Raw genomic sequence first — 55951 nt, forward strand, 5'->3', positions numbered from 1 at the left:
TATAGAGTTTCAACTCCTTGTTAAGGAGGGCAGAGGTAGAGTGTGAAAAGAGTACATTATGCTCCAGCAATTTGAACTATCTTAAGTCCCAGAGCACACCATGCTGTCCAGGTCTTTGCAAATGCTGTTCCCTCTGCATAGCCCTCCATCCCCAGTCCCAGCCTCCATCAAGATGAGGTCAGGTGCCATCCCATTCTCTGGTCTGGGTTTGATGCCCCTCCTCAGTACCCCCATGGTCTCCTCTGCACATCTACATTATATTGCTGGCCAAACGCATTGCAATTGTTCATTCTCGCCTCCTACCAGACTACGTACTGTGCATCCTTCATATCCCAGCACTTCACAAGCACATGGAACACAGTAGGAGCTCAATAAATGCTATATGGGTGTGTGGCTAGATGGTTGAATAAACAGAATCCTGAAGAAAAATTCCTTGGCACTGTGATAGGTAACGGGCTCCCGCAAAAACGTCCATATATTACTCCCTGGAACTAGATCATATTAAATGTAAAAAGGGAATTAAGGTTGCTGACCAGCTGATCTTAAGACAGGGAGATGACCCTGGATTATCCAGATGGCCGCAATGTACTCACAGTAATTCATAAAAGACGGAAAAGGGAGGCCAAACAGTCAGTGTCAGAATGATGACATGTAAGAAAGATTTGACAAGCCACTGCTGACTTTCAAGATGGAAGAAGGCCGCAAGCACAGGAAGGCAGGCAGCCTGTATAGGCGGGAAAAGGCAAGAACAAACAAAATGAAACAATGCAAATTCTCTCCTAGGCCTTCCAGAAAGGTGTCAGCCCTGCATGCCAAGAAGTTTCAAAAGAGAAAACCACTAGTCATTCGTCCACATTAATTGGACATCTATGTGCAGAGAGCTGTGCTAGGGCCTGGAGGGATACAGAGCTGTATTAGAACAAATCCTGACCTTGAGGTCTATCCTTCCAGGAAATCTGGGGTCTGGAGGGGTGCAGCAGGTAATGACCTGAAACTAAAAGATATTAGAAAGCACTGAAAGAGGGAGGGAGGGAAATGTAGGAAAGAGCTGTAACTTGAACATGTGGCTGAGCAGGTGTGTCTCTTGACAAACACAAGCACAGGGAAATGCTGAAGTAGGCCACTTGCCACGTGACAGCAACAGGGGCCTCTGAAGGCAACTGTCCTGTGTGGGCTCCAGATCAGGCTGTCCCAGGAAACCAGAACTCACTACGTATGGAAAAGAGCTTCCCAGTGACAAATCTACAGAAGACAAGGGAATGAGACTTAGAGCATGCTAAATCCAGAAGTCACTCTTGTCATTACACAGATGAAAGAATCAACACACGGAGAGAGGAAACTACCTTTGTTTTGAAGCCATAGTCTTCACACAACCGCAAATCCTCAGCCTCTGATGCAATCTCTATGGTAGTAGTCATTACAGGTGTCATAGCTAGTGTGTGTGGCCGTCTAATTCCCATTGTACTGTCTATTTCTTGAGGCAGGGGATAATCTCACCTATTTTTTAAAATTCTCCTGAACAATGATTAATACATGGTAATTAAAAAATAAATATTTGTTGAATAAATCAATGTAAGATCCAGGGATGGAAAATCAAATAACAAGAGAATTTTCAAATCATGGTACCAGGTGAGGCCGGAGAATAGGGAATTAGGGTAACCAAGAGTTAAAAGCATAAGAAAAAGAACAGCAGGTGCAGCCAGTTCTAAGCAAGATTAGGCAACACACAGGCCACATCCTCACTCCTGTGATATCAAGGCAGATGTCTCCATTTCAGCCTCTGATTGGTCGGGGGCCAATCCTTCATAGGGTGTAACCGATTTGGAAGCCTCTAAAGGGCACCTGGGGTGTTACCCAAATCCTTTAGCTTAATAAAAACCCTAAACAACATTGTAATCAGCGCTCTTGAGCCACTTTCTTGAGCCTGCTCCCACTCTGTGGAGTGTACTTTCACTTCAATAAATCTGTGCTTTTGTTGCTTCTTTCATTGCTTTGTTCTTTTGATGCTTTGTTCGTGCATTTTATTCAATTCTTTGCTCAATGTACCAAGAACCTAGAAAACTCACAATCAAGACTTTCCATCCAGTAACATAGGAAAAAGGGATTAGTAGTGATTTTTCTTGAATAAATAGTACTTTATCATCTAAGATAAAGTTATGGTTTTTTTTTTTTTATGTTTTTAAAGACAGGGTCTTGTCATGTTGCCCAGGCTGGTCTTGAACTGCTGGGCTCAAGCAATCCACTGGCTTCAGCCTCCCAAAGTGCTGGGATTACAGGTGTAAGCCACCATGCCCAGCGAAGAAAGGTATGTTTTAATGAAAGTGATTGAAAGGCATGTTTTTCTGTTTCTTTCAAAGCACATGTTTTTCTATTCTGCAACACTCCTGGAAAACCCACATTGTAGTCCTCATTTAGGTGCTTACCAGTTGTGTGACCTTGGACTGGTAAATTAATCACTGAGAGCCTTAGTTTCCTCATCAGGTAAGTGCAAACAATGAGGCTTATTTTGTTAGATTGTCTGAGGGATGAAAAATAGCATTTGCATAGCCCCCCAATGCCCAGCAGATAGTAGATGTTCAATAAATGATAACTCTTATGAGCCTCCCCCTAGGCCAGGATACTTCCCTTTGTACTCAGCTGGGAAACTTTGATTCCATAATAACAGAGCAGCTCCAGCCTTCCAGGTTCCCTCCCGTTCTACCCTACATGAGCAGAACTCTTTTCTTCTAATATGCTTCCATCTACCTTCTTTCTTATCAGATCAGCTGATCCTCTGCCATGCTAAGAAGCTGAGGGCAAGCTCTGCTCCACACAGAACCCGGCCTAAAAGATATTCACCCAAACCATTGCTCTGCAGAGTTATCCTCTAAATTCTGTACTAGAAACTTTTATCTTTCAGCAGGTGACTTGTCTATATCCATAAATACGGACTAGTGAATAATGTCGGATTTCTAAAAAAAATACTAAATTGAAAAATCAGACTGGGCATGAGTCATGCCTATAATCCCAGCACTTTGGAAGGCCAGTGTGGGAAAATTGCTTGAGGCCGGAAGTTTGAGATCAGCCTGGGCAACACAGCAAGACCCTGCCTCAACGAAAATTAAAAAAAATTTAAAAATTAGCTGAATGTGGTGGCACATGTCTGTAGTCCCAGCTACTCAGGAGGCTGAGGCAGGAGTTTGAGGTTACAGTGAGCCAGTGAGCTATGATTGTGTCACTGCACTCCACGCTGGGTGGCAGACTGAGACCCTGTCTCTAAGAAAAAAAAAAAAAAAAATCCGCCAAGGCAGGCGGATCACGAGGTCAGGGGATTGAGACCATCCTAGCTAACACGGTGAAACCCCGTCTCTACCAAAAACAATACAAAAAATTAACCAGGCATAGTGGCAGGCACCTGTGGTCCCAGCTATTCGGGAGGCTGAGGCAGGAGAAATGGCGTGAACCAGGGAGGCGGAGCTTGCAGTGAGCTGAGATGACACCACTGCACTCCAGCCTGGGCCACAGAGCGAGACTCCGTCTCAAAAAAAAAAATTAGCTATAACTGCATATATAAAGGATGGTCCTAATTTCATGAAATATGTAAATATGTTCAGACACACAGGTTCAAATAAAAAATATGAAAGTGAACAGAATTTAGTATTATTACGTCCAAGCAGTAAGATTATGCATGGTTTTACTTATTTATTTTGTGTTTATGTGTTTTGGAAATTTCTACAATACGATATGGGGTTACTTTTACAGTGAGAAATAAAACAAGTATTATTCATTCATTTGTTTCTCTACGCACTCCTTAGGGAGAAGGCAGAATGCAAAACACTTCCGCTGGCTGCTGTGTTTACCCATATGCCCCACAGGGTCTCTGCCCCAGGATTCACCCTCTGTCTTCTTTGCTCTTTCATTCCATCCAGGCAAATTCATTTTGGGCTCCCTATGCTCCCAGTTTGACATCTCTATTTGCTCATAGCCACATCCCTGGAACAGCTCAGACCTCTCGAACAGGCAGTGTCCACTTTTCACTCACCTCCTTAAACCCCCTCAATGGGAGCCTTCTCCACACCTCCTGCCACCTCTTCCAGCCCCATCCTTGATTCCCAGGGGTCCTGCTTTCTTTTATGTATCATTCAACTTGATTCTGCCAAGTGTGAGATGAGAAAGAATGAAAATTAGGACTGTAGGTGGGAAGAAGGGAAAAAAAGAAAGAAACCCATAAAATTCAAAGGAAGCACGACTAAATTGGCGGAACTTCGGTATATTTAGGCCAGGCATCCAGCAGCTATAAAGTCTCGAAAGACAACAGAAAGGCGTTCACAGCGTCTTTTTTTTTTTTTCTCTTTTCTTTGACCCTAGAAGTAGGAGGCAGGTGACTGTGTGTCTGAAAGAGAGTAAACAGGATGCTCCTTGTGTGAGGACACCTACTTTCCAAGGACAAACATCATCACAAAGTCCCCTCCAGACAGGAGGGAGGAGACCTAGCCTCCAGGCAAGCAAAAACGCCTCTTTCCTGTCTCCAAAGCCACACCTGCGGAGAGCGTATTTACCTTGGTCTTTCATATTATCTGACTCATGGGTTTAATTAAACTTTCTATCTGGCTATGTGTCTTTTACTACACTTGAAAAAATAAAAATCCCAGCTGTGGCTTTAAAACTGACTTGCACACCCAGTCTAGAGGCTCATTTATAATCACAAATATCATGGGTCTGATGACAGAGTTAAAGGTATTGTTGATTAGAATAATGTTATAAGAGAATCTCTGTTTCTCTATAAAGTTTTCTTTTTTTAAACGTGGGATGTTTGTCTCTCTTCTTGTTGCTATTTCAGGGAAAAGAACTGCCAAATGGAGTTTTTCCATCTTTGACTTAAAAAGGGGTGTGGGGGGGTAGAAGCTCGTCCTTGTTATAACACGAGTGCCAACAGTTGGCCTGGAATCAGTGTTCACAGCCAGATTTTCAAATTCCAGTAACCAGGAGTCCGTAATGAAAAGACACCCACAAATTCTCTCTGAGGCCTCTGGCCAGGAGGCGTGGGGACCTTTGATCTCGTCTGGAGCCAAGAGACCCTAAGGATGGAGTGGAGACAGGCAGAATGCTGCCAAGAACTCGGCTGGGTGTGCTTTCCCAAAGCGCGTCTGAGGTAAAGTCTGTCTGTCCCTGGATTTGCCAGACCACTCCACACCAGGGCCAAAGGCGAGCTGGACTGCAGAACAGGGACCTGCTTGTTGTACCACATTGCTTTCAGGGAGCAACTGGCCAGCAGGTCTATTTGTCCAACCTCAGCCACCCTGCCACAGGCATCTTGGCTGCTCTCTGAAGAACCTCCCTTCCTTGCCTTTTGGGTGGAAGTGGCCCTGAATTGCTGTTACTTTTCCAAACTCCTCTGTGCATAAACAAGATGTTTGGAAAAGCTCAGATGGCCACAGATCTGCTGTGTTGGCCACCGACTGTCACTTGCAGGGCAGCATTGGACAGCATCAGCGGATGTGCTTCTGCCTGGCTCTAGACCTTGCCTCAATCACCAAATCCCACCCCTACCTCCACCCCACCACCTCTCCCTCTCTTCTTAAGAGAACTTGGCTACAGGGACTTCAGACTGGTAGGGTTGAGGTAGATGAGATGCCTTCAGTAATTTTAAGGGTGTTTCTTATCAGAGTTGTAAGGAATCCTCCCTGTTCCCAAAGGGTTCAAGGAAGAAAGGGGGAATCCCATAGGTGGGAATCTGACTCTCCTGACAGAGCTTTTCTCAAGATCCTAAGAGCTGGGGTAGGGCTCCAGAGAAGAACCCTATGTGGACAATTGTCTGTCCATGATTAAAGGTCCCCTGGGCAAAGTATTTCTGAGTAAAGACCCCCTGTTGCTTCCCTCTGGCTGAACAGAAAGATGCACACAAGCAGATTAGCCCACAGATCAGTGGGCAGCCAGGGCCGGCTCCGCAGGAGCTAGGTGCATCCTGCACACAAAAGCCCTCCCATCTGAGGGTGAGCAGAGGCGAGGAGAGCCTCCAGAACCCTGCTGCAGGGAGGAGAATGAGAGTAGCAGCAGCCACAGGCTCTTTTCCTGCCTCACTCTGCCACCGCTGCCCTGCCAATCCCCAAGTTTAGCTACAGACATGTTTACACTGATCCACTGCCTGCCATCGCCAGAGGTTCCCACGGCTGTCCAGGGCTCCTGAGCCCACTGCAGCAGCTACTGGAGGCAAGTGTGGCTCCTGCCTGCACTATCCCTTTCCTCACTCGTAAGCCCTGCTGTCCACTGACCCTGTGGCAGCTGCACTCCAGCCACATCCATCCCATAGTGTCCTTCATCCCCCGAACTGTCTTTGCAGTTGCCCCCGCTGTGGCCCCAAGCCAGTGCTTTCCTGCCCCCTCAGTCCACCTCCACTGTTCCCTATGCCATGCTGGGGAACTCATGAGTGAGCATTCTAGGCCAGGAAGGCAAACAAGGCCAGGTAGGTAGCCAGTCCCCAGGACAGCAGCCTGCCCAGGACCAGAGTTCCAGCCCTCTCTTTTGTGTGTGACCTGGTGTCTGGCTCCAGCTGGACAAGAGCAGCCCATACGAAACTGACAGAGCCCCAGGTTTTAAAAGCAGAGCACAACAGAGCATTTGTGCCTACAGCATCTGCACCACAGGATCCATGGCACCTATCCCGTATCTGGGACCAAACTCTAGGGAAAGAGTTCCAGTAGACAGGGAAGGGACCCCATGTAAAGGTTGGGGTTGGGGGCTCCAGGAAGAAAGGGGTTCCACAGGTTATGATGCTAGAGTTGGAGCTACTCTTGGATTCCTTTTGTTGTCATTGTTACTGCAATCTGCCTTCTTAGATTTTCCCCTTTCCCCAGGGATCAGAGGAAGCTGGGAGGTACATGTTGCTCAACTCCATCTTTAACAGAACTCTCCTGCCCTGGGGAGAAGCTCTTGAAGATTATAAACTCACTGGACTAATTGTTGGAGATTGTCACTGTGGTGACTCTGACCCAGTGAGGGCCCACTAGACACTGCGCCTGGGCTGCTGTCTACCCAGCCCTGCCTCTCACAGCCAAGCACCGCATATACACACACAGGCATGAAAAGGTCACAAAGGCTGTGGGGAAACTAATTGTTTCAAAAGCATTTTGAAACACTTGGTTTATTAAGAAATGTTTTCCATTTTTTATTAAAATACCTAAAAGCACCACATACCACATTTTTATTAAAAAATACCTGAAAGATTCATGTTTGATTGTTTAATGGTGAACCCAGAGCAGTAAATTGAAGGAGACCACCTGGTAGGTTTAAGCAATGTTAGGGTAGGATTTTCAACAATTCCCAACAGATATTATCTTTGGGGCTCAGGAGTAAAAAAATCAAAACTCTCAGGAATTCTCCAAATCACAAGTTACTCTTTCAGTATTTCTAAAATTAATTATACTCTTTACTCATTGTTTTGGATATCTAAAAGTTATTTCATAAATAAGAAATATTAAGTTCAATAACATTTATAAAAACTATGGTCTGTAGCAATTATTCAAACTCTGGGACATTCCAGCAAACATTATTCTGTATATTCAGATAATGTAACATTCAGGTACCCTAGTAAGGCTAGCAGCACTAGATAGAATCACAGGTTGAAACTGCCAGTTTAAGAACATATTTTGCTTCCAAAACCTGATATTTATTACAGTATCCTTCGTAAGATTTGTATGAATATTTGCATAAAATATACCATGCATAAAAAATAATAATATGTATTTTATTTGCAACAATTACTCAACATTACAAGCAGACAAATCACAAACACACATTTATAACATGGCTATTGCTACATATAAGGATGCTAAACTGATTAGATCATGACTGCTTTTTTGTTTTCTTTGCACTCCTGTCCTGGTTTTCGAAAATATCAACCTTAATCTTGGACTGTGTCTGTGTTTTCTGCTCTTGCATTCCATTGGACATCAATGGTTTCATCAAACCAGTAACAGCTCTATGTCACTTGCAAAACTTTAATTCTCACAGGAGAATTATAAAGCTCTTTTCTGTTTTCCCCATTTTTCAACTGATTTTTGTTTGAATTTGGGATTTGGAAAAACCAGAATTTCCTGAGCAATGCTAGGAAGGGATTCCCATATGGAAAACCTGGTCAAGATCCACTGCAGACCCATCAGGAAGGCCCACAAGCAGGCTTTCTGGAAAGGAGAGTAGAGAGCTTGATGAGGGGGGAATAGCTGGGACTCAGGGGCTCCAAGACAAAGTCCTTGTGACAGCAGTAAAGCACAAGCCCATTTTCATCAATTTAGTCTCAGCTAGAAAATGCCCTGGAAGCAGAACCACCAGCCTCACTCAGCAGTTAATGAAGAACCTTCAAAGAGTGAAAGAAGATTGACAACTTACTTTGAAAGGACAAGTCCTGACTTAGCCTTTGTGACTTGTAAGACAGAGAAGGAAAATACTAATATTAGGGAATGTTGACATATCTGGTTTTATTAGTTAAAGTTAAAACTATACCTACTTCTTATTTTGTTACATAAAGTTGAGTTTCTTCCTAGTTTTTTTTTTTTTTTTTTTTTTTTGCTACAGAAGCCAAAGAACTTTCTGGTGATATTGACAGATTTGGTTTTTATAGTTCCAAGGAGATGGTAGATTTGGAATCTTGAGACATAAAATGTTTGAGGGAAAAAATTGTGTTTGTTAAAATTATAACTTAAAGTCATGAGCAGTTGATTTTACCCTTTAATCCTAGTGATAATTAACTCAACCTGACATTACAGACCTCACTCCATTTAATCTTTATAAAACGACTTCACAAATTTCTTTAAATTTAGAAAATTAGCTAAAAGGACATTTCCTATTGTTAAAATGTATTACATGTAAAATGAGGGAACTCTGTAAGAGATTAAAATTCTAGAATGTCAATGCATTATGGCATGGCTCACAGCTCTGTACCCTTTAGGTCTTACACAGATGAGGAAGTTGCTCCCTCTGAAGAGAGAATCGGGATGCTCAAGCCTCGTGTAGGTGACGCTTAGGGCCTGGAGAAGAGAAACAACTAGGCACATGATGGCAGTGATCCCTGAGTCTCCAGGCCCTGCTCCCTTTGGAAAAGTGCCAGAATCCTAGGGAAGTAGAGGCTGCAATAAAGAGGACAGATCCAAGCTGCATCCCTGGGATTTCTGTTTGAAGTTTGGCATTGTAGGGAGAAAAGCAGAGCTGCCTTGTAATTTTAGTTCTGGATAGGTGGAATGACAAAAGGAACAAGCCTGTTACTTTGGGGCCAACAAGAGAGGAGCATTTTGTAACAGTCAACTGTGGTTCTTTAAGGCTGGCATAGCATGGCTTATTCCCATAAGGGGATAAATTGGGTACGGCCATCTGGAAATTGAGAGGTAATGTGGGATGGGGAGAAAATGGCCATTTGCAAGATGCCCCAGGGATTTTCACTTTCTGAGCCAAAGAAAGGGAATGAATGACGGGTCCACAGTTCCCGATATCCAACTCCTGGAATCAAACACAGACTTCTCTGTTGGAGTTTTGGTGACCTTTCATACTCCAGGGTCATTGACTAGTTTACTTGTCATATTTACTGTTGTTTACAAGGTAATACTGACTTACAGTAGAGCTCCAATGTTCCCAAAAATCAGAGAGAGAGGGGTCAATAAATAATTAACTTGGTTGCCAAGGGAACAGTTTCCTGAGTGGACTGAAGACAGTCATTGAGACAACCTTCACATGTCCTGGCCAATGAAGGTTAGAAGTAGACAGTGACCAGCTAAGCATAATTCCATGTAGATCTTGGGACAAGGAATGAATAGGTGGTTTTAGAGCCAAGGAAGCAAATCAATACCTTCTTTGTCATAACTAACAGGCTACCCTCGAGAACAGAGCTGCTGGCGGAAGCTCAGGACCTCTGGGAAGCTGGGGAGCCTAAGCAGCTTTCTGTATCTTCACTGTAAGTGTGAGAGAATCACAGATTTCCCTCAAAGAATAAAGCACACCAAACTTGAATTAAGCTGCTATTGCTTATCATTGCAGTTAAAAGGGAAGAGATTTGTAGTGTCTATCTAGACAGGCGTTGAGTTTAATTTTTTTTTTATTTTTAAACAATTCCAGATGTACAGAAAAGTTGCAAACATAGTACAAAGAATTCTTGTAAACAAACCCTTTACCATTCATCCAGATTCAATTTTCCACATTTGCTTGATCATTCCCAGTTCCATCTGTCTATCTATCTATCTATCTATCTATCTGCATCCATCCACTCCTCCATCGAATCTGTCTACTGCTCTATCCATCCATCCATCCATCCATCCATCCATCCATCCATCATCTATCTATATAAAATCTCAGAGATAATGTCCCTTCCCCTCAACTCCATCCAGTGACTATTTTGTAAAATAAAGAGCATTCTCTTATATAGCCAGAGTACAATGATCAAAATCAGGATACAATACTATTATCTAATCAACAAACCTTTTTCAACTTTCACCTGTTGTCTACTGCTGTCCTTTGCAATCAAAGGGGGAAAAAGCCCTCAGGTCCAGGATCTAATCCAGGATCACACATGACATTTAGTTATCTCGTTAGTCTCCTTGAATCTGGAATACTTCCTCAGCCTTTGTCTTCCCTGAGTTGATGTTTTTGAAGCGTACAGACCATTTCTTTTGAAGAACGTCCCTCAGTTTGGGTTTGATTGATGTTTCCTCAAGACTATAGGTTCAGGTTCTGTATTTTGGCAGGAAAACCATACAAGTGATATTGTGCTCTTCTTGCATTATATCAGAAGGCCCACGATATCCGTTTGTCCGACAACTGATGATGTTAACGCCACTCAGTTAAAATTACCGTTATTTATTTTAATACTCAAATTGTCCCAGATTTGGCCAGTGGAAGCCGCTTCTACCTGACCATTGTGGTTTGTGACAGGTCCCTATAATTTTCTGAGCAGTTTATAACTTTCTAAAATAGAAAGATATCCCAGCCCCAGCCCTAAAATGAGCTGTTTCCCCAAAGGCTTGTAATTCCTTTCACTGGAAAATATTTAGAAACAAGATCTGCATGCTGCATGCTGCGTGTGATCAATGTGTGTGTGCATGAGTGAGTGTGTATGTGTTCATCTACAATATGGAAATATAGTTAGGTTCACTTATTTTTGTTTATACTCCATTTTGGGTTTCTATCTTTATCGATTTTATATATTTATATTTTAAGCATTTGAAACATAACACAGTTCTAGAAGTCAAAACTATAGAAAATATATAGTTAGAGAAATGTCACTCTCCCCACATCCCTTCTATCCCGTTCCTATTCCCAATTTTTTCTGCCCTATTTCCAACCACCACCACCCATTGTAGCCAATCTCATTATTTTCTTATTTATTCTTCTTATGTTTTACTTTGCAGAAATGAACAGATACAGGTGTATTTTTCCCTTATTTCTTACCTAAAAGGTACATAGTATGGATACTTTTTTTCTTTTTCCACTTAACAAAAGATACTGGAAATCACCCCATATCAGTTCAGAGAAAGAGTCTTTGTCCTTTATCATAGCTGCACAGTACTCCATTATATGGAGGTATTCAACTATTCTCTGATGTTCAGCCACATCGTTTTTTTTTTTTTCAACATTTCTCAGTTACAATGAATACTGCAAAGAGTCACTTTGTAAGTATTTTCTTATTTTTAAGGTAAATCTCTAGAGGTGGAATTACTGGCACGGATAGAAAATGTATATACAGTTTCTTTAGATATTGCTAAATATCCCCAGTTTGCCTTATGTATAAGATTGCCTGTTTCCCACAGCCCTTCCAAAAGAATGTGCTGTCCTACTTTTTAATTTTTACCAATTTAAGTGAAAAGTATCTCAATACAGTTTTAATTTGCATTTCTCTAACTATGAATGAGGTGAAACATCTTTTCATATGTTTAAGGGTATTGTGTCTTTTATCCAACTTTCTATTGGGTACATGCTTTTTCAAAACTTTGCTGTGAACTGCATTTTCCCTTCAATTTGCCAGGCAGAAGCTGGAAGTTATACATTTGCTTAACATTCATCTTGTCCCTTGATTTTTTCATAATAAAATCGTATCTGCAGTAGTTTTAGTTCTTGATATGGCAGTGTTCATAGTGAAATTTTAATCAAGCTATTTATAACCTGTACACTTTTAAAAGTTCATTTTTATAAGTTTTAATTGATTAAACTCTGTACCAAATTATCACTGTCCTGCTTGCCTAATGCCTAAAGAAAACCTAATGATTCCCCAAATCATTTCCAGGCAGCCCTGACATGGGACTAAGAGAGAAAAGTGGCCCTCTAAAGAAGGGGTTCTGGGAGCACATGCTTGGAGGGTAATCCCACAACACACCACACACACAGGACCATCCTACCTCCTCTCCCACCATGGTGCCCGGTCCCACCAGCCTCCAAGACCTTGCCAAAAATTGGCAGGCTGAGATATATCTTCCCAACGCACCAACTAGCAGAAAATAGTTATCCAGTGGGCAGCCATAGAATCCCTAGTTTTAAGATTTTGCCGCAATCTCTTCTTTGCCCCCAACAAGCGATGCCCCTCTGATTCAAGCCTCATCTTCTCCATAATTTGCAAGACTAGGGGGAGGGAATAGGTAATTAAGTCATTAAATGTTATGACCTACTAAGAGAAAGGCTCCGATGGCCCTGGGTTTTCTTACCCTTCTCAACACACGGTCCCCTGGACAGCTGTGATGAGTCGAGGTGCCTTCTCTCCTCCCCTCAGCCTCCAGAATCTCTTTGGTGTGGGAGAGATTGATAATCCAAATAAAACTGCCCTGAGAGGATGAATGGAGGAATGTTTAAAAGTCACTTATCTATTTTCTGCATCTCTCAGGTCAGTCCAGGCAGGAGGGAGAATTAGTGCCACCTGAAGAGCTGTCACGCTGCCGGCCTGAGGAGGGCCCAGCCTCTCACGTGGAATGGCCCCCGGCAGCCTGGGGAGTCCCCAAGCAGATGAGCTGGGGAGGAGGTGTGGGGCAGATGGCGACAGTAGCTGTCGGGAAGGAAGGCTAAACATCGTGGGCAGAAGTCAAAGATAAACTTCCATCCTCCTCCTTCTCTCCCTACGTAACAGCCAAAAGATGCTGGTTATTTCAAGTAGTTTCCAAGAATGGCATTTGATATATATCACGACCTTCCCAGGGAAGCTGGGGACGAGGCATCAGAGTTTCCTCTCCTCTCTCCAACAGAGACACCCCGGCACACGAATAGGCCCCACCTGAAGTCGCCGTAAACAGACATACACATGCTTTCTTTCTCACTGAGAAAGAAGCTGGGAGTGTTAGGAGTAGAAGCCATTCCACTTGCAAGAATTGATGACCCAGATCCAGCGCCGTCTGAGGATCACTGGCTGTTGGTCTGACCCCAGTCTCTGACGGTGTGCTGGATTTCCCACACTTGCGTGGTACAGGTCTGGAGCACAAGCATGTGGCTACCCCAGAGATCCTTCTCCATCTCCAGACACCGCTTGGTGTCCCTGTTTATGACAGCTCCTCCCTGGAGGGGAAGAGAGACAGAGCCAAGGTGCTGCAATGCCTCAGTAATTCATCAACTCTTCTAGCCCTGCTCTCCCTGCTGCGCTCAGCCACATTCTTGAGGGACCCCTCAGTGCTCCACAAGTCATTCAGGGGAGAAAGGGAAGCAGAGTGTAGGATGAGATCACCCCGTGATTCCTTTACCAGCCCCACGGCAAACTGACCAACCAGGCGAAGTTGCGCTGGCTTCGTGTGATGCCCTCAGCCTCTCCTGAGATGGAAGCGTTGGGTCAGTACTGACTACCGTGGAGCGAAGGCATCTGTGAGAACCGCAGGCCTTCTCAACTTGGCCCTCCTCTCCACGTCCTCACCCCTGATCCCATGAGACCCATCAGGGTCACCTCCACCTTGTGCTTCTCTCCCTCTTCAGGGAAACTGTGTTGTGGGCCTGGAGCAGAAGCTACATTCAGGAATCTCAGCTTCTGAGGCAGCTTCCTGCCTCTCCCGTTGAGGGGACTTCGCCAAGGTTTATAACTGGGAACATGATCGGCTTTAGTGCTACAGAGTCAGGGATGAACCCTTGCTCTACCACATATGAACCATGTGGACTTGGGCAAATTACCTAATCCCTCCAAGTCTCAATGTCAATCTCATCTATAAAATGGGTTCAGAGTTAATATTAAGGTTAAAATTAGGGTTAATATTGATGGACAATCTTGGGCCTGACACATGAAACATGCAACAAATCTTAGTTCATCTCTGCCATTTGCATGGTGCAAATATATATTCAATAACTCTTGGTTATTATAATTTATTGTGACCTTTTAGACAAAGTCAGTGGTCTATTTTCTATTTCCACTCAAATTCCACGTGACATGACCTTTGACAGTGTTCCATATATCCTCCAGTTTCTTTCAAATTGTGTTCATCTGGATCTTTCACATTTTTGTTTTGGGTTTGTTTCTTTTGTTGTTTGTTTGTTTTGTTTTGCTTTCTTTTTCTTTTGAGACAGAGTCTCACTCTGCTGCCCAGGATAGAGTGCAGTGGCATGATCTTGGCTCATTGCAACCTCCGCCTCCCGGGTTCAAGTAATTCTCCTGCCTCAGCCTCCCAGGTGGCTGGGATTACAGGCACCCACCACCACGCCCAGCTAATTTTTGTATTTTTAGTAGAGACGGGATTTCACCATGTTGGCCAGGCTGGTCTCAAACTCCTGACCTCAGCCTGTGATCTGCCCGCCTTGGCTTCCCAAAGTGCTGGGATTATGGGCATGAACCACCGCACCTGGCCGTTTTGGTTTTTATTTTGGGGTGCTGCCTGTCAGAGTTTTTAAAGGATTTTTGTTTTTGTTTCTTTTTCACTTTTACAAAAGTAATAGATGCTTCTTTTTTAACTTGGAAAATATATTTTACAAATACATAAAATACTTTAAAATAAATGGCCAGGGCTCAGGGCACATGGGCTGCTGGCAGGTGAGGTGGGCATGGAGCAGCTCCTTTGAGATCATCCATGAGCTCATGTCCTCAGGATCGCTGATGGCTTTCAGGGGAGGGGATGAGGGACTAGAACTGTATTTATAAAAAATATATTTTAAAATATTTTATATATAAAGTATATAAAAGCACTCATCAAGACAACATTGTATATGTGGTCTTTACATCTTGCTTCTTTTTATAAATTTAACATTCTATATATATCTTTTCCAATTTTATTAATTTTTTGAAATAGATTTCTTCAGAACATCATTTGAACGGCTATATAATATTCAGTTCAAGAGATGAGCAAAACCCCCCTACTGTTGGACATTTAATTTTTTCTTGTGTTTCACTGTGATAAGTATTAAGATATTTTCTAAATTAATCCTGGCCTATGTTCTGTACTATTCTTTAAGTAAAGATATTGTCCTAAAAGAGAATCAGTGCCTTAAAAAAGGTTGTAGTTGGTTTGGGTTCTGAGGAGTGTCTGGTTTTCCTACACGTGGGCAAGTTGCTTCTGGAGCTGTGCCAGTCTCCATGCTCACCAGCGGTGTGTGGGAGCACTCCCTCCCCACTTTCTCTTTCCCCACATTTCCAACCCCTCACCATGAGTGCTCTCCTTCTCCTCACTACTCACAGAGACCCTCTTTGTATTGTGAGCTGTAGCTTCACCCCGAAGATGGATGACCTTCTCCAAATGCCCCCTTATTTCAGTGGCATCACTATCTCAATGCTGTGCTCCTCAATTTAAAGTCCATGTGTCTGGCTAGGCTTTCTCTTCCTGAACCGGGTCCCTGCCCTATCACTGGCTCTCTTGTGAGTCACAGGGGTCACAGCCTCCTCTGGTACACCCAAAACACAGAATCATGAAATCAAAGAAAACAAAGGGATGATCTAGTCCCATCTCCCTCTCAATTTTGGAAAACTTCTTTGGTAACTTTTTAGTAAATTAATTTGTAAGTTGTGTCTACAAAGTAAAATGAGAACCAGAAGACCCCAACATTCAATCAAGTATCATTTTTCATATCTGAAAGAATTGTAGACCTAAGAGGTAAGATGGATGGAAAAGGATTAGATGGAGTGAACCCACTCAACACTAACTTAATATTAGGTAACACACCAGAAATTACATGATCACCTCCCTTTTCAATTTTTGTGGTTCTTGACATAGTGGCCATAGAAATGGACCCAGCCTGTATGTTAGAATGGTTGGCAATTTCCCTGGATGTCCTGCCTTCCAGATCTCACAGCCAACCCAAATCTCTTTCTGTCAGTAGCATCAGTCAGCTGAGAAGGCAATCATCCAAAATTTTCTTGGCAAGCCAACCTTCAAAATGTTTGGAATGCATAATTATTTATTTAGTAATGGTAGGCTGTTATCATGAAAAGAAAAAAAAACAGAAAAAAAAGATATGAAAAAATGAGAAGAAAATTTTATCTAAAAATATTATTTCTTTAGAATACATTGTATCTTCAATTCATAGGAGGTCTAGGATAAAGTACAGCTATTAAGGGAATCAAATACATAGTACTTGCCAAAGATTCTGTGTATATTTACTATTTTTAAGTATTTGTATCTAAGAAAATTGGCATCTTACAGATTAATCTTGTGATAGCAATTTTAAAATGTGTATTTGAGTAATTAAATTGGTGACTCGATGGTGAAATTTTACTGACTTTATAAACACTTCTGAAACATTTACGAGAACTTAAGAACCGAAAAATTTAAAGTCAGGTAATTGAAGTTCTTAAGAAAGGAAATTTAACGTATTAAATTTGTAAATACAGCTCAACATGTTTAATGGAATTTAATTTATTAAATTAAAAAATCTTCTTTAAAGGGGATTGTCAAAACTTGTTAGGCTTATAGATAAAATAATAAAATGTGTAAGCTGAACTTAAAAGCTTAAAGAAAAATCATGATTCTTTGAACGCTCCTTTGCACCGAGTACCATGCTAAATGCTTTACACACACTCTCATTAAATGTTTTAATTTATAACTTGAATACAGTGAATATTAATTTTTAAAAACAAAGTAAACTTGTGGTAGTCTTCTTCACATGAACTAAGGACATCAAAACCTCATTTAGCACCCTAGGCTTGCCAGATGCTCAGACATGCTGTGCTTGATGACTGCCATTGACGGAGAACTCACCACTATGTTCAGCAGCCTATTCTTCCATAGGAAACCTGAAGCTGTGAGGCCTTTAGTAAGTTCTCCCCTTGCTCCTACATTAAGTCAAAATCTGCCTCCTTAATCTTTATCTGTTGGTCTCAGTTCTGCCCTCCTGCGACATTAAACAAATCTGCTCCCTTTTCCTCACGAAGACAGCATCACCTTTCTCTATCCATAAGCCTAACAAGCCTTTCAAGCTAATATCTCCAGTCTGCCAATCTTCCATTTGCTTTGCAACCATTTGTTGAGTGCCTGCCGTGTTCTAGGGGTTGTGCCAGATGCTAGAGAAAAAACAGCAAACCCCAGGCCCTGCCCTCCAGCTCACAGCCAAATGATGAAAAGAAGCAAGTGAGCAGACAATTGCAAGAGACGGTGAGACCAGGGCTACAAAAGCGCCCCTGAGAGCACCTACAGGAACCACCCGACTGACTCCTCTGGGGTCATAGAAGGCTTCCCAAGGGAGCCGACGTCTAAGGCCAGGGGAACACTTTGTAGTTGGCCTGCTGAAGAAGCGGGAGGAGAGGGAATGATACCTGCAGAAAGGCCTAAGGTCAGAGGGAACCTGGATTTTCATTGAATTACATGTAGTTCCATAGAACTGGAGCTTAAAGTGAGGCATCAGAGACTGAGAAGACATTACCCTCCTCCTTCTAATCAATATTGTCTAGTTCAGGGAAGCTTAATCTAGGATGCAAAAAACCTCTGAAACTGTAAGCAAATCTTGCACACAGGTTCATATGTATGTTTTCCTGGAGAGAGACTCCATAGCTAGCAATGAATTCTCAGAGGGGTCATTAACTTTGAAAAGTTAGAAACTGTTGAACTAGATTGTCCGTGTGGCACCTGAACCAAGCATAGTGCCGCATTCAGAGACACAGTCAGAGACAGCGCAGTAGCTCCCTCCAGGAGGTACTGCCTCTTCCTAACGAACAGGCCCAAAAGTGCAGAAGCTTTTGGAGCAACCCCATCCATTATACATTCCCCATAGACTGTTGTCAGCCAAGACCCTCGAGTCATCGTCACATGAATTCTGCCAGATTCCCTCCACCCTGTCCTTGGTCATTTGATGTTGAAGTTAAAGGCAGAGCTTCTACATTAGCCTCTGTCAGATTTCAGCCTAGTATTCCACACCCTCTGATAATCATTAATAATAAATGGATCCCAATGGCTAATGCGTATTGAACACTCTTCTGCTCCAGGCACCATGTGAAATGCTTTACACACTCTATCTCATTTAATCCTCCCAAAAGTCGCATACAGAAGATATTATCATCTCCATCATTTGATAATGAGGAAACTGAGCTTCAGAGAGGGCAAGGAAATTGCTATACTGAGCTAGGACTTGCGCCCAAACTCTCAACTGTTCAGCTACAACAGACTCCAATCTTTCTTCTCCTTAACCACCCCTGCCTTAGTCAAGAGACTCAGTGTTTCATACCCAGTTCCCTGTTTCCAATCTTTTCCCTACATGGGGCCGCAAGAAGTAATTCTTCTAAAACACTATCAAATCAAATCTGAACCTTTCATATACCTATCCTTTAAAAAACACATAACTCACCGGGCGCAGTGGCTCATGCCTGTAATCCCAGCGCTTTGGGAGGCTGAGTTGGGCAGATTACGAGGTCAGGAATTCAAGACCAGCCTGGCCAACGTGGTGAAACCCCATCTCTACCAAAAACACAAAAATTAACTGGGCATGATGGCATGTGCCTGTAATCCCAGCTACTAGGGAGGCTGAGGCAGGAGAACTGCTTGAACCAGGACCTGGGAGGCGGAGGTTGCAGTGAGCCGAGACTGCACCACTGCACTCTAGCCTGGGCTACAGAGCAAGACTCAGTCTCAAAAAACAAACAAACAACAACAACAACAAAAAAAACACATCACTCACCGGTTTAAAATCCCAATGTATATGCAGTCCATTCTTAGCTGCCTTGGAGCATGGTTCTAAGGTGGGCTTCTCCCCATTGCCAGGGTCCGTCAGGCAGCGATCACTAGCACTGGCCTCTGCAATCAGCTGTCCCACATAGAACTCCCCAGTTAGGTGATAGTAGACATTCTAAAAAAAGAAAAAAAAAGCAGAGGACTCGCCATAGGCATCGTCAGCCAGCAGGAGACCCTAGCCCGAGGGAGAGCAGGAAGACTGATCTTGGGGCCTCTAGACACCCAGTCACACCAGGAGCACTGAACCTTCCTGGACAACATGAAGCCACCTCTGCTTCCTTCTCCTTAGTCTCCCCTTGAATCCAGGGAGAAGGCCAGGTCTAGGCGGGTTCCAACAGAATCATAGTTTACACGGATGAAGAAGCTTGTCTTTGAAGAGAAAACAAAACTGAACTCCAGAATCTGTCACTGTAGGCCTCAGCTATGGGTTTGTTGTCAGAAAACCCTTTAAATTCCTGGTCTGACACTATCTTGTTCAGTGAGCTTGGACAGGTAGGTTATTAATGTGCCTCCATTTTTTCAACTAAGTGGAAATGATATCTATTGTGCATGCCTCAAAAGGTTGCTATGAGGGCAGCATGCAAAGTAAGAAGATAGATGTGAATATTGTCTCTTAAAAAAAAAAAAAAAAAAGTCCCGGCCGGGCGCGATGGCTCCTGCTTGTAATCCCAGCACTTTGGGAGGCCAAGGCAGGCGGATCACGAGATCAGGAAATCGAGACCATCCTGGCTAACACGGTGAAACCCTGTCTCTACTAAAAAAAAAAAAAACACAAAAAATTAGCCGGGCATGGTGGCAGGTGCCTGTAGTCCCAGCTACTAGGGAGGCTGAGGCGGGAGAATGCCGTGAACCCAGAAGGCGGAGCTTGCAGTGAGCCGAGATCGCGTCACTGCACTCCAGCCTGGGCGACAGATAGAGGCTCCGTCTCAAAAAAACAAAAAAGTCCCCTGACTGTACCTTCCACATGGTGCCAGGGCCCTTCCATCCCTTGGAGGAGCATCTGCTCAGCCTCCATCCTCTCTAGCTCTGTTTCCTTCTCTACAGGAGAAGCACAGGTGGCTTCACCTGTCCACTTTCCCAGGCTTTCCAGTAGCAGTGAGAAGATGGCGGAAGCAGTGTGAGGAGGGAAAAGGAAGGGACCAGAGGTGACTGTCAATGCAAATATCACCATGGAGAATGAATGTGACAGAGCATAGCCTTTCTACCTATCCTCCCTGTAACTGAAATGGAACTACGTTGCCATGGCTTTCTGAAGAAGCTAAGACGTGCTCAGTTACAAGCGCCGGTCAGGGTTTCACCCTTACCCAGGATGCTCCTCTCCTGCCTCCCCATCACCTATCAGGGAGTCCAGACCCAGCAAATGTTACCAGGGGCTGAGCCACGACAGACTTGCCCAGGCAGGGCCAGGAAGATTGTGGAAGATACCTGTGAACTGAATTCATGGCAGTAATGCATGATGGGGGTGTTGCCTGCAACGGGTCCCTGATCCAAGCAGACATTTTCATCCAATAGGTTTTTCATCTGAAGGGACAAAACACACGGCAACACTGTTAGAAAGGGCAGAGAATGAGGCCCCATCCCTCCCAGGGCCTACATTTTCCCCAACACACCGAGGACACCAGGAACGACCAGCCACAAGGAGCAGAGGGCTGGAATCCTGGCAGGCATCTTCTAAGCACTGGGAAACAGACCAATGCCGAAGGGAGGTGCTGCTGCGCTGCCCACATCCTGGAAACACCCATCACCTCAGACCATCACCACACACACAGGGAGGGGGGCCTCTGCAGAGTTCAGGTGGGCAAGGCCAATGGCTGCAGCTGGTGGAGAAATGGGAGAGGGGGGAGGGGTCCAGGCAAGAGCTACAGTTTTCTTTTTTTTTTTTTTTTTTGAGACGGAGTCTCGCTCTGTCGCCCAGGCTGGAGTGCAGTGGCGCAATCTCGGTTCACTGCAAGCTCCGCCTCCCGGGTTCATGCCATTCTCCTGCCTCAGCCTCTCCGAGTAGCTGGGACTACAGGCGCCCGCCACCACGCCCGGCTAATTTTTTGTATTTTTAGTAGAGACGGGGTTTCACCGTGGTCTCGATCTCCTGACCTCGTGATCCACCCGCCTCGGCCTCCCAAAGTGCTGGGATTACAAGCGTGAGCCACCGCGCCCGGCCAGAGCTACAGTTTTAAAGGGGTGTAGAAGCAGAGAGAAGGAAAAGAGATGGGGATTGGGGAGCAAGGGACAAAAGGAAACTGAGAGGGTTGAGGGCAAAGAGCTGAGGAAAAAGCGGAGGTAGGAAGGGCGTCTTGGGCAGGACAGGCAATCACAAGATTCAGGCTGCATTGTCTTTCACAGTCAAACATTTAAAATCCGAAGTGCAATTTCATAATACATACTCTTCCATAGCCCACGATGGTGTGGATTGGCTTCAAGAGTGGATAAACATTTTTCAGGTACCAGTCAAAAGTTTTACATTTCAGTTTTTCCCGGAGTGCCATTCTGGAAGAAATGTCTCCAAAATCTATTCCAGAGTTCTGTAAATAAAACATCAAGTGTTTCTGTGCTTTGATTCATGAAAGCTCTGTTAAAGCGAACTAAATATGGCCTGAGAAGGACTCCATATTTCTATATGTGAGTCCTTGTGGACGAACTGCAACCCATCTTAATAGATAGACAAGATTGAAACCCTAACTTAGGACTATGCATCTGTAACAATAGCTGGGTCTTGGCCAATCCCAGCAACCATACTTCAGCCACTCATCCATTGTCCACTGTTCAAACTGTGTTCAAATAAGGCAAACACGGAGCTGTAACCAATCCAATCCAGCTGTTTCTGTACCTCACTTCCGATGTCTGTACGTCACTTCCCTTTTTTTGGTTTATAAATCTTCTTCCACCACATGGCTGCACTGGAGTCTCTGAATCTGCTGTGATTCTGGGTGTTGCCCCATTTGCGAATCATTCATTGCTCAGTTAAACTCCTTTAAATTTAATTTGGCTGAGGTTTTTCTTTTAACAGCTCCTTCACTCCACCAGTGGGTATGGACCACGCATGATGGAACTGAGTATTTTTCTGATAGCCTGTGAAGTAACCTTGATATTTTATATTTCCAGAGAAAGTGGAAAAACCTTAAACCCTAGAAAATTCTGCTCTTTCAAATTCTGCTCCTTCAAGGCCTGCATAGTGGGGCCACTCAGGTTTCTCTCTCCTCATAAGCTTACGCAGATTGCTCCTGTTTGAGATGATATTTACATCAATACAACCCAACATACTTCTCATGATATGGCCAGAAAAGGCTTTTGGAAGGAATACTCTAATACCAAGATTTGGAGATTAAAAGAGACTTTTTTAGAAGTGATATTTGTGGTGAATCAATGTAAAATAATACTAAAGAGGCAAATTAGAAAAAGCAGAAACCACTTGTGTATCTGCCCTCTTCCCAGAATTTTCCTTTGGGGCTCATTTTGGATCATCCCATGTAAAAATTTAGATCATCCTTTGACGGTTCAGTATTTTACAGACAACTCTTTGTATAGCTTGGGACAGTCACAATATGACTGTGTGGAAATAAAAAAGCTAGGGATGTCCTGGAGGGTACTTGTTTTCCTATCATACCTTCGTATACTGGGACATCAGAATCAACCCTTACCCATCTCTCTTCAAACAATGATCCAACTGTAAGAGGTTATTGGCAGCTTGGATTATGAAAGGAAGCATTTTGGTATCTTTAAATTATAAAGAAGGCTCAGGCATTTCTGCACATTTTTACAGTCTCCAGACCTAGTGATCCCAGTGTTAACCTGGCTCCTGACCCTAGGAGTCCTTCCAGAATTTCTCTTCTAGGTCCACCCACAGTTATCCACCATCCTGACTCCCTGGCTTTCTGGGGGCTACATTAGAACCCACTACAACGGAAGGATGAGTTTGTCAATGAGATGACTCCTCCCTGTGGGCCAACACAGCTCCACATGCTCTAGCCCGGAGCCAGAGCTCAGGGACACAAGATAGCACAGCATGACCTTAAGCAGCCAGTGTATAAGATGTGGGCTTAGCTAAGAAGGCCATCCTTGGCTGGGTGCAGGGGCTAACACTTTCAAACTCAAGATTTTGGGAGGCCAGGAGTTCCAGACCAGCCTGGGCAATATAGCAAGACGCTATCTCTACCAAAAAAAAAAAAAAAACTTAAAAAAGAGTGCTATCCTCATTCTTGGGCATCCAACAAGATTACAGTGCCTTCTCCCACCACCCCACATCATACTTGCTATGTTTATATCTCCCATTTTAAAAGAGAGATGAAGAACATGGAACTTAGAAGCCAGATTTCCTTGGTTTGAATCTTACTCCCTGCATTACCTTAAACAAGTTTCTTCCAACTCTCTGTGCCTCAGCTTCCTCATCTGTAAAATTTAGAATAATAAAAATAAAACCTATCCCCTACATATGTTGTGATGGCTAATAAGTTAATATATAGAAGGGTCCAGAATACAGTACTATACTGTTACATAAATGTTAAGAGCCATTATTATCACACCAGCAGGACCTTACCCTAATTCTTTAGGGCTGCGATGCCACTTTTGCTTTATCCCCCCCCATTACATAACCACCACCTCCTCCTCTTTCATTCTTCCGTGCTGCTGTTCAATTCCATGGCTCACCTGGAGAGGTATGTTCCAGGCCAAGTAGACCATGTGTTTGTGCTCATCCATCCAGATTTCGGCCACTCGCAGAGCATTGCGCCTCAAGGCAGGCGTGAGATCCAAGGCATAGGGCTTGTGGTGTCTCTCTAGGTGAGCAATCCGGGAGCAGGGCAAAATCTCAATCTTCCCTCCACACTGCCACACCTGCAGAAGAGACAAAAAATCACCTGTGCTTCACAGCCAATGAATTGCATAGCTTATTGACACAAGAAGACTACATTTTAGAACTGCTTTTAAAGAATGTAAGCTCAGTTCTCCCACTCCTGCCTTTATATTGCCTCCTAACCTTCTTATCTAAATCATCTTTCCTTAGAAGTCTACTGAACTGCTTCTCTCCTGTCATTCAAACAACTCCTGAAATCATACTTCTTTCAGGAAGTCCTCCTACATGGACCAAAGGAGGGGCTGCCTCTGCTCTATCCCCAAGGAAAATGCCCATGTCCTGAGAGGCACCATGCCCTGATCCACTCTCACTGCACTAAGTTCCCTCATGCCCCTTCTCTGCCTGCATGCTAGACAAAGGGCAATGTGGCAGACAGATGCCAAAGTGACCCCATGACCCCTCCTCCTGGTGTCTACAGCCTCGCCTGATCCCTTCCCCTTGAGTGTGGGCCTGTGACCTGCTTCTAACCAACAGAATATGGCAAAGATAGCAGGATGTACTTGATTACATGGATCATGGATACACTGCATAAGACTGTAGAGTCCATTTTGCCAAGACAGGCTCTCTCTTGTTGGCTTTGAAGAAGGAAGCTGCCATGTTGTCAGCTAACACATGAAAAGGGAAGACATTAAGAGTGCCTTCCAACTGATACCCAGCATAAACTGAATGCTTCCTCAGCCTGGAAGACTTCAAAGAACTGAATACTGCCAATAATAATGTGAGCTTGAAAGTAGATCTTTCCCCAGTGGAGCCCAGATGAGAATCTAACTCTGGCTGACACCTTGATGGCAGCCTTATAGAAGACCCAGCTAAACTGTGCATGGACCGCTGACCCACAGAAACTGTGAAATAATGAATGCATCTTGCTTTAAAACACTAAGCTGGTGATAACATTGTTATACAGCAATAGATAACTAATTTGCAGAACTTGACCAAATGGCTTATGACCCAATTACAAATATTCATTTTTACCATCCTGACGGGTACAAAACACACTTGTCGAAACACACATTCTAATATTGAGCTTAGAAAATATGATGTTCATCTCAGTAGCTAATAGGACTATTTAATCATGTTGGATCAATGTGATGTCTCCTGCGTCTTCTCTTCACAGTTGCCTAAGTGAGCTGCAGTTTCGGGGAGGTAATTAGCCCATAGCAGTGGCTAGCAACCTACCACACTCATGCCAATGGGAGTGCCTGAGATAACAGTGTGTAGCTTAGGCCCCACTGGTTCCGTTAATTTACCAAAAGAGTATCCAACTGAGTAGTCAGTCTCATTATCTGACTTCCAAATTGTTTTCATCCTTTTCTCCACTTCTTAAAACCCTAGATTCCCCTTCCTTTGCACCCGATTTCCCAGAACAATGGAGTTTAAAAAAAAAAGCAAGGCTTTGAAATCAGACTGACCTATGTTCAAATTCTGGTTCCATCATTGCACACCTGGCAGCTAGAGTGTTTTGCCTCTAGCTACCAGGTGTGCAATGATGGAATAAGTTGACCCTCAATTTAATCATCTGCTGTAAGGGCACAGCCACTATTTGAGTTTTCACCGGGATTAAATGATGTAACAAGGAATCAGTTATGGCAGCCTCTGAGATAACTTGAAGGACACATTTTCTTTCATTATCCTTCTCTGGCTCTCCTCATTGGCCCCCAGAATCATGTGGAGGTTATATCCAGGTTGCACTCAGATATTATTATTCTCTCTAGCCAAACATTCAAAAATCCAAATATAACCTTACTCCAATTTTCCTAGCTGATGGAGGTTTTCAACTCACATGAATTCAGGGAGAAAAATTAATTGTTCTCATAAGAAATCTTAAATTCAAGTTAAAAGTCAAGATTGCTGAGGCCAGGTGTGGTGGTTCATGCCTGTAATCCCAGCAATTTGGGAGGCCGAGGCAGGCAGATCATTTGAGGTCAGGAATTTGAGACCAGCCTGGCCAACCTGGTGAAACGCTGTCTCTACTAAAAATACAAAAATTAGCTGGGTGTGGTGGTGTGCACCTGTAATTCCAGCTACTCAGGAGGCTGAGGCAGGAGAATCACTTGAACCTGGGAGGTGGAGGTTGCAATGAGCCTAGACTGTGCCACTGCACTCCAGCCTGGGAAACAGAGCAAGACTCTGTCTCAAAAGAAAAAAAAAAGGTTGCCATTTATGAAGTAATGCCCATAATTAGCTTTGCCCAGAAGTTTTCAAACTCTGCTCTCCAAATTTATTCCCACTTGCCAAATTCCTTCCATCATCTCTCTCTCTCTCTCTCTCTCTCTGTCACACACACACACACACACACACACACACACACACAGAGACACACACAGAGACATTAAGCTCCTGCTGATAATAATATATTACTTTGTGCCATATACTGTCCTAATACTTTCCATAAATTTAATCCTCACCATACAGGTATCTCCCTTTAAGAAACCTGCCCATGTTTACCAGCTAGTAAATGACAGAGCTGCATTGTGAACCCAGGAAGTTACATGTTCAGTTCTGGCACAGTGCGTGAAATATACAAGGTGTTCAACAAGTGCTGTTTTTTCTTTCCTACCCATCATCTCACTTCTTAACCTTTCCTATGCATCATCTCCATTTACACACATTGATGAGCACCATCCCTGCCATGGCCACTAGATGTCAGAATAAAGCACTTCATGCAGCTCTGATGTTCAAGGATTTGCTACTGGAGAAAGATCCTAGTAAATGCTTAGAAGTTTTAAAAGGCAAATAGTCACACACAAACCAAGAAGCTGGATATGGGCAGAACTGCTTGATCCATAAAAACAGGAAAAGGATGACCCTATATTTTAAGCAAAGTCCATTTTAAAAATCACAAAATATTAAAAGAAATAGAATGGCGTAGAAACTGAAATGGCAGTGTTCTATGTGTGTTTGGGAGAATGAAAACAGAGAGACTCAGCCTAGGTGCAGAAGGAGAGAACAAAGCCTAAGGAACTCAGAAATAATGAGGACTTTGGGTCTGAAGTTGAAGAATCAGGGAATTCACCTAAAGCGCTGGTAGGTAGGAAAACCCAGCCACAGTGTAACTAGGGTCATTCTCAAGACTTCGCTAAGTACCATAAATACAGTAATTATTTTTGCATTTATATTTTTTGTGTTAGAGAGCACTTGTACTCCCAGTGTCTATTCTGCTCTACATCTACAGTGATAGAAGAAACATCTGGGTACATAACCCAGTAACTAAAGTCTGTATTTCCCAGACTCCTTCGCACACAGCTGTGGCCACGTAACTAGGTAATGGCCAACAGAATGTGAAAAGAAACAATATACACAACTTTCAGGTAGTGCTCTTAAAAAGAAAGAGCTTGCTCTCTCTCTTTCCCCCTTTTCTCTTCCTACTGGCTAGAATACAAATATGGTGTTGAGTGTGGCAGGACCACCAAATAAAAGTCTTGGTCCCTATCACCCTAGAGCTGCCATATCAATCCTGAACTGCTTATGTTCAAACTGTTACAGGAAAGAGAAATTAATTTCTATCATGTTGAAGCTTCTGTTATTTTAGCCTCTGTCAGAGAAGTTGAATGAGCATTCTAATTAGTATCTTTATAAAATTATATAAAATTCATTATTACATCGTGACTATACCATCATTCTTATGAGGTACATTAAACAAAATGCTTCTCTTCATTTCACAAATGGGAAAACTGATCAGACTACTGTATTTGTCTGTTTTCACACTGCCGTAGAGAACTGCCTGAGACTGGGTAATTTATATAGGAAAGAGGTTTCATTGACTCACAATTCAGCATGGCTAGGGAAGCCTCAGGAAAATTACAATCATGGCAGAAGGCAAAGGGGAAGCAAGGCACCTTCTTCACAAGGCGGCAGGAAGGAGAATGAACACAGGAGGAACTACCAACACTTACAAAACCATCAGATCTTGTGAAAACTCACTCACCATCAGGAGAACAACCTGGGGGAAACCCCCTCAACATGATTCAGTGACCTCCACCTGGTCTCTCCTTTGACACGTGGGGATTATGGGGATATAATTTAAGATGAGATTTGAGTGGGGACACAAAGCCTAACCATATCAACCACCATCCAAAAAAAGTTAGTTTTCTCTGCCAAAGAATGATTATGGCTTAAGGTATAACCCCGACAAGACTCAAAATTCATTTGTTAACATTAAACGTGGAGTCCTGAGTGGGTCCTTACTGGGTACAGTACATGGCTATGGGGTCATTAGTTTCAGTCAGAAAGAAATTAAAGAGAGTGGAATGAAATAAACTCTAGATGGGAAATTACTTTGTTCCTCCAGACACCACAGTGGACCAGAGATCACCTTGTCACAAGCACAGAATTTCAGGGCTTGGAGGGGGAAAAAAGGTCATCACATAGAAGCTTAGTCCACAGTGAGTTAGCAGAGGCAGCATTACAACTCAGGGTCAGTGTTTGTTACAATGCCACCCTGACATTCTTATTATTGTCATTTTTACCGTTAAACATTTATTGAGTGTAAACCGTGTGTCACTCACCATACTAGGTGCTTAATGCAGCAGGTATGGCTTAGAGGGCTTGTATGTTGCACAAAAACTCTTAAGAGGCAAAGCAGGATTTTGACTTAAGTCTGTCTGTCTCCAACACCTGTGTAATTTCGACTACTTTCCATTGCCTCTTTAAGAGTTTGGCCTTAGGCTGGAAGACGAAAGAAGATGAGCTACCAAGAACAATCACAAACCCCTGGGCCAGCCCCTTCTAATGAGGCCCTGTAGATTATACCAAAAAGGTAAAAGAGATACCGTGGAAACGATATTTTATCCACAAAACCTCTTCTAAATTGATTCTGATGCATGAAATTTATTGGCCCTAATTCTTCACACCATTTTAGGGTTGGCCATGTGACTTACTCTGAAATCGTTTGCTGCTTCTAAACCTAGGCCTTACAAGACTTCACATGGTCGCATTTGCCCTCTTACACACCATAAGAAGAGCTTTCTGTCTTAGGTAGCTGCTATCCCACATTTGCCTCAGCCCCAGAGTGAACACGTGTGGAACACAGCCACTCCATCCAAGCCAGCTGGATCTGCAAATCTGTGAGAATTGATTATTGCTGCTTTAAGGCACTGAGTTTGGGTTGATTTATTGCATGACATTTTTGGGCAAGAGTTAACCAATACACTGACGCATTTTGAATCTGCTCTTGTAATTTCTCTATTTTTCTTGGTTTGCATCCTGAATTCCCTTATAGAGCACAAAAATTCAGGTTGGGAGAGGTGATGGAGCAAGATGGTGGAATAGAAGGCTCCACCAATCATCCCCCTGACAAGGATACAAATTTCACAACTATCTACACAAGCAAAGCACCTTCATAAGAACCAAAAACCAGGTGGGCACTCACAGCACTCATATTTTAACTTCATAGTGCTGAAAGAAGCACCGAAGAGGTAGAAAGGACAGGAGTGAATCACTGATGCTACCCCTCCCCCATCCCCAGTAGCTGCAGCATGGTGTAGACAGCATTTTCTGTGTGTTGGGGGAGGAAGAGCACAGCAATTGTGAGGCGCTGAACTCAGTGCTGTCCTGTTAGAGCAGAAAGGAAAACTGAACCAAACTCAGCTGATGCCCACCCAAAGAGGGAGCATTTAAACCAGCCCTAGCTAGAGGGAAATCACTAATCCCAGAAGTAGGACCATGAGTTCCCACAAACCCTGCCACCAGGCTACAGTACTCTGAGTCTCTAAGTAAGCGTGAAACGCAGTCTAGGCAACTATTAGGGGAATCCTAGTGCTGAACTGGGCCCAGAGACAGTGGATTGGGGGTAGGGAGGCAGGTCACACAACCTACTGAAACATCAATTGGGGCCACTAAGGCAGTACCGGCATTACCCGTCCCCTAACCCCAGGATGCACAACTTGCAGCTCCAAAACAGACCCCTTCCTTCCACTTGAGGAGACAGGAGGGAGAAGTGAGAAGGACTTTGACTGCATCTTGGATACCAGCTCAGCTACAGCAGGCTAGGGAATCAGTCAGAGTTGTGTGGTCCCTGATCCAGGCCCTAGCTCCCAGACGACATTTCTAAACACACCCTGGGCCAGAAGGGAGCTCACTTCCTTGAAGGGAAGGACCCAGTCCTGGCAGCATTTATCACCTGCTAGGTGAAGAGCCCTGGGACCTTGAACAACTAGCAGCAATACCCAATACTACCTTGAGGGCCTTGTGTGAGTCTCTGAGACTTGCTGGCTTTAGGTACCAGCTCGGCCACAGGTGGGTAGTGCACCAAGCAGTCTCTTGGGGGTCCCTGATTCCAGGACTTGACTCTTAGGTGGCATTTCTGGACCTGCTCTAGGCCAGAAGGGAGCCCACCTCCCTGATGGGTGAGTCCTAAGCCAGGCAGCATACATCATACGCTAACTTGAGAGTCCTTGGGCCCTAAGGGAACATGAGTGGTAGTCTGGCAGTACTCCCTGTGGGCCTGTGGTGGCACTGGCCTCTAACTTTGGAAAGAAGAGGGAAGAGTGGGAAGGAGTGTGTCTTGTGGTTTGAGTGCCAGCTCAGTCTAGCTCAGTCACAATATAATAAAACATGAGGTAGACTTTTAAGGTATTTTACTTTAGTGTCTGACTGCCAGACAGCACCTCTGGACCTACTTGGGACCTGGAGGAACACACGGCCCCGAAAGGAAGGACACAGGCCTTTGTCCTGTGTCCTGGCTTTGCCACCTACCGATTGTAGAGCACCAGGGTCTCAAGGGAACATAGGAAGTATACAGTGAGTGGTTACAGCAGGACTTGAGTGAGACCCAGTTCTGTGCTAGCTTCAGGTCTGACCCAGAGCAGTCATAGTGGTGGTAGTCACGGGGTTGCTTGTGTCACTCTACCCCCAGCTTTAGGTAGCTCAGAACAGAGACAGAGAGAGATTCCATCTGTTTGGGAGAAAGTAAGGGAAGAGAACAAGGGTCTCTGCCTGGTAATCCAGAGAATTCTCCCGGATCTTGTCCAAGACCGTCAAGGTGGTACTTCTATGAGTCTGGAAGAACCACAGCATTACTGGGCTTGGGATGCCCCCTAAAGCAGGTACAGCTTAGATCATAACAACCATGTCTTTTTGAATATCTGGAAAGCCTTCCCAAGAAGGATGCGTACAAACAAGCCCAGACAGTAAAGACCACAATAAGTAGTCTTTACTTAGAATAAGTAGACTAACTCTTCAACGCTCAGACACAGGAGAACATCTACAAGTATCAAGATAATTCAGGAAAACATGATCTCACCAAATGAACTAAGGGACCAATCCTAGAAAAACAGAGACAAGGGACCTTTCAGACAGAAAATTCAAAATAGCTGTTTTGAGGAAACTCAAAGAAATTCAAGATAATTAGAGAAGGAATTCAGAATTCTACCAGATAAATTTAACAATGAGATGGAAATAATAAAAAACAATCAAGCAGAAATTCTGGAGCTGATAAATGCAATTGGCATACTGAAGAATGCGTCAGTGTCTTTTAATAGCAGAATTGGTCAAACAGAAGGGAGAATCAGTAAGCTTGAGGACAGGCTATTTGTAAAATACATAGAGGAGATAAAAGAAAAAAGAATACAAAACAATGAAGCACGCTTACAGGATCTAGAAAATAGCCTCAAAAGGACAAATGTAAGAGTTATAGGCCTTAAAGAGGAGGTAAAGAAAGAGATAGGGGAAGAAAGTTTATTCAAAGGGATAACAACACAGAACTTCCCAAACCTAGAGGAAGATATCAATGTCCAAGTACAAGAATGTTACAGAACGCTAAGCAGAACGCTAAGCACAGGCAACCAATGCACACATTGACAAATGGAATAACATCAAGTTAAAAAGCTTCTGCACAGCAAAAGATACAATCAACAAAGTGAAGAGACAGCTCATAAAATGGGAGAAAATATTTGCAAACTACCCATCTGACTAGGGATTAATAACCAGAATATGTAAGGAGCTTAAACAACTCTATAGGTAAAAATTTAATAATCCAATCCAAAAATGGGCAAAAGATTTGAATAGACAGTTCTCAAAAGAAGACATACAAATGGCAAACAGGCATGTGAAAAGATACCCAGCATCACTGATCATCAGAGAAATACAAATCAGCAAGATATCATCTTACTCCAGTTAAAATGGCTTATATCCAAAAGACAGGCAATAAAAATGCTGGAGAGGATATGGAGAAAAGGGAACCCTCATCCACTGTTGGTGGGAATGTAGATTAGTACAACCACTATGGAGAACAGTTTGTAGGTTCCTCAGAAAAAAAATAAAAATAGAGCTACCATATGATCCAGCAATCCCACTGCTGGGTATATACCCAAAAGAAAGGAAATCAGTAAATCAAAGAGATATCTGCACTCTTTTGTTTGTTGCAGCACTGTTCACAACAGCCAAGATATGGAAGCAATCTAAGTGTCCATCAACAGATGAATGGATAAAGAAAATGTAGCATGCAATAGAGTACTATTCGGCCATAAAAAAAAAGAATGAGGTTCTGTCACTTGCGACAACATGGATGGAACTGGAGATCATTATGTTAAGTGAAATAAGCCAGGCACAGAAAGACAAACACTGTATTTCTCACTTACATGTGAAATTTAAAAATCAAAACAATTGAACTCATGGGCATAGAGAGTAGAAGGATGTTACCAGAGGCCAGGAAGGGTAGTTGGGGGAGACGGGGATGGTTAATGGGTACAAAAATAATAGTTACAAAGAATGAATAAGACAAATAAGACCTACTACTTGATGGCACAATAGGATGACTATAGTTAATAATAATTTAATTTTGCATTTTAAAATAACTAAAAGAATATAACTGGATTATTTCTAACACAAACGATAAATGCTTGAGGGGATGGATACCCCATTCTCTGACATGATTATTATTCATTGCATGCCTATATCAAAACATCACATGCACGCCCTAAATATATACACCTACAATGTACCCACAAAAATTTAAAATTTAATTTTTTTTAAATTTAGGTTGTTCATTTAACCTAAACAAGCATGGGAAGCTGTCAGGGGCAGACAAGAGGCATCACTGCTGAAGTGTGAAGCCAGTATTTTTCCAGACACACAGAAGTTGGTCAGAACTAGCACTGGTTTGAGGATTTATTTTTTCTTTTTCTTTCTTTTTTAATAGATACAAGGTTTCACCATGTTGCCCAGGCTGGCCTTGAACTCCTGGGCTCAATCAGTCTGCCTGCCTCAGCCTCCCAAAGTGCTGGGATTGCAGGTGTGAGCCACCGTGACTGGCTGGGTTTGAGGATTTCAATTATATAATGGTAAAAACCTGGCTATTTGTCTTAGATTAGACTATATCTCAGCACAAACTCAGGCTATCACGTCAGCTGCTCTGGCTGTGAGTACAGAAGCAGGCTGGCTGCCCACACGTCTGCATTCCCTGGTCACGCTGCCCACTCCTGTTTTTGCTGTCTTTGGCCTTCTAGAGAACTGTCTGCTCCAAGGTTAAGTTTATCCCAAGAGATGCTTGAAAAATGCCCAGAGTCCTCAAGTGAAATAGGGACATCTATTTATTCAATCCCAACTTGACCCCTTCCCACCCCACCTCCCAGATTATATGGGCTATACCAGGAGTGTCCACTCCAGAAGTCCTATTGCCCCCGTCCTTGGCCCAGTTGCCTGGAAACATGAGAATGTATCCACCTTTGAGCCAGTGACATTCAGCCTTGTTCTAGGATTCCAGGGGTCCTACTACCTTTCTGTTATTCCCCTTTCTGCTTTGTCCCATAAAGAGAAGGGAAATGTACCCACCCTCAGGCTAAGCTCCACGTTCTCTCCTCCACAGATGAGCATTCCACCATCCAGAGACCCGATCTCTCCCAGGAAGTGCCTGTTAGCAGCCAGGATGCCCATGATTGAAGGACTCCTACAGAGCACACAGCAAGAGTCACTAATCTCTCCATAAGGAGCGGAGGCGAGGGGTGGGATGCTCAATGATTATTTGGGCTTCAGAACTCTACCTAAGTCTGTTCTTATCATGAAGGCCTTCCCTAAACTCTCAGGCAGGACTAAGTGCATGTAGCTTTCCCTGGCCCAGTGTTATCATAACCCTTCTGAAAATATACTGAAATTACATCTTTTTTTTCTAGGTATCCTTACTTCGTAGCCTGCTAAAGCTTGAAATGGCCCAAATGTTTCCCAAAATTTTAAATGTTTTGCTTGATTTTTGCCTGAAAGTCTCTAAATATCCCAAAGCGTCTGTGATTTCTTAACTGGGATAACTTATTGGGGTTTTTTCCCTCTATCCCTTGTCCTTCACCTCATCCCCTCCCCTCCTTCCACATCACCCCAATTACTACCACCAAAGATAAACAAAATCCATTCAGTTCATTCCTGCCTTCCCACGTGCTACTCAAGGTCCCTGAACCTCCTCAGACTTACTTCACTGGGGCAGTGACATCATCCAGATCAATCCAGGCTCGTGGGAGTGCATCATAGCGGCACCAGAGTTCCCAGTTAAACCCATCAACTGCCAGTTCATACTTATCCAGTTCGAAGGTGTCAAAACGAATGTTGTCAAACACAGGAGACACAATCACGGTGCGGTCTTCCTGAATCCGAGCCAAGATTGGCTCTGCCCTAGAAGAAGAGTGTGCAGCAAGCCCAGCTTGGATATGAGGACAAGCAGTAGGGGAGAGCAGATAAAGCTGTTCCAAGCACCTTCCCCTGACATTGAGTACCTCCTCCATTTAGGCTGTACTGGGTTGTGAGTAGAACTCTCTAGAGTCCAGAGAATCTCTGTACCTTTCGGGATAGCTGAAGCTGCTAGCAGCCAACGCGCATCAAGAACAGGTTTGAAATTATTACCCAAGTAACACCCCCAGGCCGTTGTGAAGCAGCATTATCAGTATGTATATTACTCCTTGAATTTACGTTATCTCTTGGTTCTCCCTGTTTCCAAACTGATCCTTCTTTCCTGTCTGATTCTCCACATTCTCTAAAGAACATAGTTCTCTTTATTTTATTATGTAATTTCAGGGCTGGGGAAAAATCTTTAAAATAACCAAAGGCTAATCTCCTCATCTTTACAGTTAAAGACACAACGTCTAGTTAAGTGACTTACTCAGATTCACAAAGTCTTTGGCGAAGTCAGCATTATGATGCAACTGTCAGTGCTCTTCACCAGGCTACTTCTCTTAGCCAAGCAACATCCCTGCATAAAAGCATGCTCTTTTGGAGATTCCCTTTATTTAAGGCCTGATGCTGACTTTCCCTCTGTCCACAGTATCCTGCCTTGTGTTCAGTGCATGCACAATATCTCCTCTCTGCCCTTTCCAGAAGAATTAGCCTCTTTGAGCCTTACCACCCAACACTGACTTCAATGTGAGCATCCAAGATGGCGACCACGTCTGCTGTGGCAGCTTCCCAGCCAGTGTTGCGGGCTTGAGCAAGACCTTTCCTCTCAGGATGCCGTATTATTTTCAGTAGTCCTGGATACTTCTGGTTGTAAAGCTTAATCTTCTCATCCAAGTGTTCCTGTAGTTCTCCTGTCAATCAAGTGCACACCTATAGAAATTCTGAGTGCAACAGTCAACGTGATACAAAAGTTTTATACTATCATATATTAGTGGCTGGACTACCTCCAGCATAAAATGGGCAATTCTAAGAGTCAACTAGAAAATAAGTAGTATTTCCCCTGCACCTGCCTCTCTTCTCCCTTTCACCTGAGGTGGACTGTGATCATTCCTAATTTCCTTTCCCTCACAGTTAAACTATCTTAAAATGATAATACTGCTTACTACGTGTCAGGCACTGTTATAAGTGCTTTTTCACGTTGAGAAGTTCTTGAGAGAATGAGTAGGATAGATCTAGCCTAAGGTGCACAGGTTGATGGAAAACACTGCAGGAAGGCCTGGAACATCTTCATAGCTAAACTCTCAAGACTCTGGAGAATCCATAAATGACAAAAATTGTTTTGTTTTAGATATTCCCAGTTGACCTACTTAAGGACCAACTGGGACAGAATGCACAGATTAATCTCTTTGCCAGCTTCTAGCTAGTAAATTTAGCCCAAAAATTATGCAAACAAGATTCACTATTCCTAGATTGTTTACAGGTAGTTTTCTTCCCTCTCTTCCCTCTCTTTTAATAAAGCTTGTCTATGGCTTTGTTCTTGGGCTCAGCCTACCACTGACTTCCTCACATGTGGTAGGCACTACAATATCCCCACTTTACAGATAAAGAAACTGAGGCACAAAGAGTTTTAAAAACTTTTCCAAGTCACATATCTAGTAAGTGGCATGCCCTGGATGTGAACCTGTGCTGTTTTTAGCCACCAGAACACAGTGTCTCAAGAACTCTGTGAGTACCTGGTTGGGTTTATCAAGTCCTCCCTCCCTCTCCTCTCTCCCCATAGCCAAGGAATGAGATTCTTGCTGGTTCCTCTCTCAAAAGAAGAGCATATTTGTGAGGCCTAGAGTGATCAAGACCTGGAATCAACACCTAAGTGACTATGGCAGTAAAATTTACCCCCTTTTAGATCTGCTGCACTCAAGAGTAATTGTCTCAATTATTGAAGGTGCTAAGCAGGGCCAGTATGTCTAAGGCTGTTTGCTTCCTCTGGGAGTAAGCTGGGGTAGCCAAGGTTGCCAGTCTGTACACTTACCCAGGCACTACTTTTAGTCAGTAATCCACAGGAGGTGCCACTGAACCTGAATATCTAGATTCTAATTCAGTCACTACATCATTCTGTGTCACTTCCCACTGGATGTGCCTGTTTCCTCAACTTAAAGAAAAGTACCATAGTGGGCATGGTGGCTCATGCCTGTAATCCCAGCACTTTGGGAGCCCGAGGCAGAGGAATGCTTAAACCCAGGAGATTGAGACCAGCCTGGGCAACAGAGTGAGACTCTGTCTCTTTTTTAGAAAAAAAAATACATTAAAAAATTTCAAGAAAAGTACCAAATAGTCAGGACCCTTCCAACTCCAAATTTTTATGAGCAATAGATTCTGAGTCACCTCCTGAAAAATAATGCCTATCATATAGCACAAAAATTAAGGATGCCTCGATGGGTTTTCTGAAGACAACCTATGCTCCCTTCCCAGCTTTGCCCTCCTACTGGTCTCCTCCCCAAAACCTGTTATCCCAAGCTGGTCAGCTCAGGGTGCTTCTCGATTCCTCGTTTTTGTTCACACCATTCTTTCGGCACTCCCTAGTTCTCCACCCCAACCCAGTTTCCCAGTCTTCCTTCGTTTTTCTCTGCTGTCTCAAATCCTATGAAGCCTTCAAGTCCCAATCCAAGCCTGCCTCCTCCAGGAACCCTCCTTAGATCATCACACCCCCCACCCCCACACCGTGCTTTCTTTCGCTCACTGAGAGTTCACTTAGTTTATCACATTCTTCTTCACACATTGAGGTATCTTTCCACAGATGTGTCTTGCCTCATTAATTAAGATGGAAACTTGAACTCTCTGACATCCTCCTCCATGCCCAGTGGCTAGTACATGGTAGAAACTCAACACGTAGTTGTTGATTGTGAAATTTTCCTAAAATTAGGGAGAAAATACAGTATTCCACCTACCTTGATATAATTTTTAAAAAGCTTACACCTCATCTAACATTTGAGTGACATTTAACATTTAAGCTCAAAATATTTGAGTGATGTGAATAAAACTTAACATCTAGGGAAAGACAGAAAGGAGGCAAACCTCTGGCACCAGACTGTGGCATTTCAAAAGTACTACAAATAATACTGAGATAAGCGAGGAGCAGAACACTAGCTAGCATGTAATGGCAACAGGCTCTCTCCTGAGGCCTTTACACATATTATTTAATCCCAAAAGTGGTCCTATCAGGTAGGCACCATTATTTCCTGATGTTACAGATGCAGAAACTGAGGTGAGAAGCAGTTGAGTCACTTGCCCCCAAATTCACATGGATAGTGAGTTTCTCTTTCAGTAGGCATGGTAGAGACTTCCATTTATTCTCCTGTTTAACATAAAACAGATATTTGAGTTATGCTCAGCGTAGGCTCAATTTGGCTGGTGTTTTTGTGGTTAATGACAGAGACTCTCTAATTCCTGTCCCTGTAACACCAAAGAATGGCTGACAGTCCCCTTTTCTGTGACCATCCAAACAAATCACCTCTGTGGAAAACAAACATGAGTTTCAGACCTAAATGAGAGGAATGTGTTATAATGGAGTGCAGTTTAGAACAATAAGGAAGCTTTGGTTTTTCTTTATGTGTCTACCCTGTGTTTGTAATCTTGCATTTTTTTATTTTATTGTTCCACAGGAAAAAATCCTGAATTAAGTCTTATCTACACCCCATGGAACATAGCGTATAGGCCACAGAGTATAGTACTGAGTTTTGTTTTTGTTTTTGTTTTTTTTCACAGAAAGAGATATCTTTCACAGTATTCCAGCTCAACTCTTGTGTTTGCCTCGTGAAGACCCTGAGTCCTAAAGAGGTGAGGGGACTTGCCTGAGTTTGTCTCAGGCAGGGAGCAGAGCCAGAGTGTTTTCAGAAGTCCAAAGCAGAGGTCTTTCTAATCATGCTCCTATTTTTGGCTCGGAAAACCAGGTGTGAAATCAGTACCAGTCTCCATGCCCAGAAATGAATGAAACCAGTCTCTTTTATTTGGTTTTCAGTGGAATTGCTCTAAAAATTGTACCTTCTTCTTTTTTGTTTAGTTACATTGGAAATAAAAAAAGAGGAAGGTATGCAAAGGATGAATATAAGTATTTTTAGTGTGGAAGTCTAAAAAAGGTTTAAGCAGTCATTTTGTTTGCTCTCTCTCCTGAGAGACAGGTTGAAGGTACAATAACCTAACTGGTACTTAAAGATCCTCAGAGAAGGAACATATTCTGCCTCCAATGAGCTGCCGCTTCATAGCCCTTATAGTCAAGAAATTCCTCCTTACTGCTAGACCAAACCTCTAAGTTTTTGTAACTTAATTCTACTCTCTTTTATTTGTTGCACAAAATTAATAAAACTAAGAGCCAACAATTGCTGAGAGGCTACCATGTGCAAAATGCTTTACATAATTCATGTATTATAACGGGAACACAGTGGTTAGAACCAGGGCTCTGGACTCTGAAGTTTATGGTCAAATCTCAATTCTGTCACTTACCAGCTGTAGGATGTTGAACAAGTTCCTTGATCAGTCTATGCTTTAGTTTTGCACATCTACGCAATAGGTCAAAAAGTGATTCCTTCCTCATAGGGTTGTTGTAATGATTAAAATAGTTAACATGGCTGGGCGCTGTGGCTCACGCCTGTAATCCCAGCACTTTGAGAGGCCAAGGCGGGCAAACCATCTGAGATTAGGAGTTCAAGGCCAGCTTGGCCAACATGGTGAAACCCCATCTCTACTAAAAATACAAAAATTTGCTGGGTGTGGTGGCACACTCCTATAATCCCAGGTACTCAGGAGGCTGAGGCAGAAGAATCGCTTGAACCCGGGAGGCGGAGGTTGCAGTGTGCTGAGATTCCCGCCACTGCACTCCAGCCTGGGTGACAAGAGCGAAACTCCATCTCTAAAAAAAAAGGTGCTTAGAACAAGCAATGTTAGCTGCCATTATGATCTCATTTAATTCTCACTATAGTTCATAAAATGGTTATTATTATCAACATCCATATTTTGTGTATAAGAAAATCAGAACATGAAGACGCTGAGTTACCCAAGGACATAACACTTACAAAGGAGAAGCCGGGATTATGAACTCAGAAAGTGAGGACTCAGGTCTGTTATCTTCCACATCTCTTCCTTGGGTGGGCTAGACTCGGGGCAGGGGCACCCTGTGGGCAAGAGCTGTTGCCACTGTGAAGAGTCAGCACCCAAAGCTCTCTTTTCTCCAGGCTTAGTGACCCGGGGAGAGTGGTCTGTTCCTCGTAAGGAGCAACTCTAAGTCCCTTCCTGGTATCTGGAGTCCTTCTCTAGACTCCGCTTCACCCCCCAGGCTTCTTCATGGTGCATAAGAGGGGCACAAGTGGCTGGGCGCAGTGGCTCACGCCCGTAATCCCAACACTTTCGGAGGCCGAGGCGGGCGGATCACAAGGTCAGGAGATCGAGACCATCCTGGCTAACACAGTGAAACCCCGTCTCTACTAAAAAAACACATAAAAATTAACCAGACGAGGTGGTGGGTGCCTGTAGTCCCAGATACTCGGGAGGCTGAGGCAGGAGAATGGCGTGAACCCGGTAGGCAGAGCTTGCAGTGAGCCGAGATCCCGCCACTGCACTCCAGCCTGGGCGACAGAGCAAGACCCCATCTCAAAAAAAAAAAAGAGGGGCACAGGTAGATTTGGAGGTACATGGTCCTGGCCTAACTCCCACCTCTGCCACTGGCTTGCAGTCCAATTTAAGCACACCATATGATCTCTTTGTGTCTTAGTTTCCTCATCCGTGTAGAGATAATTATCTTCTGTCTTGACTTTGTGGAGATTAAATGTGGCTAGCACAAATAGACCCTCAACAAATGATCTTTTTATTTTCCCTACATGAGAAACCCAAGGTGTCCTAAACTCTAAGCCAAAACCTCTTTCCAGCCAAGCACAGATGATAAGTGGTCATTTTTACAATTATTCTTTGATCATGTTGCTCACCATTTGAACTGAAATCATCCACCAAGATGATTTCCTTCAACCATCGAGAGGGTGTCCGGTTGATGATACTGGTGATGGCCCGTTGTATAATGGACAGAGCTTCATTCATGAATATGAGAATGACACTGAGGGATGGGAGTTGGGATGGATATGTCTTCAGAAGACATCTATAAGAGACCATTTTTATAACACATTATTTTTTTAATTACTTAAACACTGCTATCCAATCTTTTCTTTCACTCTGTATGATGTTGTATCGACCAATTCATCTACCCCTCAAACTCATTGGAAAGCAAAACTCTTAGTGGCTTATCACAGTAGCAAGATTTTATATTCATTTATCCAAAATTCTCCTGTTATGGGGATAAAATCTTTTTTTTATTAATCTTTACTAGATGTTTCCATTTGAACACTCAACGTACTTCAAAAGGAATTCCCGTTGCTCTTCTACACCTGGATTAGTTTCCTTGCTGGCAGCCTTCTTCCTGTCATTGCCACAGCCCTTTTCCCATGTTCTCAGGCCCCAGTCACCTTTGACACACCCTCTACTTCACCACCAGAGACAGGTGGCAAACTAGCCTATATTTACTAAATGCTTGCCATATGTTAGGCACTGGTTTACCCTTTTTATAGCTTTATTGGGGTTTAATTGATATACAAAAACTGCACATATGCATGCACCCACAATATCATAATCAAGGTAATAAACGTATCTATCAGCTCCAAAAGTTTTTTTCTATATGTTTGCCCATTTTTAATTTCTTTATTATTGAGTTTCGTAAGCATTCTCTATATTTTCTAGACTTCTTATCAGACATATGGTTTGAAAATATTTTCTCCCAGTCCATGAGCAGTCTTTTCACTTTCTTGATGGTATTATTTCAGGAAAAACAAAGTTAGTTTTGATAAAGTTCAACTTTTCAATCTTGTTTCACCTATGCTTTTGGTGTCATACCTAAGAAACGCTTGCCAACCCCTATCTCCCAAGATTTGCTCTCATTTTTTTCTAAGAGTTTTATAGTTTTATCTCCTATATTTACACCTATGACTATTTTGTATTAATATTTGTGTATGGTGTGATGAGGGATCCAACTTTATTATTTTGCATCTAGATAGCCACTTGTCTCAGCACCCATTTGTTGAAGAGGCTATTCTGTCTCCCATTGCATTGTCTTGGCACCCTTGTCAAGAATCAGTTGATCATAAATTTAAGTGTATATTTTTCCCCCCATGTAAAAGGATAGAGGGAGCTAAAGTTGGGTATTTTCATTCCACCATGTAGAAAGCTAAAGCAGGCTGGAGTTGAACGTTCCTCTTCTCCCAGGTAGGTTAGTGTCTTAGTCCATTTTGCGCAGCTATAACAGTATATCTGAGACTGGGTAACTTATAATGAACAGAAATTTATTGGCTCCTGGTTCTGGAGGCGAGTAAGTCTAATGTCAAGGTGCTGGCCTCTGGTGAGGGGCTTCATGCTGCATTATAACATGGCAGAAGGCATCACATGGCAGAAGGAGCAAAGAGAGGATGAAAAGAACAAGAGCCCAGTCCCATGATAACAAACTCCCTCTCATGATAATAACAGGATAAGAGCATTTGCCTATTCACCAGAGCAGAGCCTTCATGACCTAAACACCTTTTCAATGTCCCACCTCCCAATACTGTTGCAATGGCAAATACATTTTAACATGAGTTTCAGAGAAGACAAACATTCAAACCACGGCAGTTAGGCTATCATAAAACTCCAGCAGGTTAGGCTCTGGTAAAATAGTTTCTCTTTCAGGCAGACCTTGTTAAGAAAAACAGAATAATCTGGCATATTTCAAAATGATTCCTTTTCACCTCTTCCCTTCTCCCTCCCAGAGGCAGGAGCAGATATTTCTCTGATATTTACCGTGAGGATCTGGTAGAGGTCCTGGGGGTAAAATGTACACAGGTGTAGAAGCCCGATGACTGGGTCTCCCTGGAGTGTTTAATTCTCAGACTTGTCCACAGCTCATCAATTTACAGTTCAGGTTTTCCTATCCTAGCACTGGTTCCCAGGGTTTCTGCTCTGGTAAAGTTGTGATTCTCTGTATCCACCTGTCTCTCCAATTTTGCAGGGAGCAGTCTGCCCTGCCATGTCACTTCTCTAAAAGAGCTGAGAAGAGTTTATTTTTCCATTTTTTCAGCTTTTTACTTGTTGTTAGGATACAGTGGGGACTTCTAAGCTCCTTAAAAGCCAGACCAGAAAATGAAAGTCAAACTCTTCATTTTTATTATTGTACTTTTCAGTTTTAGAAGGATCATTTGGCATCTTTTTATAATGTATAAGTCTTTATTGATAGTTTCTATTTGATGAGACATTGTCATTATAACCTTCCTTTAATGCTTTAGACTTTGAATAAAGTCTAACTTTACTTCTTTGGTTAACTTTAGTTCTTTGAATATATTTATAATGATGTCTTTGAAGTCATTATCAGATAAGTCCAATATCTGGGCCCCTTCTAAAGTCTGTTGCTTTGTTTTCTCTTGTGCACGAGTTATTACTCTTTCTTGTATCTTTGTATGTCTCATAATTTCTTATTAAAAACTTATCATTTTAGACAAAGTATCTAGTAACTCTGTATATAACCCAGGAGTAGATGTCATTGTAATTTGCTTGGTTGTTTATTTATTCAACTGGTAACTTAAACTAATTTGCAAAGTCTACAAAATCTATTTCTCCTGCAGTGTTCAGCCTTTAATGCTCATGATCTTGGACATTTTTTTCTTCCTTTCTTGTTTTTCTCTTTTAGCCTGGCTACCTAGGGGCTGCTTCTCGGTCATCATAAGCCACTTATTCATCAGAGATTGGATTTAAAGCTCCTTGGTTGATTAGATTCCTGGATACATGTGGCATGGGGGCTGCGATCACAGTTCAAGGAGTTTACATTTTGACCCACATACCGGTAGCTTGGATTTTCTTCTCTGTGATAACTCCTAAGAGAGCACAGCCTTAGGTATGCACATAGTCTTCCAGATTACCAGGGATGTGCATGATTTTATTTTTAATCCTGGCTTCCTAGTAGTTGCCTGTGAGTCAGAGTAGTTTATTGTTCAAGCAGTATTTGTTCAGAGGTTGGGCTTAAGCCCCTAGTGCTGGTGGGGCTTCAGCTGTTTGCTGATGGATCTGTGTTCTGGTTGGCAAATGATTTTCAGTCTTCCCCCCATTCTACTCTTGCTGCTTCTGAGCGGGTTCAGCCTGGGGCTGGCACACAAACTTCTAGATGACCCAGAGATAAGTGTGATCCAAGGAAGGCTCTTCTTGGCAATCTTTTTCCCTGATTCTTCCTGTTAAATTTCTGGTGGTTCTGCCATTTTGCTTGTTGCTAGTAGTATTATGGAGCTATGAGCATACTCTTGAATTTTCTCCACCAAGATCTCTATTGTTTCCGACATCATTGAGCTGGAATTCTTTATCCTCTCTTCTAAATAAGGTCAGTCCCTTTAATACAGCTGGGGATGTTTTCATCCTGCCTTTCCTCCTGAACAGAACTTCTGCACCACTGCACAGGAGCTGGAGGTGGAGACAGAAGCCCACTTCTAGAATGACACCCTGCTCTACTGGGGGAAGGAGATGGCAGCCCCTGGAGCTCCTGGTCTTCCTAGCTTGTGCATTCTGGTATGGAACTTCCATTCCGACAGCAAGTTGGAGAACGGGCAACTGGAGCCCCGTGTTCTTGGACTCATGCACCTGGAGTTGAAATTTCACCCTATGAGTAGAGGCAAAGTAGAAGAAGGGAGTCACAATTGTCTCTCTCAATCACCTCCACTAGGAATAGAACTTTTGCATTCCTAGCGGAGGAAGGAGAAGTGGTGAAATGTGGGTTGCCTGCCCTTCCTGGGGTGATACCAAGGACCTATGTATGCTAGGACCTGCAGGGACAGGGAGCCCCCTTCTTGACCACAGCCACCAGAGCAGATAACCTTGAGAAGTTTCCATAAGACAGTGCTGACAGTGGGTTAGGGGAACAAGTCATGGCTCCTATGCCACAGACTCCTGCTGTTCTGAAGGATATTTAGTAGATTTTCTTGAAAGAATGTTTTACCATTTGCATATTTCCTTAGGACAGTTTGTAAAAAAAATTTAAATAATTATAATTTTCTCCAGTCAAATAGTTGTTTTGCGAGGGAAAGAATATGTTGCACTCAACACTATGCCATTCTGGAAGGAAGCCTCAATCCCCACATTTTTTAAAAACTTCAAGTAGTTGCCAACACACAAATCCAGATTTCTTGTCTCTCTGACAAAGTAAATATTTATCTCACTGCAACCACTTTTCCAGGAGATAGCCCCTGCTCTGTCCAGAGCCAGGGTTACTGCAGTTACTCACAGTGTAGCTCTCTGTTCACCCATTTACCATCGCCCTCACCCAAAATGCTCACAACAGGTATATTGGCAGGCATTTGAATTGCAGCCTCTGAAATTGCAAGGAGATTTTAGGCAAAAGCCAAAATGCAGGTGAATGCCAGGGACACAAAAAAGCACACACTCCTTGGAGATCTGCCCTGCTTAGTAGTAGTGCCAAGAGATATGAGGATGGACAGACCAGAGGGACTGGACATTGGAAGCTAGGAAGATTGGACCTTATCCTAGAGGGACTAAAGGATTTTAAGCAAAGGATTGGTATGATCAAATTAACATTTTAAAGAAACCATTCTGGCTGCCATGAGGACAACAGAAGGTAATCAGCCACATGTGGACGCCATAATACAGGTGGGAAGGTATGAAGACCTCACCTAAGGCCTACCCTGGAGAAAGAAAGGAGCGAAAGGAAGATAGGAAGATACTTTCCATGTGATTTCGTCGTCTCACTCATTACTCAAATGTGGTGGGCAGGTGGAAGTTGAAGGGGCAATACTAGATCACAAAAAAATTCTCAGATTCTAACAATACCTGCACAAAAATCACTTGGGGATCTTGTTAAAGTGCAGCCTCTCATCAGTAGGTCTGAGTGAGGTCTGAGATCCTGAATTTCTTCCAGGCTCCCAAGTGATACCAATGCTGTAGGAGGGTGGTGCAGTAAGAGTAGGAGCAGAGTCTCCAGAAAGACCTGTGTTCACTCAAGTCACAGCTGTCACTTTCTATCTTCGTGATCTTTTTGTGCTTCTCTTCCTTTCCTTATTTATACGATGGTGAGGGTGGTGGTGGTTAGTAGCAGTAGTATTAGCAGTAATGGTAGTAGGAGAAGGAGTAATCCTCACATCATAGTATTATTATGAGGTTCAAATGTGGTAATGTGCATAAGTGATCAGAATAAAAGAAGCTCCATAGAGGTTATCTGCTATTCTTAACACTTTGCTTGTTATTTTTGTTCTTGTTGTCATTATTACTTGGACAATGGCAACATTCACTGAGCTAGGAGCAATAAGAGGAGAAAAAGAAGTGGATCAACTTAGGTTTGGCCATGTGGAGTCTAAGATGCCTCCACACATTTATAAGCAACTGATTTTCAACAAGGATGTCAAGAAAACACAATGGAAAAAGGACTGCCTGCCTCTTCAATAAATGGTGTTGGGAAAACTGGATACCCACGTTTAAAAAGAATAATACTGAACCCTATCTCATCACACCATATACAAAAATCAACTGAAACTAGATTAAAGACTTAAACATAAAACTCAAAACTGTAAAACTCCTAGAAAGAAAATAGGGAAAATTTTCCAAGACATTGGTTTGGGCAATGACTTTTTAGATAAGACCCCAAAGCCACAGGCAACAAAAACAAAAATAGACAAATAGCATTACATCAAACTAAAAAGCTTCTACACAGCAAAGAAAAAAATCAAAAGAATGAAGAGACAACCTACAGAATGAGAGAAAATATTTGCAAACCATATATTTAATAAGAAGTTAATATCCAAAATATGTAAGGAACAGAAACAACTCAATAACAAGTAAATAAAAATCAGCAAATGACCTAAGCAAACATTTCTCAAAAGAAGACTATAAATGGCCAAGAACTTTATGAAAAAATGTTCCATATCATTAACCATCAGGGAAAATGCAAATTAAACTCACATTGCACTATCATCTCACCCTTGTTAGAATGGCGACTATCAAAAAATAAAAGATAACAAGTTTTGGCAATAATGTGGAAAAAATAGAACCATTGCACAGTTAGTGGGAATGTAAATTAGTATACCCAATAAACAGTATAGAGATTCCTCAAATACTAAAAATGGAATTACTGTATGATCTAGCAATCCTATACTGGGTATATCTCCACAGGAAATGAATTAGTATATTGAAGAGAGACTGCACTCCCATTTTCGTTGGAGCATTATTCATAATAGTGGAATACTATTCAGCCACAAAAAAAATGAAAATTCTGTCTTTTGTGACAACATGGATAAATGTGGAGGACATTATGTTAAGTAAAATAAACAAGGAACAGAAATACAAATACTACATGATCTCATTTATAGGTGGAATCTAAAAAAGTTGAACTCATAGAAAGAGAGTAGAATGAAAGGTGGCTACCAGGAGCCAGGGTGGGGGCTGGGTGAAGAGGGGTTGGAGAGATGTTGGTTAAAGGATACGAATCTCAGTTAGATAGGAGGAATAAGTTCAAGAGATGTATTGCACAACATGGTGACTATTGTCAATAGCAATATGTGGTATTCTTGAAAATTGCTAAGAGACTAGATGTTAAGTATTCTCACTGAAAATAATTGTGAGGTAATGCATATGTTAATTTAGATATATATTAGCCATTCCACAATGTGTAAATGTTTCAAAACATCATATTGTACACGATAAGATATACAATTTTGCCAATTTAAATGAAATAAAATAGTTTTAAAAACAGTCACATTTCCGATAGCATCAAAAAGACAAATACCTAGGAATAAATTTAACAAAAGATGTGAAAAAACTTATACTGTGAAAACTCAAAACATTGTTGAAAGAAATTAAAGACCTATATAAATGGAAAGATTTCTCACATTCATGGATTGGAAGATCTAATTTTTAAATGAAGTCCTCCACAAATCTACAGATCTGCAGATCTACAGAGTTAATGAAATCCCTGTCAAAATCCTGCTGGTTTCTTTGCAGAAATTGACAAACTAATCCTAAAACTCATATGGAAATTCAAGGTCCCAGAACAGACAAAATAGTCTTGAAAAAGAAGAAGAAAGCTGGAAGATTCACATTTTCAATTTCAAAATGTACTACAAAATTACAATTGTTAAGACAATGTGTTCCTGGCATAAGGATAGGCCTATACAGCAATGAAATAGGATTGATATCCAGAAATAAACCCTTACGTTTATCACCAATTGATTTCAAGAAGGGTGGCAGGACAATCCGACATGGAAAGAGTAGTCTATTCAACCAAGGTAGTAGGATAACTGAATAGCCACACATAAAATAATGAAGTTGGACCCTCCTTGTCACATTATGTACAAAAACTAATGTAAAATGGACCAAACACCTAAATTTAAGACTGAAACTATAAAATTCTTAGAAGAAAACATGGGTGTAAACCTTTGCAACCTTGTACCAAGCAGTGGTCTCTTAGATATAACACCAAAACTACAAGCAACCAAGGAGAAAATAGATAAATTGGACATCATTAAGATTTAAAACTCTTGTGTTTCAAAGACGACCATCAAGAAAGTGAACAGACAATCTACACAGTGAAAGAAAACATTAACAAGTCATATTTCTGATAGGAATTTTTATCTAGAATATATAAAGTACTTTGCAACTCAATAATAAAAAGATAAATAAGCCTATTTTTTTAAAAAAGAATGTCTCCAAATAGACATTTCTCCAAAGAAGACATACATGTGGCCAATAGTACATGAAAAGATGTCCCACATTATTAGGCCTCAGGGAAATTTAAAACAAAATCACAATGAGATACCACTTCAGACCCACTAGGATGGCTATAGTTAAAAAGAAAAATAATAATAAATGTTCGTGAGTATGTGGAAAAATCAGAATTCTCATATACTGCTTGAGGGAATGTTAAATAATGGAGTCACTTTGGAAAACCACCTGGCAGTTCTTTGAAAGGCTAAATGCAGAATTATCATATGGCCCAGCAATTCTACCCATAGGGTACACCTACAAGAAAAGAAGACATTTGTTCACACAAAAACTTATACATGGACATTCATAGCAGTATTATTCATAAAGGTCAAAAAGTGGGAACAATCCAAATGTTCATCACCTGATGAATGGATAAAGGAAATGCGTTATAATCCAGACAATGAAACACTATTTAACAATAAAAAGGAATGAAGTGTTGATATGTGTTATAATGTGAATGATACTTGAAAACATTGTGATAAGTGCAAAATGTTAGTCACAAAAGACCCCATATTACATGATTCCATTAATACATAAGGTCCGGAACAGACAAATCCATAGGGATAAAAAGTAGATTAGTGGTGGTTGCCTAGGGATGAGGAAGTTGTAGGAAAATGCAAAAGGCCTGCTAATGCCGTTTCTTTTTAAAGTGATGAAAATGTTTTAAAATTGATGGTGGGAATAGTAAATAACTCTGTGAATATACCGAAAAACATTAAATTGTACACTTTAAATGGATAAATTGCACAGTATGTGAATTATATCTCAACAAAGCTATTTCTAAAAAAGTATTATGAAGGAGCGTGGGAGACGCAGAATGAGAAAAAAAAAACAATAGGAAAGGGAAACAGAGGGAGAGGGAGAGGGATTGCTCTTCAAATTAGATTTGCCAGCAAAGAGGAAGCCAAGTAGAGAATTTGAGCAAAGTCCTAGGGAAGGAGGTAGAGCTGCTGGCTTCAGTGTGACTTGCGCAAGCCCCTTCTCAGCTTCAGTTTCCTCATCTGTAAAATTATCAGTTAGACCCATCATATCTCTGTTTCTCTGGATCAGAATTGCAAAGGACCTCTGCTCATCTGACATTTCTGTTCTTTCCCAAGGGTCTGTAAATATTTGGATCAGTTGGTTATCTTCTCTGAGCTGTCATTATAAAATAAATTAAAAACAACTTTGCTCAGCCTGAACCCCTTCCCCACCAATCCCCCCTCCCCCAACCTTCAATTTTCACTGCTCCCAAAGCTCATCCTCAAATCAAACTGAGGACCCTAGAAGCCGAAGCCTGGTTCATCCCACCTGTAGTCTCGCGTGTCGGGGATAGTGCGATTGAGAGGCAGCTGGTTGCTGAGGTACGCGTTGTAACCAAACTTCCGGAAGAGGTCCTGGGCCGCCTTCTGCTGGGCCTCAGAAAGATCCTCGCCCCATTGCCTGAAAAGCTGTGAGTGTGGGAAGAGTTTCATTTGGGTTTTGTGCTTCTTTGTCTCATTCACCTTGGTTTCCATTGCCTTTAGAACAGGGCGTACTTCATCTTTCGCCCTCTTCAGTGTGTTGTTCACATTTTCTTGTTGCCTCAGAGCCAATTTCATACTTTCTTCTGCAAATGAAGAGGACAGGGGTGGGAGAGAAAACATTTCAGCCCCTCCTTAGTTACCTGGGTATTTCTTTCCATCCTACTTTCCTCTAATGGTTTACCCACTACATCTTAAAACTTACAAGCTCTTGTCTCAGAGGATGTAATATGTCAGGGAACTTGTCCAGCCGTGCAAGGCTGTCCCAGCAAAGTATGTACTAGATACGTCTCTCCCTTTAGCCCCATCAAAACTCGTCCATCCCACATCTTCAAAGCGCCTCAAAGAACTATGATCTGAGAAATATATGGAAAATAAGCTGATGTTTTTCAGAATGAGGCCTGAGAACCACTTACATCAGAATCATCAGTTGTGATTTTTTTTTAATGTAGATACCCAGGCTAATCTCCAAATCTGCTAAATCAGGATCCGAGAGTTGGGTGGAAATACAGACAGGAGAAATTACAAGAATCTGCTTTTTAATAAAACCAAGGAGTAATTCTTTTTACAGTAAAACTTAAGAAACACTTACTACACCATTAGTGCCTAACAAAGGCAAATCTGCTCTAACCACTATCACCATCATCCACCCATGCCCTTGCTTCTCAGGTGCTTGATTTATGAGGAACTTTAAAATTGGAGATGTCCTAGTCTTGCAATTTCCAACTTGCGTGATCGTAAGAATGTCTTCAAAAGCTTGTCAAAAATACAGAATCTCAGGCCTCCCCTGGAGATTCTGATTCAGTTCTGGGGTAGAGCCTGAGAATCTGTATTTTAAACAATTGGTCTAGATAAATCTAATTGTCACATTAATTCGGGAAACACTGCCTTAACTCAAAAGAACGAACAGATAGTGACAGACCCAGGCAGAGGGTGTTTTATGCAGAAGACGCCCTCCAGGATCCATGACGTCATCTATTATTTACCTCACCTTTCTACCCAGTAAGATTTGTGCTGCAGTATCTTAGCATATGCACCTTGAACTCCCTCAAGCTCAATCTGTGAACTCAGCAAAAAGAGAGAAAAAGTAACCATTTTAGTGTTTGGTGATTATGACATCCTTCAGCACTAAATCCCACCATGGTGATCAAGGCACTCTGACATAGGATCCACTTTGTTCCTACTAATCCTCCCTTAAGCCCACACTAAACTTCAACCAGACTGACAGGATCACCTGTAGCCTGTCCAGCATCTTTCTATAAGTTAGAAGAAGGCATCCTTTATTTCTGGATAATTGCAACTCAGGGTCACCAGCTTGGTGAGGGGACAGCCCCATTGTGTGAATTTTCTCTGGGTAGATGCATCTCGTGCCACAGCACATGGCTTGGCAAGCAGAACATGCACTGGATTTCAGATCCATATACAGCCCCCAAGAGAGAAGCAGGGGAGTCCTATGACTGGGAGGAGAACATGTTTGTAAAGTGACTAAGACTGGCCCAAAAAGAAGGAAAAGGAGAAAGAGAATCAACTCTTGAAGTGGTTAAGACAAAAAGAGGATAGTCGAAAAAACTTGGGCAAAAAGTAAATGGTAGGTCTCTCAAAGGAGGCTCATGTGAACACCAAGTATATTTGTTCAGGTAGAAAAAAGAAGTGAGAGCATACTGTTTACAGTGTCCCGGATGGAACAGTATGGTTATTCATACTTTTCTGTCCTAAGCATACAGGGGCCACAGGGTGGTACTGGGTTCTTCCTACCTCTGAGCTCCTCTGCGTTCTTCCTTCGGGGGGGATATCTGATTTTCTCTTTCACTCATGGCTGTCAGTGGGAGCTGATTTGGACCTGGCCATCCTAAAGTGAATTTGAGGAAATGCATAATCTGGTAGTATGAATACAGTGTCACTAGGTTATCCCCATAACTTATACTGAAACCTTCCAAGCCCCAAAACGGACACATCCATTGACATCCCCCTGGTGGGGCTTTTATGAACCCTGAGGGAGGTTCCAGAAAACTGGCTTAGAGTCATTGATTCCTCCCTCAATAGGGATATAATTATTATTGTTTGCTTTTGCTCTTAGTAGCTTACATGATTCAACTAAGTATCCTTATTGACTTCTGATTTTGTTAACTCTTCCTGGAATCCTGGAGGCAATGAGCAAACAGGATGAAGGCTAATTAAACAGGATTTTAGTTACAGGAAGCCCTGTGGAAAAAAAAAAGCATTGGTGATCTAGAAACAGGGCCCAGAAGACTTTTTGAGGTTCAACTCAGGTGGTAGTGAGTCTCTGACATCACAACATTTCAGAGGGAATAAAATGTGGGAGCACCAAGAATAACAAGAAAGATCTTTGCAAAGAAGGAAAGAGGAGTAAACCAGATGGCTCTGGCTGGCTCCTCATGGCACATTGTGTCCTAGCTGAAAGAAAGAATAGCGGGGCTTTGGGTAGAACTCCTGCCATTTTATGGCTTGAGGAGCCTGAGCCAGTCTGATGAGTCTTGGGGATGGGTGAGACAGTCCTGGTGTGGTCTGAGTGCTCTGCCAAATAGTGAGGGTGGTGCTGGGGTCACCACCCTGGCTACACAGGCATCCTCCTGGTGAAGCTGCACCAAACATATTTGCATGGGCAATGTCGGACCCACCCAGGTAAGCCAGGGCTTGTGGAGCTGATGATCTTCCCTCTGTTTCATCCACTCTCTTGCCCTATATCACTCTTCCCTTCATCCCTGTCTGCCTGTCTTTTTCTCTCTCTTTCCTAGACGCACCCACTCATTTATTCATCTATGGAATTTCGATGTATGAATAGAAATGAGTAGTGAATGAGACGTTCATGGAAACAGCACTTATGAAACTTGCTTTCCACAAAACTGTACCACAATAAAATATGATGAGTCTTATGAAGGAGGACGTAGAAGGTGCTATGGGTGCCTTAGGCCACCTCCTCTCTCCTTTTATTCTCTCCTTCTCTCCCACCACACTTTCCCTTCTTTTCTTCTTGTCTCCATACAAACTCTTTCACTCTCTCTCCCTGGACTCCCTCACTTCTCTGCTCCTTTCCTGTCCCAGCTCTTTTCTCCTCTCTCATCTCCCTTCTCACTCTCCTCGCTCTTTCCCTGATTTCTTCTCTCCCTTCCTTTTTCTCTTCCTGCCTTTCCTTCCACCCATCTCCCAGCCTCACCCTGAACCCTGACAATGCTCAGTTCTCATTTTAAAAGACACTTTCCCCTACTCCAGCTCCATGTGCACACACCTGGGCAGTCACATCCCTGCCCACACATAAAACACCTCCCTATGGGGTTCCAGCATTTGATCTCTGTTACCTGGGGAGCAGGGGGAAATTGCTGCTTCCCTTGCTGAAGCTGGATGCACAGGCACATAAAATTCAGAGGCATTAGAGTTCCATGGTGAGCCGGAATCACAAATAAACCCCAGAATTTGTTGAAATCTTACCCTTAAGTTTAAATGAGGAGGTTAAAATTTGGCACAGAGCAGTTTATAGATCACCTTCTACATCTACTTCACAACCCTATTAGGTCAGGTTGATAACTATCATTATTGTTATCATCATCTCCATTTACAGACCAGGAACCTGAGGCTGAGAGAGAGAAGCACTTGCTCAAAGTCACACAACCACAATGGCACATCAGGATTCGATCTTAGGTCCTCTAAGAAAGCCCTCTTTAGTTCATGATAGGAGCACACAGCAAAATGGAAGCGAGGCCTTTGCCCCAGAGATTGCCACCTCTCTTGAAGAGCCCCTACCACACATAGGCCTAAGGACAGGGCTGTGCTAGACATTCCTAAGGCCCTTGGGATTCTTATTCTTCTCGTTGCCTGCATATATGTGGATATAATGATAATGCATGTGCACAAGCCCACACATGCACATACACACACACTCACCTCCCCCATACTGCCTGCTCTAATTTCCACTTCTACTCACTTCATTCTCAATACCCATCTCCCATTTGAAGGCACAGGATTCCGTGTCAGATGCTTCAGTGAGCGACTGAGATGAAAATGTGACCTCTCACCCATTTTTCCCTCCACATCCCTTTTTCCTAAGTGCCCCAAACACACACACCCACACACACACCTTCCAGGTTAGCACTGTAAACTTACTCAGATCCTGCAATTCCACTTCCAAGTGGGAGAGTCTCTTTATCACTGCCCCGTCGCGCTCATTCACATGTACAGGAAGCTCCCTGTGGAGACCACCCGTAAACAGGTTTTGTAAAGTCCCCTTGCTACAAAATACCAGAAGAAGATTGACAGCGATGGCCAGAGTCAGCCCAATGCAGAGGGCTTTGGGGAGTTTTCTCGAAAACATTGTCTTCTTCCTGGAGCTCCTCCACCCCCTGTGGGGCTGAGTGCGTCACTGCCACAGCAGGTGAAGAATCAGAACCAGCCCAGCTTTTGTGGGAAACAGAGCTGTAGGGTGCCAGTTGAGTTGGTGTCCCCTGTGTGAGACACCCATGGGAAGCCACGGGCGGCCTCTGAGGAGCAAAGTCTCCTTATTGCCTTCTTTGTCTTTATGCCCCGAGAGGACAGCCGCTCAGCGATATTCCACAGGTTGCTCAGGGAGATAACACTCCCTTGAAGCAGAGGACATAAATGCAGTTGCAGGTAAAGTATAAAGAGGAAGAACCAATGGTGTAGTCAACACTGTTGCTAAATATTTAACTTTGAGCAATGGCAGAGTGACAGGATTCTTTGTAATTAATTAGTCATCCCACAGTACCTATTTTTGCAAAAGAGAATTGACCCAAGGAAAAAGATCATCCTGGAAAATAGGCCAGTATAGATTGCAGAACAAGGCAACAGAAGAGAACTGGGACCAGAACTAAAATATGGGGTCCGGATTATTTGTCTTGCTGTTGCTGTTGCTGCTGTTGTTGCGTTGCTGTTTACCATGCCTGGTTATGAGTTTCATTAATGACCTAGCAAGGAAGACTTGGCCACTAGCATCAGAACTACTTTAGAGTAGATACAATTTTTATACAGCCCATACGTGTCCATGTAATTCACTTTCATAAGCCTCAGTTCTTCGCATGTTATCTGCTGGATAATGATTCGAAGCACTGCCTTACCTACTAGCTGCCATCTGCCAGCCAACAGCCCAGTTTCCATTTCATTTAGGCATTCTAGTGAGACTTTAAATAATTCAAGGTAGAACTAATCAGTTTATACAAAAATTGGAAGAAGCACTTAGGGAAAGATACTTTGGAATTTCAGGCAAGTAAAGGAAAAGTATTTCTATTCTGATCCATTTACCTATTTGTCTCTTCTTTTGTCAATACCACACTGCCTTGATCATTGTAGCTTTATAAGAAGTCTGAAGGCCGGGCATGGTGGCTCACGCCTATGATCCCAGCACTTTGGGAGGCTGAGGCGGGCGGATCGCTTAAGATCAGTTCAAGCCCAGCCTGGCCAACATGGCGAACACTGTCTCTACTTAAAAAAATACAAAAAATCAGCTGGGCGTGGTGGCACACGCTTGTAATCCCAGTTCCTGGGGAGGCTGATGCAGGAGAATCCCTTGAACTTCTGGGGCACAGGATGCAGTGAGCCGAGATTGCACCATTGCACTCCAGCCTGGGTGACAGGGCAAGACTCCGTCTCAAAAAAAAAAAAGAAGTCTGGAATTCAGGTAGTCTGAGTCCTTTCATTTTTTTTTCTCCTTAAGTATTGTGTTAGCTAGTCTGGATCTTTTGCTTCTCCATATAAACTTTAGAATTAATTTCTCGATATCCACAAAATAAATTACTGGGATTTTTATTGGGATTGCATTAAATCTACATATCAAGTTGGAAAGAATGCAAATCTTGACAGTACTTAATCTTCCTATCAATTAACGTAAAATATCTCTCCATTTATTTAGTTGTTCTTTGATTTGTTTCATCAGAGGTTGTAGTTTCCCTCACATAGATCTTGTATGTATTTTGTTGGATTTATACCTAAGTATTTCCTTCTTGGGGTGTGATAACATAAATGGTGTTATGATTTCAAATTCCAATTGTTCATTGCTGATATATAGGAAAGTGGTTGAGTTTTGTATATTAATCTTGTATCCTACAAACTTGCTATAATCACTTCTTAGTTCCAAGAGGTTTCTGTTGGTTCTTTGGGACTTTTCT

The 55951-nt window shown here is 42.7% G+C and overlaps 1 protein-coding gene across 1 annotated transcript; it reads right to left on the bottom strand.

Annotated features, from left to right (window-relative positions):
- Positions 1-13179: 13179 nt before the first annotated feature.
- GALNT8 (polypeptide N-acetylgalactosaminyltransferase 8) lies at positions 13180-54404 on the bottom strand. Its single transcript, XM_030804872.1, has 11 exons — positions 53937-54404; positions 49606-49903; positions 40476-40642; positions 35231-35414; positions 34309-34506; positions 33679-33793; positions 23706-23891; positions 21446-21583; positions 20490-20585; positions 19012-19179; positions 13180-13494 (listed from the first exon to the last, which is right to left on the bottom strand). Exons 1-11 carry the CDS (start codon positions 54142-54144, stop codon positions 13342-13344), a joined length of 1911 nt encoding a protein of 636 aa, XP_030660732.1. The 5' UTR covers positions 54145-54404; the 3' UTR covers positions 13180-13341.
- Between the last annotated feature and the right edge of the window lie 1547 nt (positions 54405-55951).

The sequence above is a fragment of the Nomascus leucogenys genome, chromosome 23 (assembly GCF_006542625.1).
Source record: "Nomascus leucogenys isolate Asia chromosome 23, Asia_NLE_v1, whole genome shotgun sequence".
Lineage (NCBI taxonomy): Eukaryota > Metazoa > Chordata > Mammalia > Primates > Hylobatidae > Nomascus > Nomascus leucogenys.

Coding starts and splice junctions, on each gene's coding strand:
- GALNT8 (XM_030804872.1), bottom strand. CDS start 54,144: ATGTTTTCGAGAAAACTCCCCAAAGCCCTCTGCATTGGGCTGACTCTG. Junction 35,415..40,475: donor GGATGATTTCAGTTCAAATG/GTGAGCAACATG, acceptor CTTGATTGACAG/GAGAACTACAGGAACACTTG. Junction 19,180..20,489: donor GCCATGAATTCAGTTCACAG/GTATCTTCCACA, acceptor TTCTTTTTTTAG/AATGTCTACTATCACCTAAC.